Genomic DNA, 72,089 nt, shown 5'->3' with positions numbered 1-72,089 from the left:
GAGTCTACAGGTCATCCATGAACATGTTGGAGTTATTTTCCGGGGTCTCGCTCACACAGTATCTAAGTGTGCTTTTGGTCTGTCTGGTACTTTCCTGATTTCTGTAATTTTCTATCAGGACATGATGTTCTGTGAATCACTTAAGTTTTAACTGTAATTTAAAGCCACAAAATTCAGAATAAGGGAAAAAACACCTTGGGAAGCTCCAATAAGCAATCAAACCAAGCTGGGGACGATCTGAAACCATGTTTTGGGTGTTTATTGTGAAGGGGTGGTGGCCAAGCAGTTAAAGGTACTTATTTTCAGTACAGAAGGTTCCTGGTTCAAAACTCACCCTTGTCCATGTCATATGGAATTGCATCTGGTGTAAAATTTGTCAAATCAATGAACTGTGGTGATTCAGAGTGAAAACAAGGAAGTGCCTAAAGGGAATTACGATTGTGACTCTTGTGAAATAGCATTAATTAGTTTGTAGCCCATTTTGAATTCCATTTATTCATATCTTTAGTTTATACACTGAATTTGAGTAGCCTGAGCGAAATGTGCCAAATCTGTACTGTACTAGATCGACCCTGAACATCCATGGCAGCCAAAAGAAACAAATCCAAAACAACAAAATTCCACCCCCTCTGGCTTGGGACTCAACAAATTTAAAAGGGCTATAATGAGGATAAACTCACTAAAATCTGAGCATTGATACACCAGCTCAAAATCAAAAGGGACTTCATTTTGCCTATATAATACACCACAGATGAGTCTGCTACCTGTTGGAAGGATGATGGATTAGAAGCAGGTGTGACTGTCAATGAGAGAAACTGTCTCCACACTTGACTTTACTCAATCATAAATAAACTGGCTTTCTGATCGTTTAACCACAGTCGTGCTCTGAAACTCATAACGCGCTCGCGCCTCCTCAGAATCCACAAGAAATTAAAGAGCAAGGATGCAAGGTCCACAGTGAGTGTTGTCCATGAGAGAGACCGTTTCTGCAAATGGAAATGTACCAAGGAAAGGATTTTGTAAGAATATAACCAAAGTAGACAGTTCTTCTGTTTCAAGAAAATTTTGAAATTTAAGGTGCATGTAGTTTGAAGAACACATTTTGGGTTTTAGTAGAGGTAGAAAATGGCTGCCTTTTCTTCTTTGTGAAAAAATGGCAAGACACTTAATGCAGCATTACTGCCACCATCAGGTCAGGTGGCATAACTTCTCAGTGGGGAAGCATAAGAAGTCTACGCTCTTTAGATGAATTAAATTCCAGCCCAGTAGGTGGCAGTAATGAACCCTAAGGGTGAAAGTGAAAGAAATGTGGGTTTTTCTTTAATAAAAAGTAAATGCATACACACTTGTGGTAAATCACTCTTACGTACAACTTGTTGTAATGGGTTAACTGCAGTCAACCTTCAGATTTATATCAGCAAGTGAGTCCCTTTTTATTTTCATTACTGGCAGGTGTTTTTCGGCCAGCAAGGAGAATAAATCCCCTTACGTTAATATTGGTTAAACTATGCAGTTTTAAAGGTGGAAAATCTCTGACCACACCTCTGCATCTGTGTGGTCATCTTCCACAACCTGTACAGATTAAAACGGATCAACACTGCAAAGCCATGTGAAATTGAATGTGTGGAAAGAATTGGGGCAGACTCTTGAATAAACTCCTATGTGATCCAAGAGAAACGGAATGATCCTTTAGTTATATCCAGCACAACACAGACATTTTGAATCTAATAAGTCAAGTCGGTGGCTTCCTACCCTCTGGTTCTATGCCACTACCAGTGGGTTATTATGTCAATTTTCAACAATACACTGGTTTTTAAGAATTCTGGATGGCTTCATGAGAACGGTGGAAAATGTTTGTATGACCACATTCCATGCAGAGCTGGTTTACTGCTAACCACAAATTATCAGAAAGGACACATGGGAGCAACATCACTTACAAGTCTCCACCAACACTCTTATGCCCAGTTCTTCTTCGCCTCCTTGTTCTGATGAAATAAAGAAACACTTTCTCTCCATCTTAGAGCACACAGCTCTGTGAAAAAAGAGTAGGGCTACCAAGATACAAACTCAAGAGTGTGTGTGTGTGTGTGTTTTTTTTTTTTTTTTTCTTGTGTTGGATGAGTACCAATGTGATGAACGGCAAAGGTCTTGACAACAAAGTCTAAGAACCTCTAAGAACACTGAACAAAAGTATATAAATGCAACATTTGCTTGTGCTCCCATTTTTCATGAGCTGAACTCAAGGATCTAAAACATTTTCCATATAGATTTCTCTCAAATATTGCTCAAAATCTGTGTTAGTGAGCACACCGAGATAAGCCATCACACCTCACAGATGTGGCATATAAAGATGCTGATTAGATGGCATGACTATCGCACAGGTGTGCCTTAGGCTGGCCACAATAAAAGGCCACTCTGAAATGTGCAGTTTATCACACAGCACAGTGCCACAGATGTCGCAAGTTTTAAGGGAGCGTGCAATTGGTCAGCAGAGTCTTGTTTCAGTGTGGGCACTAAAGGGTTAAAATAACGCAATAATCCTACATCCGGGGACAGTCCTCATCAGAAACATGGCACTTTCTCTGAGTTTTGGGACAAATTACATGGTGAACGAAGTGAAAAATTGACGATGCGGTGACTGCATTGGTGTGGATGGAGTTTCATCAGTTGACTTCCTGTTCCGGAGCACAGCGGTGTTCTGCTGTATCTGTTAGCTGTTTGAACTGAGCTGTTTGAGTTCTTTGAATTAACAGTCTTTTTCAAGACTTTTTTACTTTTTTACTTTTTTTTACTTTTCACCGTGCTCCAACGCCTAAGGAAGACCTCTAACGGTCGAAGCATCGCGACGGAGCTCTTTTATCAGCTGGCCTTCATCAGCGTTGGCAGGCTAACTAGCTTGCTAACGCTTTCGTTTTTATTTTTGTTTTATTTTTTAGCACTGTTGTCGTGCTGCTCCACAGCTTGCCTAGTGGATTTTTATTTTATTTTAGCACTGTTGTCGTGTGTTACCTGTGCTGCTCCACAGCCTGTTCAGTGGATTTTTATTTTATTTTTTAGCACTGTTGTCATGTGTTACCTGTGCTGCTCCACAGCCTGTTCAGTGGATTTTTATTTTATTTTTTAGCACTGTTGTCGTGTGTTACCTGTGCTGCTCCACAGCCTGTTCAGTGGATTTTTATTTTATTTTTTAGCACTGTTGTCGTGTGTTACCTGTGCTGCTCCACAGCCTGTTCAGTGGATTTTTATTTTATTTTTTAGCACTGTTGTTGTGTGTTACCTGTGCTGCTCCACAGCCTGTCCAGTGGATTTTTATTTTATTTTTTAGCACTGTTGTCATGTGTTACCTGTGCTGCTCCACAGCCTGTTCAGTGGATTTTTATTTTATTTTTTAGCACTGTTGTCATGTGTTACCTGTGCTGCTCCACAGCCTGTTCAGTGGATTTTTATTTTATTTTAGCGCTGTTGTCGTGCGTTGCCTGTGCTGCTCCACAGCCTGTCCAGTGGATTTTTATTTTATTTTTAGCACTGTTGTCGTGCGTTACCTGTTCTGCTCCACAGCCTGTTCAGTGGATTTTTATTTTATTTTTTAGCACTGTTGTCGTGCGTTACCTGTGCTGTTCCACAGCCTGTCCAGTGGATTTTTATTTTATTTTTTACCACTGTTGTCGTGTGTTACCTGTGCTGCTCCACAGCCTGTCCAGTGGATTTTTATTTTATTTTTTGGCACTGTTGTCGTGTGTTACCTGCGCTGCTCCACAGCCTGTCCAGTGGATTTTTATTTTATTTTTTGGCACTGTTGTCGTGTGTTACCTGCGCTGCTCCACAGCCTGTTCAGTGGATTTTTGTTTTGTTTTTTGGCACTGTTGTCGTGCGTTACCTGTGCTGCTCCACAGCCTGTCCAGTGGATTTTTATTTTATTTTTTAGCACTGTTGTCGTGCGTTACCTGTGCTGCTCTGCAGCCTGTCCAGTGGATTTTTATTTTATTATTATTATTATTTTTTTTTTTTTTAGCACTGTTGTCGTGCGTTACCTGTGCTGCTCCACAGCCTGTCCAGTGGATTTTTATTTTATTTTTTAGCACTGTTGTCGTGCGTTACCTGTGCTGCTCCACAGCCTGTCCAGTGGATTTTTATTTTATTTTTTAGCACTGTTGTTGTGTGTTACCTGTGCTGCTCCACAGCCTGTTCAGTGGATTTTTATTTTATTTTTTAGCACTGTTGTTGTGTGTTACCTGTGCTGCTCCACAGCCTGTTCAGTGGATTTTTATTTTATTTTTTAGCACTGTTGTCATGTGTTGCCTGTGCTGCTCCACAGCCTGTCCAGTGGATTTTTATTTTATTTTTAGCACTGTTGTCGTGCGTTACCTGTTCTGCTCCACAGCCTGTTCAGTGGATTTTTATTTTATTTTTTAGCACTGTTGTCGTGCGTTACCTGTGCTGTTCCACAGCCTGTCCAGTGGATTTTTATTTTATTTTTTACCACTGTTGTCGTGTGTTACCTGTGCTGCTCCACAGCCTGTCCAGTGGATTTTTATTTTATTTTTTGGCACTGTTGTCGTGTGTTACCTGCGCTGCTCCACAGCCTGTTCAGTGGATTTTTGTTTTGTTTTTTGGCACTGTTGTCGTGCGTTACCTGTGCTGCTCCACAGCCTGTCCAGTGGATTTTTATTTTATTTTTTGGCACTGTTGTCGTGCGTTACCTGTGCTGCTCCACAGCCTGTCCAGTGGATTTTGATTTTGATTTTTTTTTTTTTTTTTAGCACTGTTGTCGTGTGTTACCTGTGCTGCTCTGCAGCCTGTCCAGTGGATTTTTATTTTATTATTATTATTATTTTTTTTTTTTTTAGCACTGTTGTCGTGCGTTACCTGTGCTGCTCCACAGCCTGTCCAGTGGATTTTTATTTTATTTTTTAGCACTGTTGTCGTGCGTTACCTGTGCTGCTCCACAGCCTGTCCAGTGGATTTTTATTTTATTTTTTATTTTATTTTTTTTTTGGCGCTGTTGTCGTGCGTTACCTGTGCTGCTCCACAGCCTGTCCAGTGGATTTTTATTTTTATTTTTATTTTATTTTTTTTTTGGCGCTGTTGTCGTGCGTTACCTGTGCTGCTCCACAGCCTGTCCAGTGGATTTTTATTTAGCGCTGTTGTCGTGCGTTACCTGTGCTGCTCCACAGCCTGTCTAGTGGATTTTTATTTTGTTTTAGCACTGTTGTCGTGCGTTGCCTGTGCTGCTCCACAGCCTGTCCAGTGGATTTTTATTTTTATTTTATTTTATTTTTTAGCACTGTTGTCGTGCGTTACCTGTGCTGCTCCACAGCCTGTCTAGTGGATTTTTATTTTGTTTTAGCACTGTTGTCGTGCGTTACCTGTGCTGCTCCACAGCCTGTCCAGTGGATTTTGTTTTAGCACTGTTGTCGTGCGTTACCTGTGCTGCTCCACAGCCTGTTCAGTGGATTTTTATTTTATTTTTTAGCACTGTTGTCGTGCGTTACCTGTGCTGTTCCACAGCCTGTCCAGTGGATTTTTATTTTATTTTTTACCACTGTTGTCGTGTGTTACCTGTGCTGCTCCACAGCCTGTTCAGTGGATTTTTGTTTTGTTTTTTGGCACTGTTGTCGTGCGTTACCTGTGCTGCTCCACAGCCTGTCCAGTGGATTTTTATTTTATTTTTTGGCACTGTTGTCGTGTGTTACCTGCGCTGCTCCACAGCCTGTTCAGTGGATTTTTGTTTTGTTTTTTGGCACTGTTGTCGTGCGTTACCTGTGCTGCTCCACAGCCTGTCCAGTGGATTTTGATTTTGATTTTTTTTTTTTTTTTTTTTTTTAGCACTGTTGTCGTGTGTTACCTGTGCTGCTCCACAGCCTGTCCAGTGGATTTTTATTTTATTTTTTGGCACTGTTGTCGTGCGTTACCTGTGCTGCTCCACAGCCTGTCCAGTGGATTTTGATTTTGATTTTTTTTTTTTTTTTTTTTTTTTAGCACTGTTGTCGTGTGTTACCTGTGCTGCTCCACAGCCTGTCCAGTGGATTTTTATTTTATTTTTTAGCACTGTTGTCGTGCGTTACCTGTGCTGCTCCACAGCCTGTTCAGTGGATTTTTATTTTATTTTTTGGCACTGTTGTCGTGTGTTACCTGCGCTGCTCCACAGCCTGTTCAGTGGATTTTTATTTTATTTTTTAGCACTGTTGTCGTGCGTTACCTGTGCTGCTCCACAGCTTGTCCAGTGGATTTTTATTTTATTTTTTGGCACTGTTGTCGTGCGTTACCTGTGCTGCTCCACAGCCTGTCCAGTGGATTTTGATTTTGATTTTTTTTTTTTTTTTTTTTTTAGCACTGTTGTCGTGTGTTACCTGTGCTGCTCCACAGCCTGTCCAGTGGATTTTTATTTTATTTTTTAGCACTGTTGTCGTGCGTTACCTGTGCTGCTCCACAGCCTGTCCAGTGGATTTTTATTTTATTTTTTACCACTGTTGTCGTGCGTTACCTGTGCTGCTCCACAGCCTGTCCAGTGGATTTTTATTTTTATTTTATTTTTTTTTTTGGCGCTGTTGTCGTGCGTTACCTGTGCTGCTCCACAGCCTGTCCAGTGGATTTTGATTTTGATTTTTTTTTTTTTTTTTTTTTTTAGCACTGTTGTCGTGTGTTACCTGTGCTGCTCCACAGCCTGTCCAGTGGATTTTTATTTTATTTTTTGGCACTGTTGTCGTGCGTTACCTGTGCTGCTCCACAGCCTGTCCAGTGGATTTTGATTTTGATTTTTTTTTTTTTTTTTTTTTTTAGCACTGTTGTCGTGTGTTACCTGTGCTGCTCCACAGCCTGTCCAGTGGATTTTTATTTTATTTTTTAGCACTGTTGTCGTGCGTTACCTGTGCTGCTCCACAGCCTGTTCAGTGGATTTTTATTTTATTTTTTGGCACTGTTGTCGTGTGTTACCTGCGCTGCTCCACAGCCTGTTCAGTGGATTTTTATTTTATTTTTTAGCACTGTTGTCGTGCGTTACCTGTGCTGCTCCACAGCCTGTCCAGTGGATTTTTATTTTATTTTTTGGCACTGTTGTCGTGCGTTACCTGTGCTGCTCCACAGCCTGTCCAGTGGATTTTGATTTTGATTTTTTTTTTTTTTTTTTTTTTTAGCACTGTTGTCGTGTGTTACCTGTGCTGCTCCACAGCCTGTCCAGTGGATTTTTATTTTATTTTTTAGCACTGTTGTCGTGCGTTACCTGTGCTGCTCCACAGCCTGTCCAGTGGATTTTTATTTTATTTTTTACCACTGTTGTCGTGCGTTACCTGTGCTGCTCCACAGCCTGTCCAGTGGATTTTTATTTTTATTTTATTTTTTTTTTTGGCGCTGTTGTCGTGCGTTACCTGTGCTGCTCCACAGCCTGTCCAGTGGATTTTTATTTAGCGCTGTTGTCGTGCGTTACCTGTGCTGCTCCACAGCCTGTCTAGTGGATTTTTATTTTGTTTTAGCACTGTTGTCGTGCGTTGCCTGTGCTGCTCCACAGCCTGTCCAGTGGATTTTTATTTTTATTTTATTTTATTTTTTAGCACTGTTGTTGTGCGTTACCTGTGCTGCTCCACAGCCTGTCTAGTGGATTTTTATTTGTTTTAGCACTGTTGTCGTGCGTTACCTGTGCTGCTCCACAGCCTGTCCAGTGGATTTTGATTTAGCACTGTTGTCGTGCGTTACCTGTGCTGCTCCACAGCCTGTCCAGTGGATTTTTATTTTGTTTTAGCACTGTTGTCGTGCGTTGCCTGTGCTGCTCCACAGCCTGTCCAGTGGATTTTTATTTTTATTTTATTTTTTAGCACTGTTGTCGTGCGTTACCTGTGCTGCTCCACAGCCTGTCTAGTGGATTTTTATTTTGTTTTAGCACTGTTGTCGTGCATTGCCTGTGCTGCTCCACAGCCTGTCCTGTGGATTTTTATTTTATTTTATTTTTTAGCACTGTTGTTGTGCGTTACCTGTGCTGCTCCACAGCCTGTCTAGTGGATTTTTATTTTATTTTAGCACTGTTGTCGTGCGTTACCTGTGCTGCTCCACAGCCTGTCTAGTGTCGGATTCCCTGTTTGGGAATCCGCTAGCTTAGCGTAGCTACTAGCTCTTAGCCGTTTTAGCATGGCGGCTTCTCCTGTCTCTCCCGTACTTTTCTGCTCTGGGTGTGAAATGTTTAGTTATTCCTCGGCCTCTTTTAGCAGTAACGGTACTTGTAATAAGTGCAGCTTATTCGTAGCTTTGGAGGCCAGGCTGGGCGAATTGGAGGCTCGGCTCCGCACCGTGGAAAATTCTACAGCTAGCCAGGCCTCTGTAGTCGGTGCGGACCAAGGTAGCTTAGCCGCCGTTAGTTCCCCCCCGGCAGACCCCGTGCAGTCGGGAAGGCAGGCTGACTGGGTGACTGTGAGGAGGAAGCGTAGCCCTAAACAGAAGCCCCGTGTACACCGTCAACCCGTTCACATCTCTAACCGTTTTTCCCCACTCGACGATACACTCGCCGAGGATCAAACTCTGGTTATTGGCGACTCTGTTTTGAGAAATGTGAAGTTAGCGACACCAGCAACCATTGTCAATTGTCTTCCGGGGGCCAGAGCAGGCGACATCGAAGGACATTTGAAATTGCTGGCTAAGGCTAAGCGTAAATTTGGTAAGATTGTAATTCACGTCGGCAGTAATGACACTCGGTTACGCCAATCGGAGGTCACTAAAATTAACATTGAATCGGTGTGTAACTTTGCAAAAACAGTGTCGGACTCTGTTGTTTTCTCTGGGCCCCTCCCCAATCAGACCGGGAGTGACATGTTTAGCCGCATGTTCTCCTTGAATTGCTGGCTGTCTGAGTGGTGTCCAAAAAATGAGGTGGGCTTCATTGATAATTGGCAAAGCTTCTGGGGAAAACCTGGTCTTGTTAGGAGAGACGGCATCCATCCCACTTTAGAGGGAGCAGCTCTCATTTCTAGAAATCTGGCCAATTTTTTGGGATCCTCCAAACTGTGACTGTCTAGCGTTGGGACCAGGAGGCAGAGCTGTGGTCTTATACACCTCTCTGCAGCTTCTCTCCCCCTGCCATCCCCCTATTACCCCATCCCCGTAGAGACGGTGCCTGCTCCCAGACCACCAATAACTAGCAAAAATCTATTTAAGCATAAAAATTCAAAAAGAAAAAATAATATAGCACCTTCAATTGCACCACAGACTAAAACAGTTAAATGTGGTCTATTAAACATTAGGTCTCTTTCTTCTAAGTCCCTGTTGGTAAATGATATAATAATTGATCAACGTATTGATTTATTCTGCCTAACAGAAACTTGGTTACAGCAGGATGAATATGTTAGTTTAAATGAGTCAACACCCCCGAGTCACACTAACTGTCAGAATGCTCGTAGCACGGGCCGGGGCGGAGGATTAGCAGCAATCTTCCATTCCAGCTTATTAATTAATCAAAAACCTAGACAGAGCTTTAATTCATTTGAAAGCTTGTCTCTTAGTCTTGTCCATCCAAATTGGAAGTCCCAAAAACCAGTTTTATTTGTTATTATCTATCGTCCACCTGGTCGTTACTGTGAGTTTCTCTGTGAATTTTCAGACCTTTTGTCTGACTTAGTGCTTAGCTCAGATAAGATAATTATAGTGGGCGATTTTAACATCCACACAGATGCTGAGAATGACAGCCTCAACACTGCATTTAATCTATTATTAGACTCTATCGGCTTTGCTCAAAAAGTAAATGAGTCCACCCACCACTTTAATCATATTTTAGATCTTGTTCTGACTTATGGTATGGAAATAGAAGACTTAACAGTATTCCCTGAAAACTCCCTTTTGTCTGATCATTTTTTAATAACATTTACATTTACCCTGATGGACTACCCTGCAGTGGGGAATAAGTTTCATTACACTAGAAGTCTTTCAGAAAGCGCTGTAACTAGGTTTAAGGATATGATTCCTTCTTTATGTTCTCTAATGTCATATACCAACACAGAGCAGAGTAGCTACCTAAACTCTGTAAGGGAGTTAGAGTATCTTGTCAATAGTTTTACATCCTCATTGAAGACAACTTTGGATGCTGTAGCTCCTCTGAAAAAGAGAGCTTTAAATCAGAAGTGTCTGGCTCCGTGGTATAACTCACAAACTCGTAGCTTAAAGCTGATAACCCGTAAGTTGGAGAGGAAATGGCGTCTCACTAATTTAGAAGATCTTCACTTAGCCTGGAAAAAGAGTTTGTTGCTCTATAAGAAAGCCCTTCGTGAAGCTAGGACATCTTTCTACTCATCACTAATTGAAGAAAATAAGAACAACCCCAGGTTTCTTTTCAGCACTGTAGCCAGGCTGACAAAGAGTCAGAGCTCTATTGAGCTGAGTATTCCATTAACTTTAACTAGTAATGACTTCATGACTTTCTTTGCTAACAACATTTTGACTATTAGAGAAAAAATTACTCATAACCATCCCAAAGATGTATCGTTATCTTTGGCTGCTTTCAGTGATGCCGGTATTTGGTTAGACTCTTTCTCTCCGATTGTTCTGTCTGAGTTATTTTCATTAGTTACTTCATCCAAACCATCAACATGCTTATTAGACCCCATTCCTGCCAGGCTGCTCAAGGAAGTCCTACCATTATTTAATGCTTCAATCTTAAATATGATCAATCTATCTTTGTTAGTTGGTTATGTACCACAGGCCTTTAAGGTGGCAGTAATTAAACCATTACTTAAAAAGCCATCACTTGACCCAGCTATCTTAGCTAATTATAGGCCAATCTCCAACCTTCCTTTTCTCTCAAAGATTCTTGAGAGGGTAGTTGTAAAACAGCTAACTGATCACCTGCAGAGGAATGGTCTATTTGAAGAGTTTCAGTCAGGTTTTAGAATTCATCATAGTACAGAAACAGCATTAGTGAAGGTTACAAATGATCTTCTTATGGCTTCGGACAGTGGACTTATCTCTGTGCTTGTTCTGTTGGACCTCAGTGCTGCTTTTGATACTGTTGACCATAAAATTTTATTACAGAGATTAGAGCATGTCATAGGTATTAAAGGCATTGCGCTGCGGTGGTTTGAATCATATTTGTCTAATAGATTACAGTTTGTTCATGTAAATGGGGAATCTTCTTCACAGACTAAAGTTAATTATGGAGTTCCACAAGGTTCTGTGCTAGGACCAATTTTATTCACTTTATACATGCTTCCCTTGGGCAGTATTATTAGACGGTATTGCTTAAATTTTCATTGTTACGCAGATGATACCCAGCTTTATCTATCCATGAAGCCAGAGGATACGCACCAATTAGCTAAACTGCAGGATTGTCTTACAGACATAAAGACATGGATGACCTCTAATTTCCTGCTTTTAAACTCAGATAAAACTGAAGTTATTGTACTTGGCCCCACAAATCTTAGAAGCATGGTGTCTAACCAGATCGTTACTCTGGATGGCATTTCCCTGATCTCTAGTAATACTGTGAGAAATCTTGGAGTTATTTTTGATCAGGATATGTCATTCAAAGCGCATATTAAACAAATACGTAGGACTGCCTTTTTGCATTTACGCAATATCTCTAAAATCAGAAAGGTCTTGTCTCAGAGTGATGCTGAAAAACTAATTCATGCATTTATTTCCTCTAGGCTGGACTATTGTAATTCATTATTATCAGGTTGTCCTAAAAGTTCCCTAAAAAGCCTTCAGTTGGTTCAGAATGCTGCAGCTAGAGTACTGACGGGGACTAGCAGGAGAGAGCATATCTCACCCGTGTTGGCCTCCCTTCATTGGCTTCCTGTTAATGCTAGAATAGAATTTAAAATTCTTCTTCTTACTTATAAGGTTTTGAATAATCAGGTCCCATCTTATCTTAGGGACCTCGTAGTACCATATTACCCCATTAGAGCGCTTCGCTCTCAGACTGCGGGCTTACTTGTAGTTCCTAGGGTTTGTAAGAGTAGAATGGGAGGCAGAGCCTTCAGCTTTCAGGCTCCTCTCCTGTGGAACCAGCTCCCAATTCAGATCAGGGAGACAGATACCCTCTCTACTTTTAAGATTAGGCTTAAAACTTTCCTTTTCGCTAAGGCTTATAGTTAGGGCTGGATCGGGTGACCCTGGACCATCCCTTGGTTATGTTGCTTTAGACGTAGACTGTGTTTCATAATTATTGTATGGCCTTGCCTTGCAATGTGGAGTGCCTTGGGGCAACTGTTTGTTGTGATTTGGCGCTATACAAGAAAAAAGTTGATTGATTGATTGAAAGCGGACGTGTTGCGATTTATGGCCCGGAGCACAAATGTCGAGGCAGTAGTGCAGGTGAGAGACTCTGTCAAGGTGTGTAGGCTAAAACTTACCGACACAACTTCTCCAATTTCTTCCCTTCTCCAGTGGGAACCGGAATAAACTGTTGTGCAATGGTAGGCTGTCCCCAGAAGTGGTCAAATTCCACAATATCATGCAGGGGTTCAAATGAGACTGTGCTGCCCCATTGGTATGGTGACTGCAGGAATGTCCACCAGAACTGTTGCCAGGGAATTGAATGTTCATTTCTCTACCATAAGCAGTCTCCAAAGGTGTTTCGGAGAATTTGGCAGTACATACATCCAGCCTCACAACCGCAGACGACTTGTAACCACACCAGCTCAGGACCTTCACATCCAGCATGTTCACTTCCCAAGATCGTCTGAGAACAGCCACCTGGACAGCTGCTGCAACAATTGGTTTGCAGAACCAAAGAATTTCTGCACAAACTGTCAGGAACTGTCTCAGGGAAGCTCGTCATCCTCATCGGGGTCTCGCCCTGACTGCAGTCAGTCATCGTAACAAACTTGAGTGGGCAAATGCTCAGATTCGATGGTGTCTGGCTGCTGATCAACTCTATATGAAGGAGATGCTATGCTGGTCACACCAGATACTGACTGGTTTTCTGAACCCCCCCCCCCCCCCATAAAGCAAAACTGTGCATTTTAGACTGACCTCTTATTGTGGCCAGCCTAAGGCACACCTGTAAAAAAAAAAAAAATATCATGCTGTCTAATCACTATCTTGATATACCACACATTCAGCAAGGAAGTGCTCACTAACACACATTTGTTGACAATATTTGAGAGAAATAAGTCTTTTGTGTGTGTATGTATGTAGATAGAGAGAGAGAGAGAGAGAGAGAGAGAGTGCTTTAAGTTCAGCTCATGAAAAATGGCAGCAAAAATAAATTAATTTTTTATGTTTTTGTTATATAATGTATACAGCTCAATCAGTAGAGTGGTTTCTCCATGAACCCAATGGCCATGGGTATTAATTAGTTTCAAAGCGTCCTTGAGCACGACAATGAACCCTTAAATGGCTGAACTTTGGCAGCTCTGATCCCACACAGATATAAGATAAAGATGTAGAAGGGTTCGCATTTCTGTGATGTGGAACAGATATATCCTCTCTGTCTGTGTACAGATGCTAAGATATTTACTATGTGGGCATCTTATCATGGTGCTTTTATGCTTTGCAGCTGAGTATTTGAGGTACACAATCAAAATCTGTAATTTCATCTTCATAATCCTATGAAGAGCAGTTGAGTTTTAACTTAACAACAGAAGTGGACCAAAGTGCAGTGGATTGATATTAAAAGACACTTTGTGTTTTTGGTTCGTTTTCTTAATTCCAGGGCTTCATGCTGTGTAACAAACCTGAAAGTTCCGACCACAAACTCTGGAGAAATAAACTTAATGTCTGAAAGCTATAAATGGAAGTTAGATGGCTGCCATCTGGCAGATGAAATGATAAATGTGGAAGAAGGGAGCAGCAATCCTTTCTCAGGATGCAAACAGTGTCAACTGTCTGGCTGGAAATGGGCCCTAATTTACGCAAAAGCAGTGTTTTGGGTTTTAGTTAATTTTTTTGTGTGTGTGCGCGTGTGGTGAGAAGATTTATCCAAGACTCTGTGTTCAGTTAGGACCTCTGCTCATCTGGCCTCAATTCACCGTGGAGAAAGTTGGTTGACCCGCTCAGTAAGAGCTCTGGCACATCGCAAAGGTTTTACTTGCGATCATGTAGGCAAAAAATGTTTTCCCAAATTTGGTGGAGTGATTGAGGGCTACTTCAAGAATACAGTGACTTGATTCAGAAAATTTTGTTTAGTTAAAATTTTAAGGTCCAAATGTGGGGCTAATGCTGTACAAAGAAACTGCTTAAAGATTTTATGGTATTTATGGTATGGTATTGGTGAGACTGAAAACTCAAACTCCACGTTAACTGTTTAACTCAAACGGTCTGGCCCCAATATGGATGAAACGGTGAACGGATTAAGGCTTGGTGTCAACGTCCTTCAAGTTTGGAAGGAACACTAATGCTGGTCAAATATCCAGGCTACACACAGCCACATGGTGGTAACACGGAGACAAAGAATTTGCATGATTCTTTGTCAAACACGTAAGGTGCGGGTGTTGCAGATGGTGTATTTCTTCATGTTGTTTATTACTGGAATACACAAGATGCATCATCCCACTACACCCAGCTGGGTACCAGAATGGAGCTGGGGAAGTAACTTGTGATGGACTGGCTCCAATGGGCAGTAGGACTTTCTCCTCCTACTATACTTGTGAGACACCAAAATGCAAGCTTAGAGTAAAACAATAAGTGATTTCATTTTATGAAGGTCCGGGTGGTGGGCAGAATTGTCTGTAAAGCCTGGAGTCTGAGTGTGCCTGGCTGAGAAAATACAGGAAAGAAAGTTAAATCCAGTCTCCAAAAAATATCATACTAAATAGATTGATCTGAGAACTACGAAATGAGAGAAAAGTGTACCACAGAAGGTAAGTCAACAAACTGGTAGAGTGGAAGAATGAGTCGGTCTTTAAACTGCACAGGATTAGATGACAGATTGCAGGTGCAAGATGTCAAAAGGTCCGCCATGCCCAGCCTAGACTCTCAAAACAGACACATGAAGGGAAGGGAAACACAACAGAAGACAGACAGAAAAGGTAAAATCCTGACAAACTACTACATTTTAGCAAATGCTTCAGGTGTTGCCAGTAGAAATCAAAGTGGAAAAAGGCACCAATACTCATGTAATATCATCAGTGATAAAAGTGAAATGCTACATTTTGATTAAAAAGAACATTTACAGTCTTCACTGTAGTGTTTGGCAAGAACAAGAGACAAATTGTCAGCTCCACCAACAGCCTGACTTGGTTTCCATGTTGCTGGATACTGATTCAGGATGTTCAATAAAAATTTTCCAGTAGGTCACTGAATATTCAGCCCAGTGAAGCAAATGCTTTGCCAAGTTGATGACAAAAAAAATCAATAACGCCTGCAGAGGTCTGCTTCCAATAACAAAGCAGATGAAATCAGTCACAGCACACAGAGACAATGATTCCAGCATGAGATGGCTAATATTAAAGTGTATGCAAAGGGAAATAGAAGAGTGACTAATATTTTCTTCTGCCTGCAGAACAGTGACATCTTTGTCTATTATATCATGGACTAACTTTGTTAGCCCAATTCCATGACTTCACCTAAAAGTTGAAGCATGATGTAACTGAGACAGGTACGGCAGAGACTAAAAGATCTGGGCACTTGATGGGCCAATCAGCTGGCATAGGAGCAGGTAATACTGGTGCAAACCCCCAAAGAAACTGGGCAATAAAAGTGGTGTAGTGTGAACTCTGGCACAGATGGAGAACTGGCATGAAGACAACCGGGGGTAAGAGACCAAATTGGACCACTTTCCACTAGGAAGCCTCCATCAAGCTTAGACTATCCCAAATCCAGCACGGACACATGGATGACATGGATCAGTCACCCAGAATCTACTTAACATTCCAAACACCTTTTTTAACGTAGGGTTACAACACCTTTGTATTGACTTGCCCATGGCGTTTTTATTGGTTCTTACCATCCTGAAATATATTTTCTGATGAGAAACCTTGCTAGATAGTCAGCCTAGTTCACGTCGCCCAATGGTTCTTCATGGTGGCATGGTGAGGTGGCATAACTGGCTTAAAAACAAGGTCTTTGAAATTATTAGGAAATCATGTATTTTATTGCATTAACTGGGAAACATGGAGAAGCAAGTCCTAACCAGGCCATGAGGACTAACGGACTGGAGGTTTATTCCCAGGACACTACAGTGTGAAGTGAATCCTGAAAGAGACATTGGTCAACTACAAGCTACTTCACCAGCCAAGGCCGGTGTCGCAGACCGAACGGTCCCCTCCTAAAAAATGGGTCCCCCCTGCCTTCACTGCGCGTGCGTTATTTGGGACTACAGCAGCTTGTATGAGACGAGTCTCTACACCCAAAGCGATCAAAGGGAATTGTCTGATTATTAACCATCAGATGACGACAAGGTAAAACCTCTTAAATCATTCTAAAGTCAGTTTGAAGCAGAAACAAGGTGATAATCGGTGAGTCGCTACTGACACTTTGAAATGACGGAGGCGCAGTGAACGCAGCACTAGCAGCTTGTGCTGCTGCGGCACTCTGATCGTTTCCTTCCGTCTTTTATTGTGAAATTATGCTGAATTTATGTGGAAATAATTGTTTTACGAAAGCTTCAGATATCTGTCACTGAGATACATGATGTCTGGAGTGCAGTTTGAAGCAGAAACGAGGTGATAATCTGTGAACCGCGGCTGACGCACAGAAATGACACATGCGCAGTGAAGGCAGGGCAGACCGTTCGGTCGGCGACACGGTAACCATTTAAATCTGGGTGAAGTGAGTCAACGCAGATAAACTGTGTTGTCCCGGGACACAGTTGCAACATCACAAAGATTCCAGCCAATTTTTTAACAGACTGCTCAAAAAAATAAATAAATAAATAAAAATGTGGCTGCAGTAAAGCTGTGACTTTCTTACAGCCACTGCTTTTACAACAATTAGTTTTATTAGCTGAATCCTTTTAACAGACTGAACCGTTTAATGATGGTTGTGTCTGCTTTTGTGCAGATTGAGCAGCATCATGTTCTATTTGTATTGACGGCTTATTTATAATCCTCCACACACAGAATAGAATGAAAATGTCTGAGAAATGTGACCTTTCACACAAACATCTGCAACAGCTGGACAGAGCTCAATGTTGTGTTGCTACAATTTCCTGTTATTTGCGCAGGGATGTTGTTTTTAAAACATCATTTGCGACTTCACGCCTCTTTCTCCACCACATTATCACTTTTACTGACGGTCAGTACCCTACAGGACTCAGTGGCAGGTCACTGTTGGAGATGAACATCTCCACCAGGGTGAGCTGATGATGCCATGGAGGAGTTTGGCCTGTAATGTCTTTCCCAGTGTCACAGCCTTGTACCTCAGCCAAATGGCACTCCAGAACTTCGGATCACCTGGTGAAAACATCAAACATTTTGCAGCCAGTCTGAATGTTTCCGCTGATGTCCGCCTGGATATATACTCAAGAAAACACAAACTTGCATCTCGCTTGAAAGGCTACATGGATTTTATAGTGAGATGTGACCAAAACCAAAGGTTAAGCTTTTTGACATTTGAGGGTATTTTTCTTTCTTCTCTTCATGCCTGCTACTGTCTTGGAGAAGAGTTCAACATTTTACACATCAGACCTGGGAATAAATATCATCATAAATCAGTCGGTTGGAAAATGTGGCCACACTGGCCCAAGTCGAGCGTTGTATCATAAATTCCATGCTGATTTTATTGTGCCGGCGTTTCTCTAAATCATTCCAAATGTTCACCTATCACGTCAAGACAAATGACGCCATCCTGGAAACCGACAGGGCAAATGCAGATTACACTTTTTTTTAATCCTCCATTGTGGAAACTAGAATTAGTCGTGGTCCTACTTCCAGTTGTTGGTCAGCTGTATATGCTTCTCTAATTAGATTAATAGAAAAAGGGATACAACTCACTCTGCTGAAAAAATTTTCACAATAAAGGCGTTATCATACCAATGGCAGTATTGAAGTAAGGAAATTATTGTAAAAATGGAGCATCACCACCCCGGCTGACGAGTACAAGCCGACATTGTCGTTTAAACACTTCATCAGGAAGTAATTTTTAAATGTTGTGCTCCAGTTTTGTCTGTAGTGATAATAAAATAGTAATGTATCAAAGTACTGTACAGGTCCTGAGGCCCATTGGAACCAGTACTTATCTCTGGATTCTGTAGCTTCAAGTGGATGAGAGTCTACGACTCTCTGTGGCTGAGGGCTGAAGCCCACCCCAGTAGACAAGAGCAATGCACCCCAGATAGTACACCTGTCTGTCACAGATGGACCCATAGGCACTCCTACAGTCAATTTAAAGTTTCCAATTGGTCTAACCTGCATGTCTTTGGATGAGGGAGGAAGCTGGAACACCCGGAGGGAACCCACTCGACCCACAACCTTCTTGCTCTGAGGCAATACAATGCAAAAACTCATATCTAAGAAAGTAAAAAAAATACTTGTTTAAAGAAAATTTGAATAAATTTTTGTCTAAATTGAAAAATAGTCTTGTCAAGCATATTTTTATTTTTTACATAAGAAAAAATGTATTATTTTTGGAAAATGTACCTCAGTTTTTCTCACGTTTTCCAGCTAATATCAAACTGTATTTAACCAGTAACAAGGGAAGACAAATGAATTTCAAATCATCCAAGCAAAGCAAGATTGTTTTGCTTATTTTAAGACGGAGGCTAATCTTAAAATAAGAATTCTGTCTGGTTTAAGCCATACTTTGATTATTCAGTGCAGAGACATTGTGAGAATTCTAACCTAATAAATTTTTCTTACCCCATTGGCAGATTTTTTTTTTTTTTTTTTTTTTTTGCTTAATACAAGACAACAGACACTAGATTTTCAGATTATTTATCTTATGTTGAGAGAGACGGTTTTTGCAGTACAACCTTCTTGCTGTGAGGCAGCAGTGCCACTGTGCCGTCACATTTACATATAATATGTAGTTCTTGCAAGAAGGAATATTTAAGTATTTATATTTAGATTAAATTGGGTGAAATTTTCACTGACAAAAAATAAATACATTTTTGAAGAAAAAAGCAAGTATTTGTATGACTGTTTTTGTTTGTTTGTTTTGTTTGTTTTTTAATAATCCAATACTGTCTGCTCAGATTTCAAGTTTGCAGTAAACGTTAAAGTGGAAACGGCTGCCTTTTGTTTGTTTGTTTTTGTTTCTTCTCCTGACTCTTGCTGGATGAACTAAATCTTCTAAGCGGTTCAACATGGCATGTCAGGCTAAAGTGTTAGCTGACAGCTAATGTACCACAACCACATCTATCCGGCCTCATCTCCCTCATGCGGCAGCCCATTAAGGGCTTTCACACAAACACTCACGGCATGTGCCCGTGTTTTTTTGGCCACTACCAAAACCTCTTTCACCTCTGCGTCTCCCTCCTGTTTGTTCCGTTCTCCCTGTGGATGGTGATTATTTGTCATTTCTTCGACATATCGTGTGTCGTATTTACACCCTTCTAGCCGAAAGTGACGACAATGGAACCAGGTCAGAGGTATGATTTGAGCTCTGACTTGAGTGTTTTGGCAAAATTGGATTTTATTGGATTGCCCCCCGCCCTCGACAAATGCTGACAAGGTGTTTTTCCTGCCTGATGGATTAATGACACTTGGCAGTGAGACGCCTTCAGTTTAGTTTGGACCGTTCTTAGGGATCACGTCTGCTTTGCTGAAATCGAAGGAAAGAAGACGTGCACATCAACATACTTGATAAGATGAAAATACTGCTCTTACAAATGACTTAATACATGCCATTTATTCATATTTTAACAGTATAATTTAATGCAGAAAGGAAAAAACCTACAGAAGGTCCTGTTAATTAGAGGTGAGGGTACTTCAGAAAGTTCTCTGCTTCATCTGGAAACAAAAGCAACTCGAGGCTCAAGATGTGACCCTTTTTTTTTACTACATGAAGGGCAGCGAAGCTTCAACATCAGTGCATTGAAGGTAACGGATGATATAGGAAAAATAATCCAAGAACCACCGTTCTGGTTGAGACCAAGAACTTTCTTTGAAGTGCTCTTGTACTGTGGTATAACAGATCTGTTTTTCATTTGTGAGACAAGAAAAAATACCAAACCATAGAAATGTGCCGTGTGTACAAAAAGACCAAGAGTGGTTTTTCAATTTTCTGAAATACACTTGGGACCTTAGCGGCTATTCAACCACTTCGTTCTGAATGCCCTCGTATTTCTTCACAACCTTTTTTCATTTGCTTATGAAGTGCTTTTGTGGGAAAAATCCTTGAAGTTAAGTTAAATATTTACAAAAAAAGCAGTATTGGGTAATACATTTCTGCAGTTATAGATGATGTGAGGATCTCAGAAGACTTCATTCTTCCAGCCCCAATGGAACCTCCATCCTCCACCATCCCAAATCACGAGTGTTGCAACAAACCTTCATCACCCACCCAGTCTGATTACACAAAAATGTTACACTGAAACACACCATGTTTGCTGGAATATCATCATATGCAACATAAGATTACAGTTTGTAGGCACGTAGAACTGCAAAGAATCTTTTCAAGGCTTTGGCAAAAGCCTAGTAGGCACGTAGGCTGTAAAATGCAGTGAGCCCATCCCGCCGTTTTTAATAGAACTCAAATCATAAATGCTTTCATGTTGTAATTCTCCAAATTTTAAAAGGATATTTAATTATTAAACAAATTAAAATTTGGTCACTTTTTGATATAGCAGAACAACCTTAAAATCAATTTTATTTTACTTATTTACTACCAGTTTGACACCTGCTAGGGGGGGAGTCCCACTAGTCCTAATATTAACCCTCTGGGGCCGACGCCTTCGTATACAATGGCTAAGACCAAGCTTTACTAAATTATAAATAACTTTTTAATGATATGAGATAGAAACGTACTTTTTTTTTTTGCTGAAAAGTTAACTCTGCGGACTTTTGAGCCAGCCATCGGCCATCTTTGTACTCCTCATAGAAGCTGTGTGATGACGTGCGCAATATGAGTGTCCAATCGGAATTGGTTCACCGTCACATTATTTTCCAAAATCCAATCGTAGGGCAGACTTACCTCACGTGAAAAGCCAAAGATCATTTTCATGAGTGATGTGTTACTAGTTGGCCCGTTTGAATAGCCCCCTGGGTGCTCCAATGAGTACATACTATTAGTACATACTCAGTGCGCCCTGCGCCATTATGCACAGTGATCAGTGAAAGCAGGAGCAGACGGAGAGCCTCTGATGACAATCTCATGTGTTCAAACAAAAAGTGTGTAACTATCAGGATTGCTCCACTAGTTTGCATGTGAATGTTACTGGATAACTCTGTTGCTTTCTCTGCGTAAAGCACTGTTTACCATATCAATGGACGACAAAATGCATACACCATTTTGTATATATTGTTCAAAATGTGCATTTGTGTTTATTGTTTGAACCTTTTTGTTGTACAGTCTTTCACACAAGACCTCAAATTACCTTTATAAAGTGTCAAAACAGTTGTTTATTATAGTTTGCTGTGTTTTGAATAAATGTGTGGAAAATTATTTTTCGCTTTATTTTTTCCTTGTCTATTTTTGATTGTAAACCTTTATTACACTTATAAAACACACACACACAAAAATATATATTCTGAAAGCACAGGTTGTCCTGAAAAAAAAGACATAAAACTTGATTGTGGGATGCAGGGAGAGCTGTTAACAGCAATAATAAAACATTTATGCCAGGCGAGTGAACTGTCCAAAAATGCCCTCAGACCCCAGAGGGTTAAGGAGAGCATGTTGAAGTTGTTTTTACATTTATGGTTGGCAATATGTTATAAAAGTGTGACAACTTAAAAAAATTAATATGCTGAGTTACCTTTTTTTTTCATTTAAACAAATTTATAGACAACGGTACAATTTAATGACGTATGTCAACAATGATGTGCTTTCTGTAAATTAAATAAAACTGGATCTGACTTGTTAGCTAATTGAAAAATTTACATTTAAAACAAGAGCAAGCAGAGATTTCTGATATCCACCAATCCCGATCCAGATCACCTCCAAAACGTAATGGAGTCTTCTATGGCCTAATATGTGTCTGTGTTGAAAAGTTTGCCAAAATCTGTGCAGTAGTTTTGATGTAATCCTGCTAACAGGAATCCTTCAAAGCCTATATAAAGTGAAACCTGATCCAGATCACCTCCAAAATTTAATGGCGTCTTCCTTGGGCTAATATCTATCTGTGGTGAGATTTTTTTTTTTTTTTTCAAAATCTGTGTGGGTGTTTTGATGTAATCTTTCTAACAGACAGATAAATAAATAAACGCTGATTTGTATTACCTCTTTGGAGGACGTAATGAGTTTGGGGTTGTAATATACACCATCAAATAATATAAAGAGGTTCGGACCAGTGGACCACATGCCCCCTGCTGGGCATGTCTGGGCTGGTTGAAGGGCATAACCTTATCACACGCATGATGAAAATTAGGAGCAGGTGTAGCTTGTTTTGTTTCTTTCTTTCTCTTTGATTTTAGGACTTGGAGGTCGACGTATTGTACTTGCTGTTGAACACAAAATGGTTCTGGGAGGTTCGTACCAGCCTTGTTGGCAGAAGGAGCTTCGTTGGCTCAGCTCAGCCCAGTAAATCAGAAACAGACTGGAATGGAAAGTAGAATGCCCTCCGAACGTTCAGAACTATGTGACAGATTCTCATGAGAACTCTGAAAACTCCTCACTGGCAGGACGCATGTGGACGGGTCACCAACATCTTACAAAACCATGAAGACGGTGCATGTTGTCAACACCAACAATATGAATATTATTGTACATTCCATCAATATAAAAGGATATTTATAAAATTTGGCAGTAAACATACAGGATTAACTGTGTGTGTGTGTGTGTGTGTGTGTGTGTGTGTGTGTGTGTGTGTGTGTGTGTGTGTGTGTGTGTGTGTGTGTGTGTGTGTGTGGTTAAAGATACAATTTCTAGGTTTGGCAACTTGAACCATCGTGGTTGGAGTTACAGTCATAGTTCAGTGTCCTTCTTAATAGGACAAAGAAAATATTGTTTGTTCCTAAGCTTGAGCAAAAGCCTACAAATGTGTCCTTTTTATAAATACGGTGCGTCAGTACACAGACGAACAAGATAACTCCCAAAATAAATGTTATCATCTTGTAAGTGTTCAAATAAAAAGGGCATGTCATGAGGATAAAATTATTAAAATATGGGGATGTTTGAGAAATCAGTTTGATTCAAAAAGTAATGTACCACAGACCTCTCTGCCACCTGCTGGACATATGTGGGTTTGTTGCAAGGAATAATCTTATGTACACAACGGAAATTTCATTTCCAAACCCTTGGTCTGGTGGCCGCCAAGTCCACTGCTGCTTGTTGCCATGTGATACTGTTTTACGCAATTGAATCAGACGGCATGATACACAAAATAATAATTGTAATTAATAAATAAATATTTTTCTTAATAGCTACTCAGAAACAATTATATCTCTTTGTAGGTGATTTGATTGAAATTAGCAGAAGCGGCATTTTACTTATTCAATGTAACAGCTCTCATTTTTTTAACCGTTCATCTAAAAATTAAAAAAAAAAAAACTTTTTGACTTAAATGTTGGGGTGGGGGGTTAGTTGCAAAAAATGTGCAACTAAAACTCGTGAAACCTACACAAATCTTCGCAAGAGGGAGATGGATGTTTTACAGCATGATCACGAGTACAACAGCAGTGTCACAACTTTCCCCAGTCTCCCCTATTATTTATTTGTTTTCCATTATGCATTTACATGCAAGGTGCCATGACCTGTGGGTGCAAGTTCACATCCAAATTAATGCTATCTGTCTATCTATATCTCTATCTCTGTCTGCCTGTCTGTCTGTCTATATCTATTTCTATATCTATCTATATCTATTTCTCTCTATCTCTTTCTCTCTATCTCTATCTATCTATCTCTCTATCTATCTATATCTATTTCTATATCTATCTATTTCTATCTATCTATCTATATCTATTTCTATCTCTCTATCTATCTATCTATATATATATATATATATATATATATATATATATATATATATATATATATATATATATATATATATATATATATTTATCTATCTCTATATCTATATCTATCTATCTCTCTATCTATCTATTTCTATATCTATCTCTCTGTCTATATCTATCTATCTCTCTATCTATCTATATCTATTTCTCTATCTATCTATATATATCTCTATCTATCTCTCTATCTATCTATCTATCTATCTATCTATCTATCTATCTATCTATCTATCTATCTATCTATCTATATCTATCTATCTATCTATCTATCTATCTATCTATCTATCTATCTATCTATCTATCTATCTATCTATCTATCTATCTATATCTATTTCTATAGCTATCTCTCTCTCTATCTATTTCAGTCCAAAACATTGCACTCAAAATTTTAGTCAATTTTGCAGAAACCAGGCTGCTAATTTCAGTGAAACATGTCTGTTAGACATCGCATTCCAGTAAAAAAAAAAAAGAAAAGAAAGAAAGAAAGAAAGTGGGCTCATTTTAATACAGGTTTTTATGTATTCTAATATAAGGTGATAAATGTAGTGACATTCTGCTGTTGGCTTTGGTGTTTCTGCACAAAAGGGTTTGTTTGACAGCTCAGTGCAGATCTGAGGAAGAAGTATCAGTTAGTGGGAGGTGTAGCTACTTTACCAATGAAGTACCAGAATCAAACGGTTACCCCAGAAGAAGAGGAAATTGGTCTGGATGCACGAGGTGAAGCTGGTCGAACATCGCCACAGCCTGCAAGGCTCCCCGTCCAAAAAAGAAGGCCCTGCTCCAAAATTGACACCTTCAAGCTTTAATCAAGTTGGCAGCTGACCACATGGACAAAGAAAAACGTCTTCCAGAACAAGGTTTTATGGTCAGATGGCTCCATCTGACCATAAAACCTGCACAAAGTGGGTAGAAGACTACCTCAGCAAAACATCAAACCATCGGCTAGACGGTTGAAACTTGGACACAAATGGGCGTTCCACCGGGATAATGAGCCTAAACGCACTTCAAAGCTGGATAAATGAGGCTAACATTCAGGTTTTGGAAAGACCTCAACATTATCGAATGTTTCGCCTGTGCTTTAAAATTCAGGTGCCAGGAAACATTGTTTCACTGAAGCCTGCCAACAAGTGCTGCCAAATATCTAAGTAGAATTCTGCCAGAAACTTGTTGTTGAAGACCACAAGCATGTGATCAATGTGGGACTTGTTTTTATTATATATATATAAATATGGTCCATAGTGAGGTCCATAAATATTTGTGCAGTGACATCGTTTTGCCACAATGAACTTGACAAAACACAAACGAGATGCGACTGAAGTGTAGATTTTATATGCAGGCCAAAAATAATTGGGCAAGCTAACATAATTCTAAATATAAGGCGTATTTTGAATAGAAATCATCACTTTGTCAAACACGACGGTACTTTACGGTAAATCTGTCTGGAATAAGTGACTCTTTACAACTCTGAAGGCAAAAATGTCCAGAGTCCAATGTTTTGTCTGTTGCTTCAAGGGAACAGAACACAAAAGGATTTTTCTGAAGGAAGACTTAACATTTCAACAGGTTTGCCAGAAGGCACATGGGAGACTCGGGCTTATGTGTGTGTGTGTGTGTGTGTGTGTGTGTGTGTGTGTGTGTGTGTGTGTGTGTGTGTGTGTGTGTGTGTGTGTGTGTGTGTGTATCATGTTCAGTCTGCACATTAACTTTTGCCACATTTATGACAATGTTTGCAACTGTATGATCCCAAGATCCAGACACTTTCCTGTGTCTTTTTTTTAAAACCATACAATCACAATTGATGACTGTTTTAATACTTTTAATGGTGCGGCTTTTTTCACCAGCCAGGCAGCTGTGTTTGCCTGTTTCACCGCGTCCCTCCTTTATTACAGGGTTCCATGTAAACTTGGCCGCTGGTGAAGTATTCCCTCTTTCTCTTCGCTTTCCGACAGGCAGGAGTCTGTCACCATGGAGACAAAAAGTCGTGGCGGTATTGAATGGCCACGTTTATACCAAAACACCACTTGAGCGAGTGTTTCCATCACCTCTGTGTACGTGTTTTTTTTGTTTGTTTGTTTGTTTTTTTTAAGAGCCATGTGGGAAGAAACAGTGAACGCTTTGGTCACCTTCCTGAAAAGAGCTTTTTGTCCGGGTGTGCATTATGGCAATAAGTGAGCACATTCGAAGGCGAGCAGAGATGCTGCTCAATCGTGTTGTCACACCCACTTTTCACACATGCAGCTTGGATTTCTCTGTACAGGATTTCCATGTGCTTTAAAGGCCATATTGTGGGAAAAGAGTCTTTATTTAGCTTTTACAGTGAGACATTTGGCGACGTCATGTGATGTATCCCTGAAGCCCAACACATCTCTATATATGGGAACATCCTCACTAAATGGAAGCCTTTCATCTGAAATGGGTTGTTTTACACTTGCGTGACATATGTCACAAAGTCCTTATTTGAGCTCCGGCTTCCTCTGATCTTGAAGACACGCCCACTGAGCCTGTCTGTGCTATGTATATGTATGACATGCCCATGTGGCGTAGAAGACACACAGACAGGCCTTCTCCAAAGGCAAGCAACATTGATGTTAGCATTATTACGCATGTCCAACATCACAGTATAGTCTTCCGTGGATTAATGCTACATGTATCTAGACATGGGCCGATAACCGGTTTCACAGTATACCGCGGTATATGAAAAAGCCACGGTATCAAAACCACTAAAAATTTCCGTTATACCGTCCCTACAGTATGAGCGGGTTATAAGAATTCTTGACAGGCAGAGCGGAGGCGGCCGCTGCCGCCCTTCCCCCTAGTGCACACCTCTGTCTCTGTTTGCAAGCAGGCAGCTAACGTTAGCTAGCTCTGCATCACGCCTGAAGGAGGCGAAGCCTGCACTGAACTGTTCCCTCCGTCTAAAGGACCAAGTCGGCTTTTTTGTTTTATTTTCCCACGGGGCAGATGCTACATGTCTAAAAGAGAGACTATCATTTTGGTATTTTCTCAAAAGTTATCAGTGGTATAGTGCTAGCGGTAGACATTGCATCAATTAGTGCGCCTGAATCATGCACACTTCATATCAAAATAACCATAATGTTGTTAAAGCTGTACATAATACCGTGAAATCGCAGTATTTTTGCCCACAGTTATCATACCGGCCCATGCCTACATGTATCGCATCTAAAGTTCAAATTTGCTGAACTTTGGCCTCATAAATGGACTTATATTTGTCTAATGAGTGTAAAGTAGGTTGTAACTAGGCTCACAACATAGAAGGTGCTAATGCTAACAACGTGTCGCAACTTCCAGACAAATAATTTTCCTCTTGAGACTAAGGCTTAAAACAAAAAAACCTCCACGGAAGAAATATCAGTTTTGAAATGCATCATTCTAGTTTGTTACAAAATAATTTAAAGATTTAAGTGCAAAGGAAGTGGTAGAGTGCCACCAACTGGTCTGGAGGAGTATATAATTGCACAAACCACAATAATGTGAAGCCTCATAGAGACCTGGGGATGGGTTTAGTGTCTAAGGGGTATTGCTGTCTACAAACTTAAGTATTTGTTAATATATCTCTTTTAAGACATCATTGGCTTGCTGATATAATGCGCATTAAGCCTCTGTTAAGAAGTACTTCATGGTATTCTCCTGGATTAAACTGTACAGTCAGAATTGATAGATAATAGCTTCTATGGGTACAGGAAGATATTTCAAATACTTCCCTCACCCACAGTAGGCAGAGTCAAGGCTTTTATTTTGGTTTATCAGCTTGGCAACGTCTGCTGGTGTGTGTGTGTGTGTGTGGGGGGGGGGGTTTAAAGGACAGGGTGTAAACAGTGAACTAAACCGATGGGATTCATTATCATATGAATACGTATCAACAAACAACCCCACTTTGATTGGTCCAAATAAGGTCAATTCCCACAGTACCACCGGTCCGGAACCCCATTGTTGGCCTGTCACCATTCCTGTTGCCTGTATGTGGAGTCTGTTTAGTCCATCGCATCTGAGATGCTCCAGTCAGAGATGGGAATGACAGAATTCCTCCACCTCACGCCTGCTGAATCGTTTAACGGATCATGTGTAGGATTTTGTGTATGCAGTCCGGCACACAACGCTTGAGAGGCTTCCTTCAGTTTATTCTTGAAAGTGATGGAAAATTAAAACTGTTTGGAATGGAACCTTTCCAAAGTGTAGGTTTACTTAAGTAAAACGTTCTAAAAACGTTCTTATTGTTTTGATGTGGGTAGGTTTTGTCGTTTCTATTTATTTAAATTTTTCCGTGTGATATTAAACCAAACTTGGTAATGGGGTCTCGCAAAGTAAATTTACGAGATCTGGATTTTCGCGTGCAGCAGTGGTCCACGACGTCCCCCTTCACTGATCCACATCAAAGCTGCGCTTACACTTGTTCTCTATAAATGAAACATCGCTGTAACTCGTTACGGAAAAGCAGAGTTGGCTTTCTATCTGACCGCGAATGACATGTGGAGTTGTTCCTTCAATATATGGCAGCATGTCCGGGACTCCAACCCCTCCACCCCTTCCAGTTTTCGTGACCTTACAGGTTGCCCAGCTGTCTTGTCGCACTAAATAAAATCTGGAGGACAGTGATTTTTACTGGAATTCCATTAGTTTATGAGCAGCAGATGTAAAATGAATAAGAGGCCTTAAGTCAGACACCAGGAAGGCTACTTCAGCGAGGTTACGTAAGGCGTTTTCGGACTGAACAGTTCTACGGAGCTCCCCCGAGAACTACACACCCCAAAGGGCCTTTTTTTCTGTTTGCATTCATATGGCCTTCAGGAACCTGACAGCAACACTTTAATAATGACATAAGCTGACCAAATGTTCTTAAAGCAATATCGCTTCAGCACATCTGTGTTTCAAAAAGTATTTCTTTCTGTGTTTAATCTCGCAAATAGCTTTCTAATTTATGTGGAGTTGGTTGTATGCAAGACTTGGTAAACATTACAGAAAAAAAAACCTTCTATACTCTTAAGTTTCATAACATTTCTCTAAATATTTTTTTTTACATTTTGCCAAGTGTACAACAGTTACTATCCTTCCATCAAGGTTTCTGGTGGTGGAATGTTCTCCACGCTGTTGGTGATGGCCTTCAAAACCCTGGTGGCCAAATCCTTAGTGCCCACATTACCAGCATATGCTAGTCTGTGGCCAAGGACACCGTAGCTTTTCAATTTGATCCACTTTGGTGGTCCTTTTTTCCCTTGTAATCCTGTTTTTTTTCTTCTTCGTCTTCTTCTTCTTCTTCTTCTTCTTCTTTCCCCTTGTCTCACTACTGCTTTGGTGTGTGTGTATAATGGATGGCAAGTTGAGAGAAAATGTTCGCAAGGATTTTTACATTTCGCTTAGACTCCTCCAAAATCTGAGTTTCATGTATCATATATAGGCTCAATATCTGGGATGTCAAACTGGGCCACTTCTTCTCAGTCCTCTGTTTTTTTTAGGCCAATGAATATGCGTTTACATGGCTAACACTGCCTTCTTAAAATGGCGGATGCCAGCACTGGTTTATGTCTTAGATTAATCAAGGCACACTTACTTTGCTAACCTTTCTTAGATAAATGTGTCCCAGTTTCCACACAAAACTGCGAATCAGAAAATAATCTGGACGTCTCCAAGATTTGAGTATGGAGTGCTAGAGACCTCATGGAAAACCAATAGCACAGAAGTTACATTAGTGTTTTTTTTTTTATTTACTGCCCGATTTGTTGTTAGCTACATCTACCAGGTTAGCCAATGATTGCAGCACCAATTGATAAACAAGACGGAGTATTTAATACATAATGACAGCTTTCCCACAGACAGCATGGCAGTACTATGTGCCCAATTTATTAAATTGGACACAAAAACACAGTAAAACCTACAGTTTTCTCTCCTGTTGATGGTCTGAGGAGCCATCTTGGATTGTGAGCTTAGAATGTAGGGTTCAAACGAGTTAGCATGTTGGAATTCTGACTGACTTAAGGGGCCTTCCTGGGTGATGTAAGTGGGAAATTCTGATCGGCATACAACTGGAACATACCATAAGGACTATGATAGATAATGTTTTGGTTCAAACCCAACTCTAAGAACTATGGAAAAAGCTTCTATAAGTGAAAGCTTAGTGTCTGTGTCGTGTTGAAGTTCCAATCTAAGAAAAAGAAACTAGATAGCGCAAACACACTGCTTCCAGAGAAGTTAATTTACCATCAAAGGACATGGCTAGTTAAGTTGATGCAATTGATCCACAAGCCAGCTAGCTTGTGGACTCACTCTTAAATTTCATGGCAATTATTTCATTAAATGGCAGTAAACAACAATCAAAATGGAGGCAGCTACAGTTTCGAATTAGTGTCTAATTGTGTTAAACCAAACTGAATTGTTCCAAAAATCAATATGATGTACAGTCCACTGTGAGACAACACAAGATACTACAAATACATGCCCTTCAAAGTGCATCACATGTTGCAAGGTACAAATTTTCATTGTATTATTTGCAATGACAACAATCTATTTTTGCTAGTTAGCTAGCTAGTTTTTTTTTTTTTTCGGCAAGCAAAGCGAAGATGATGACAGACAAGAGTGAGTGAGTTTCTAATCCAGTCGACTCAGTTTCCGCCATGACCACAAACCAGAAGTACACTTTCGTCAAGCAGGAAGTTAAAACAGGAAGTACACAAGAAGCATGATGGGAGATACTGAGGCGCATGATGGGAGAACTTATTCCCGCCAACGCGCAGAAATGGCATTCTATCATCACATCAGACACCAGCGAAAGGCTTTCATTATATTAATTATATGCACAATCATAAAGCATACTGGTTTGAAGCAGTAAATATTAAAACTGGATCATACAAGCTACTTAGCATGTATCTGGCAGTAATATTCATTCATTGTCTTGTTAAATTTGTTTGGTCAATCTGATGATTGAACTTCTGTTTTTTCCTTGTACTGTATTTGTTTGATTTAGCTCTGATAGCTAACTATAGCGTACAGCCCTGCACTCTGTTCCGGAACGTTCCATTGCTAATTTCTAGTGTGTCTGAAGAGAAAATCCTCACAAACTGTTACTGTGAAGAAATAAACCTGCTATCAAATAGGAAACTGTCAGAACTGATCATTTCTCAAACAAGAAAACTCCTCACAGACAAAAAAAATGCATATAAATGAAATATCGAAGAGGGCAAATTATTTGACAAGTCATTCATCTTGCTAGCTAAGCATGCCTGAGGCTACATATTAAAAAACCACACCTGTCAAATGAGCCAAACAACTTAATTTTCACTCTCTAACACACCCCCAGCATGAATGTGTGTAAGTGTGATGGTAGGAGCCTTAACAACCAGTAGCTTAACTAGTCCTGTAAGTTAGCATGTTAGCCCTGTAGGTTAGCCTACATATTGGCATGATATAGAATGAACGGAGGAAAGACATTTGAAATATGACTTGTAAAGTGTCATAAGGAAGATACAGTGAGGATATGTGAAACAAAGCATATATTTTTGCCTCCAGCTCTTTCTAGGAATCTGTGCTACATGTTGAGTGATGTGTTAATGGGGTGTATATTTTGGACGCGCCTGCACAGGCAAGCTAACCTACGGCCTCACATGTCCACACCGGTGCCGACTGTAACATAATGGAAAAAGTTTTGCCAAAGTTGCAATTCTTCAAACCTTCTTCAGAAACTGAAACTTGAAACAAACACATCAGGTCAGAATCAAACTGGAGGATTAAGGTCCTATATCTGTTGAGACGCTGGTTGACATGACATTTGTGCCCTTCTCTTTGACCAAATCCTCTAAAGCTACCAGTGAAAAGGAGAGAAAGTTGAGGGTCACTAATTGATGTTGACTCTTTGACCTCTGTCTGAGAGAACCTCTTTTCTTCAAAGAACAAGTATTAACCTGAAATATCACTTTTAAGAAGGCAATTTCATTGACTCATTCCATTGTATTGCTCTCACTCACTCTTTCTCTTGTTTTTTTTTCCCCCCTCTTGATTTCTTCAAAACCTTTCCAGTCAGCTGCAGGGGTCACCAGACCTAGGCTTTAGAAATAAAAGAAACTGACAAAACAACCCACATGTTGACAAAGAGAAAGAAGGTACTTTCATACAAAATCCTTTCAGCGGCATTGAGTGGATTTATGAGCATAACTGCTCACAAATGATCAGATAATGGTTTGTTTTGTGAAGAAACTCTCTTGCTCTTTCTCACACAGACCCCATTCACTGCGTATCTCACTCTGAAATCCTTCTCACACTTTCATTTCCAGCTAAATCCATACAAAACCTATTCTGCTGGGTTTGTGTGGTAGATTTCTGTGCAGAAATGGTCTGTGTCTCTCTCGCTGACAGCCACACCTGCTCCTAATCCATCATCACTCTAGCACCCACTAACCAACAAGCAGGTGGCAGACATGTCTGGGATGTTACATATGCAAAACAAAGTTAGTTTTTAGATTAATATAGACCATCAAAGTTCATAATATTGAATTTTGTATTGACTTAATGTGATAATAAAGTGGTTGCGTTGGACTCTTATGTTTGTTTATTTTTATTTATTGTATTTTAAAGGGTTTATGCTGTTCCAATAGTTTTGTACACACACACACACACACATATCTTTCTCTACAGTGATGGCTGCCTTGACTTGTAGTTTAATAAGGTTTTTGTCTTGTTTTACTGAGTGATCCAGAGCTTCATTCTTCTTGGCTCACTGGCACCTCCTGAACTCTTGTTTACAATGAATCCCGAGGAGGCTAAACTCTAAAGGTCACAGGTTAGAACTCCATGTACCATGGTAAAATGCCCTTGTGCTGGAAAAGCTCAACCTTTGTAACTTTTATAAATAATGCGCCTCCTATTTGTCACAGCTACAAGAATGCAGCTGATTTGTTCTTTTTCATGTTTTGAAGTTGTTATTGTATCATGTGCCAGGGATGACCTCAGTGACGTGTTGGACACAGTTTGGTCCGTATCATTGTTTCTGATCCCTTCCCACGCTATTCTTCCATTCCTCCGTGGCCTCAATCTCACCTTTAAATCTGTGGATTACAGCCCAGGTCCTGTTGTATGAAATGCTTAAATCGCATCATGGTTTGCATTCTCCGAAGCCAAAAATTTCTAAAACGGACCATTTTGACACACTTGAGCCCCCGACTAGCACCCTTCTCTGATTGATCCGGTCCGATGGCACACCCAGTTTTCACATCACCCACCACGTTTATGTACTGAGATCGTTCAATGAAAGATATTTTCTTTTCCTCATTATTTTGTCTGCTTTAAAATGCTAGCATGAACAAAAAATTGTTTCTTTGTCAATTGATTCCACCCAGTAACCAGAAAGTGGTGAAACATTGAGATGACATTCAGGAAAAACGGAGTACGGCGCCACTGAAAGGAAAGCAGCCGCTATCGTGACTGGTGCCGGCGATGTTTTTTGTTTGTTTTTTCTAGCGTTCTGCTTAGACGCGTTCCTAAATTATCCAGATTTCTTTGTCTTGTCACAAGGGTATTTGTTTTATTTTTTAAGAATAAGAACATCATTAATCCTGAAGGAAATTGTTCTGCCAGAGTGCCCAAACAGTAAATATGACACCTTTTTTTTTTGGTGTGTTTAAAATAGCTACTGTTGATTTTAGTGTGTGTGTGAAATAGGCACTAAAAATTTTAATTAAAAATCCAAATGTACATTTCCAGCCAATTGTCATCCAACTACTAAATAATGCCCTTACTTAACCCCACCAAGGAAAAAAAACCTCTGGAGCCGCCGCTGTAGAGAGTAGCTGAGGATGTGACAACCTCCTAAAACTTGTCCAGATAGTATTTTCTTTTTTAAAGACTTTTATTACCAATGTTTGGGAGCTCTGCCTCATGTGCTCGTAACATGAACTCTGCCCATAAGTGTGCAAACTGTCTGAATACAAATTTCTACTTTGACTCAAGACTAATCCTGGCAACTGCACTTCATAACATAGTGTGACATGTATATAAAGATACAAGTGGGAAACACAAGGACAAGAACTGACATGCAGACTATCCTTTATTGATTTAGTCACTTCAAAATGACCATGAATAACAAACTGAATCCTCCCATTTTTTTTTCTTTTCTTTTTGTATTGTAATGACATACAAATTAAAACAGTCTCTGGATCTCAACAACCTGATGAGGTCATAAGTTGATCTGAAACGTGCCGACTGCTTTTCTTCAGTTTATATACAGAAGTGCTGAGTGTGAAGGGAATTTCAGACCTTACTGTTTGCAGCAACCAACACAGGATTTACATAAAAAGGAAGATTACTGACTACAAGGCCTAATCCATGTATCATTTCCACTGAAAAGATGAATTCATTATCCACAGTGAATTACAATGAGGAAGCAGTTAGACGCTGACACACTCGCCAGCTCAACACATCGCGACTGATGGCATCTCTGGCTTTTCCAGAAGTTAAACTTGTGACCTTCCTGGAACAGTATGACAGTCCCTCTCACCACTTATCCATCCCAAAGCTTTTTAGTCAGGATGGAAAAATTGGATCTGTTAGAGTAGAGGTGTTAAACTTGGAGCCCAGGGGCTGGATGAGGCCTACAAGCAGGCTGTTTACGGCCACTTCCTCTTGATGCAGTTTGAGCTTTAGTGTTGATGTTTGCAGGGTAGCCTGCTTACATTTAGCTAATTTAGTTGTTCCATTCCTATGAAAAATCTAAAAAAAAACTCCAGATCCATCAGAGAAGATATTTTGCATGAGTGGTTGTCTAGGCTTTGGAAATGAAAGAAAATGACAAGAAAGCAAAGTTCAAGCTTCATGCAATTTCAATAACACCTGCTCCTAATTTCGACATGCGTGTAACACGTCCAGGTGGTAGACAAGTGTATATGATTGGTTTACATCAGTAAAACAAGCTTCCTTTATGTAATAATCGGTTTGTTCTCATGATATACCCTTTTTCCAACCTGATCTCACGCAAAGTGTGTGATGGCATCAAGAAAAGTGAATTTATTTATTAGTTTTTGATACCGCCACAAAATGGAGTTGATTTTTGTGATCTGGGGTTGCGTCAGCCAGGGGCTGGTGTTATGGTTACAGTTAAAAATAAGTGAGCAAAGGGTGACCACATGAAAATGTAACACATTTTGTGATGATATCGGGGGGGACACATACAAAAAACACTGGGCTGCCTTTTTTGTATGGATTAAAACTTGTCAGTACCAATGTAGCTCTGTGGCGACCTTGAACAAACGGCGAATCTGAAACACAAACAACAAATGTGCTCTCTTTTAATGTGAAGACTTGCAAGATGGCACTGATTGTTATTGTGTAAATACACTGGAAGGGATTTACTCGTTGACTCACTGCAGTTAACAGGATACATGCCGAAGCTTTTGCCAAAGTCTAGGAAAATGATGAATGACTTCATGCTAGTGTCTTTAACTGAAGTCCATGTAGATGAAGGTGCTCCTTACAGTGCATCCGGAAATTATTCACAGTGCTTCACTTTTTTTTTTTTATACATTTTTGTTATGTTACAGCCTTATTCCACCTACAACACCCCATAATAACAATGTGAAAAGTTTTCTGTTTCTGGGGATTTGTTTTTTGGAAACTTATTTAAAAAACACTATGAAATCACATGCATATCAGTATTCACAGCCTTTGCCATGAAGCTCAAACTTGAGCTCAGGTGCATCCTGTTTCCACTGATCATCCTTGAGATGTTTCTACAGCTTGATTGGAGTCCACCAGTGGTAAATTCAGTTGACTGGACATGACTTTGATAGTCACACACCTGTCTACATATAAGCTCCCACAGTTGATGGTTTGTGCTCTGACATGCACTAAGCATGAAGTCAAAGCAATTGTCTGTAGACGTCCAAGACAGGATTGTCTCGAGGCATAGATCTCGGGAGGGTACAGAAACATTTCTGCTGCTTTGAAGGTCCCAATGAGCACAGTAGCCTCCACCATCTGTAAATAGAAGAAGTTCAGATCCACCAGGACTCTTCCTTGAGCTGGCCGCCTGTCCATACTGAGCAATCGGGGGAGAAGGACCTTAGTCAGGGAGGTGACCAAGAACCAGATGGCCACTCTGTCAGAGCTCCAGCATTCTTCTGTGGAGAGATGAGAACCTTCCAGAAGGACAACCATCTCTACAGCAATCCACCAATCAGGCCTGTATGGTAGAGTGGCCAGACAGAAGCCACTCCTTAGTAAAAGGCACATGGCAGCCCACCTGGAGTTTGACAAAAGGCATCTGAGGGACTCAGACCATGGGAAACAAAATTCTCTGGTCTGATGAAACAAAGATTGAACTCTTTGGTGTGAATGCCAGGCGAGGAAACCAAGCACCATCCCTACAGTGAAGCATGGTGGTGGCAGCATCATGCTGTGGCAATGTTTTTTCAGCAGCAGGAACTGGGAGACTAGTCAGGATTGAGGGAAAGATGAATGCAACAATGTACAGCACATCCTGGATGAAAACCTGCTCCAGAGCGCTCTTGACCTCAGACTGGGGCGACGGTTCATCTTTCAGCACGACCATGACCCTAAGCACACAGTCAAGATATCAAAGGAGTGGCTTCAGAACAACTCTGTGAAAGTCCTTGAGTGGTACAGCCAGAGCCCACACCTGAATCTGATTGAACATCTCTGGAGAGATCTGAAAATGGCTGTGCACTGACACTCCCCATCCAACTTGATGGAGCTTGAGAGGTGCCGCAAAGTGGAATGGACAAAATAGACCAAAGATAGGTGCACCAAGCTTGTGGCATCATATTCAAGAAGACTTGAGGCTGTAATTGCTTCCAAAGGTGCATCAACAAAGTATTGAGCAAAGGGTTTTGGATACTTATGTACATGTGATTTCTTGTTTTTTTATTATTATTATTATTATTATTTTTAATCAATCTGCAAAATAACATTTTTAAACAAATCATGTTGTCATTATGGGGTGTTGTGAGTAGAATTGAAGGGAAAATTAATATACTTCATTTTGCAGATGCTGTGTGTGTGTGTGTGTGTGTGTGTGTGTGTGTGTGTGTGTGTGTGTGTGTGTGTGTGTGTGTGTGTGTGTGTGTGTGTGTGTGTGTGTGTGTGTGTGTGTGTGTGTGTGGATGCACTGTACATCCACTACAGACTGTGGTTTCAGTCTAGCTTTCAATTATAGATCAATGGAGTACAAGCCAGTATTTCCCTTTCTTTTTTGAAGTGTGCCAGCAGTGACTGACATATCTTGCCGCGGAAACTTGTTAGGATTTCCAAGACCCGCCATAATATGCTACAAAGTGACCTGCAGCCCCAAGATTAAAACCTTCTTGGAGAGATGCAAGTACAAGTACACCCGGTGTATTGATTTTGATTTGTGTGTCAAAAAATAACTCTTGGTGGAATGATTGAGTCAGCCAAGGACAGTGATTTTCTTTTTCTTTTTTTTTCTTTTTGAGGAAAAAACAGTCCAAACTTTGGTCTCGTACTTTTACAGGCTACACCTATGGTTGCTATTAAACACTCATATGAAGTTATAACAGCTTTCTACACACACACAACCATATATTATGGTATCAATGAGTTGCAATGAACTAATTTGCATGAATGCGTGTCAAACATTTTGGGCGTGGATGTTTCTCTCTCTCTCTCTGAGCCCCTTCTTGTTCTTTATGTAACCTTCCTGTGAAGACTGCAAGTGGAGCGTGAGCACTTTCAGACAACTGGCTTGAAGTTAAACTCATACCCCCACCCATTCCTTGATTAGATCCAGACCCAGTCCAGCCAGAAGATGTAGGGTTAAAGCAACACTGCACATTCTAGACTAAGAATTAGTGCAACATCGTTCCACAAAACGCCTGTTTTTTGTAAATCACCAATAGATGCTTGTCCAATGTTGTGCTTCTAGGAAACATTTGAGGAATGAGGCTGAACAGAAGGGGGGGGGGGGGGGTGCAAATCTGAATAGGTTAGACAAAGGTTTGAGTGGTGTGGGGTGTTTTTTTTTTTGGTGTGGGGGGGTCAAAGGGCGAAGGAGCGTTTGTGTGCAACAGGACCTATCATTGCCAGATGTCACATCGAGGGCGAATGCCAGCAGCCGAGTTGGTGCTTATTTCTTTAAACGCCAAGACTCTGCCTCTCTCTTTTTTTGTTTCCTGCTCTCTCTCACGCGCGTGCTCCCTTCTTTTTTCCTCCCATCTCCATTTCCAGCTGTTTTTGGAGCACGAAAGGGAGAACGGGGGGGGGTGGGAGTTCTCCACCAATTGTTTCGGTCCTGAGAGGAGCTCGGCGGTTGGACCCCTCCCTCCTACGGTCTCTGCCCTCTGTTTCTTCTATCTCTCCTCCCCTTGTTGTGACAGAGCACACCTGCCTGATCTTGGCTGCACGCGCTCTGAGTCCAATTACCCCACAGGCCCTCACAGCCACTTCAGTATCTTCCCCCCAACTCGACTGGATTTTGGGAGTCAAGCTCAACTTTGCCTCCATTCTACTGAGAACAGGTAAAAGAATCCTTTAAATCTGGGAGCCGGTGATGTGGGATTAAGAATTGCTTTAAAAAGAGATGGATGTGGTGTTTTCCTGCTTTCAATAAGAACGTTACTTTAAGGTTTGGGGGTGGGGGGTTGAATGACAGACTGTAGTTGCTTGCTTCATTTTCTTGATGGTTCCATGTTGCTCCCGCGTTGCTTTTCGTGCTGCTCATGTTCCACGTGTGTTGCCAGGTCTTGTTCACACGGCACTGTTGGGTCTCGGCGCTAATTGTTTCCAGCCTGACCTGCACACAGCTCAGTGAACTTGGGAAGGGGGTGTGGTAGCGCCGGTGATGCCGGTCGCCTCCATCCCCTGCCAAAAAAATCTAAACGTTAATCAACGGCGTATCCGCCTCGGCGTACTGACAGAGTCTGAGGTTGTTGCCATTTGCACAAAGTGAACAGGAATCTGAAAATCGTGCTTCTTTTTACTCAGCTTTAGTGTGTTTTGCCTTCTTATGTTTATCGTCTTTATGTGGCATTTGCACAAGAACAAAAAGGCTGCAACAAGTGATTTCTCTGTCTTGATTCAGCCCATTACTCTTGCTCAAGACCTTTTTTTTATTGGAAAAGTGCTCCTTGCTTTCCGCCGGTGTCTTATCTGTCTGCACTCCGGCCCTGATTCTTTTTCAGTGTGCTCACCATGGTATCGGCTGTTCTGTTTGCACAGGAGCAAAAAGGGACCCAAATTGGTAAAAGCAACTTAAGTTTGAGAGGCTTTGACGATGACATGATGGGGGGAAAAATAATAAAGCTCTACCTGGCAACACGCTGCTCCATTAATCCCATAATGGTATAGTTTACTCTATCAAAGAGGTCTGTCTGCTTCCCAGCAAGTCACCACAAAACTCTTTTAACTCATTAGATTCTCTTTGCCAGCAAGGGGGGGGGGGGGGGGGGGCATAAGACTCAGCTGCACTCTGTGGAACTGATCGTTGGGGGAATTCAGAGAATTAAACTCAAAACCCTCTCCGTTAGTTTGCATTTTTGAATTTGCTGCACGTTGAAAGCTAAAATATTGTAACCCAATGGGAGGTTTAGAAGATGAAAAGGCTCACATTTGTACTCAGCAGCTGTACTTTTCCATCTGGAATCCAACTCTGTCAAAAAGGACAATGGTGCTCAATGGACATCAGCCACGACTCTCCCCCACCACCCCCTTTCTGGAACACCATAAAGTTCCACATCTGTCTTTGGGGCCAACATTTTTAAGGGTCAGACAAAGAGAAAATACCATAAGATTTGGGAGAAAGAAAGGGGAAAGTAGGTTGGGCAGTTGGTCGCCGTCCGTGCCGTGCAGACTGTTAATGAAGGGACTGATGGCAGCCTGACAGCTCTCCTCATGGAACAGCTGAAGTGTGGTTTAACGTTCTCATGCTACCCCTCTCTTCAGAGGCCTTCAACCCATTTTTCTGAAACACCTATAGATCTGACATGAGCTTTGCATCAAGTCATCAGTTACAACATTGGAAGGTGCCCTCAAAGAGGTTTTGCCAAATACCTCCAGTCCAAATATGAGGTAGACTTAATGGAAGCAGAGTTTTTCCAGATAAGCTTGACTTGACGAAATTCTCATTAAGAGGATTTTTGGCTCAGAAGCTGTTTGTTGGCTTTCTTTGCATATTTTCACATAAACGTGTTCTTGCTCACAAAACCCCCCAGTGTATCAGGAATCTGTTGAAATCTCAACCACCGACTTCTGATTCCAGCCAAAGAACAACCCATAAATTCAACGTTGTTGTATGAGTTCAAGAAAGAGCTCTGTATTAATTATCTAAATGTTGTGTGACCTTTACAAATACCATTGGGTGATAAATCGCCAGCTGAGGTTGACTCAAGCTTCTAGAGGGTGGAGGACAGGATGTTATTTGGTGTCTTGGGTCAGTGTTTTCCCAAATTTCTCAACAGCTTTGTTGAAATTGGGACACAAGTTTGTGTGTTAAGATTTTTAAGCTGACAAAGAGGCTAAAGATGGAGCAAAAAGGAAGAACACTGCTTCAGTACTTCATGCTGTCTGGGAATCATTAGGACTTTTGAGGCCAGATGTGGGGGAGGAAAGCGTCCGGGAAGAATAAGAAGAGACAAGAAAGATAGGAGAATTGACAAGAGTACCACCAGAAATCTCACCCTCCGGCTATTTTTCTTCATCACCCACAGATTTATTGATGTCAGGCTTCAAATACAAGACAAACATTCAATCAGAACAATGTAAAACCTTTTTCTGAGCTACAGATGACAACTTGCACCCTTTTGAAAAATGGAAACTCCAAGCAGAGATTTTAAACCTTTGTCATTTTAGGTTCCACACATTTAAAGGTCCATTCAGTGTTTTTCCTTCAATTACTTATTTTTGATTGATATTCACAACATCGCATCACAGATTTCCAACAGTTTGTACACTAGCATGACTGTCTCACAAACTGAACAGACCAATCACAGCCTAGCTCAAATGATGACAGGCCAATCACAGAGGTCGTGGGTGAGGCTTGAAGAAGGAAATGTGCAAACAGGGCCTTTGTTTGTGTGCGTATTTGGTTTTTTCTCTTTTTACAACAGTTTTAATGAACTTTTTTTTTTTTTGTCTTTTTTTAATTTGCCTTGAAATGGCATTGCTAGTACAACGCCTGGCAAAAATTATGGAATCACCGGCCTCAGAGGATGTTCATACAGTTGTTTAATTTTGTAGAAAAAAAGCAGATCACAGACATGACACAAAACTAAAGTCATTTCAAATGGCAACTTTCTGGCTTTAAGAAACACTATAAGAAATCAAGAAAAAAAGATTGTGGTAGTCAGTAATGGTTACTTTTTTAGACCAAGCAGAGGAAAAAAAAAATATGGAATCACTCAATTCTGAGGAAAAAATTATGGAATCACCCTGTAAATTTTCATCCCCAAAACTAACACCTGCATCATATCAGATCTGCTCGTTAGTCTGCATCTAAAAAGGAGTGATCACACCTTGGAGAGCTGTTGCACCAAGTGGACTGACATGAATCATGGCTCCAACACGAGAGATGTCAATTGAAACAAAGGAGAGGATTATCAAACTCTTAAAAGAGGGTAAATCATCACGCAATGTTGCAAAAGATGTTGGTTGTTCACAGTCAGCTGTGTCTAAACTCTGGACCAAATACAAACAACATGGGAAGGCTGTTAAAGGCAAACATACTGGTAGACCAAGGAAGACATCAAAGCGTCAAGACAGAAAACTTAAAGCAATATGTCTCAAAAATCGAAAATGCACAACAAAACAAATAAGGAACGAATGGGAGGAAACTGGAGTCAACGTCTGTGACCGAACTGTAAGAAACCGCCTAAAGGAAATGGGATTTACATACAGAAAAGCTAAACAAAAGCCATCATTAACACCTAAACAGAAAAAAAACAAGGTTACAATGGGCTAAGGAAAAGCAATTGTGGACTGTGGATGACTGGATGAAAGTCATATTCAGTGATGAATCTCGAATCTGCATTGGGCAAGGTGATGATGCTGGAACTTTTGTTTGGTGCCGTTCCAATGAGATTTATAAAGATGACTGCCTGAAGAGAACATGTAAATTTCCACAGTCATTGATGATATGGGGCTGCATGTCAGGTAAAGGCACTGGGGAGATGGCTGTCATTACATCATCAATAAATGCACAAGTTTATGTTGATATTTTGGACAATTGAAAGGATGTTTGGGGATGATGAAATCATTTTTCAAGATGATAATGCATCTTGCCATAGAGCAAAAACTGTGAAAACATTCCTTGCAAAAAGACACATAGGGTCAATGTCATGGCATAGGGTCAATGTCAACGAGCAGATCTGATTTGATGCAGGTGTTAGTTTGGGGGATGAAAATTTACAGGGTGATTCCATAATTTATTCCTCAGAATTGAGTGATTCCATATTTTTTTCCTCTGCTTGGTCTAAAAAAGTAACCGTTACTGACTGTCACAATCTTTTTTTCTTGATTTCTTATAGTGTTTCTTAAAGCCAGAAAGTTTCCATTTGAAATGACTTTAGTTTTGTGTCATGTCTGTGATCTGCTTTTTTTCTACAAAATTAAACAACTGAATGAACATCATCCGAGGCCGGTGATTCCATAATTTTTGCCAGGGGTTGTAATACATCTCGAAGCACTAACACCTGCCCCATTTTTTTTTTTTTTTTTTTTTTTTTTTTTTTATTCAGACATTTTGGTTTGGTCCAAGAGGTCTAAAAACTGCTCTGAAAACAAACAGCTGTACACATCACCAACCAAACAAGGTGGATCGCAGTATGGTTCGAAATTTGGCTTATTTAGCGTGATATCACCTTTTTGGTCTTTCCTAAGTTAAAATAGCCATAGCTCACTGGGACAAGGGCATCTTCTGTTTGATTCTGCCTCAGGTGAGAGTCCATTTAACATTTCTGTTGGTCTAAAAACCAATCAACTACAAGCCTGGGGAGATGTAGCCCACGATAGGATGGCATGGTTGGCTCTCTTTTGGTTTCCATTTTTTAAGAACGGAAACCAAGCTTTATGCCGGATGCCCTTCCTGACCCAACTTGGGAGAGAAGAGCGCTACTATTGCTCCACTGTGCTAAATTATAGGAAATGTGCATATCTGTGTAAACATCTTTGGTACACCAGCATAATTACAATACAAAAGCTTATAAACCTCCGATGTGGACCTTGGTCTGAACTTTCTGATGTTAAAATACCTTTAGATGCACCAGTCTGGACAATTTGTGTTTGCTGTCAAACCTATAGTCCCTTTGCTCAAGTGGAAAAAGCTCATGATGCACTCTGTCTTGGTAGATTATTACATTAATAAATCCTCTTTTCTAAAAATGAAATGTTACTCAGAGTCAAGTGTCAATGTAGCTAAAATCAACTAAGTCTGTTGCAACTTAAACATCAATGGCACTGCATATCCAATTAGTGAGGTCAAAATGTCCTGATTATCAACCGCCTGGATGCTCAGACACCAGGTTGCAATGCAGCGTGGACACTGATTTCTCAAAAACCCCTCACCAAGTCATATCTGTAATCTAGATTCTTACCAAACCCAAAATGTGGAGGACAAATCATATGGTACAGTACCACAGTGCAGTAACACTAACACGATGAGGAACCTACAAAACCAATGTCAGAGTTTTGCCTTCAACTGCACTCAATAAACAAGTTAAAACCTTCTTCCAAATCTATGAAGAACCAGTGACCAGTGTGTCATAGACCAACAACAGTCATAATTCTAATCTTGTTTTAAAAATCTAATCATAAATGTCAAAATTATGATGGTCACTCTGATCTAGGACAGCGAATGGCCAAGGTCTCTCCAATAATGGCCATATTCTGCAGAACAGCTAGACCTGTACATTTTTTTGTTTTTGATGCCAAGTTTTATACAATGAAACACTCACTTGTACACAAATTCTGTCAATCCACATCGAGAAGGTAAAGGACCCACGACAGGGTAATATCACAGCTTTTTTTGATAATACGGCACTTTAGACTTTTTGGACTTCCAAGAAATCGGGATATTTAATGTGTAAGTGACAAACCATCTAAAGCTTTGTTCTGCAGAATATTTTTAGTTTTGTTTATGTCAACACTGCATAGTTTCCAGAAAGTGCACTTGTGGACGGAGTCGTGTTTTCGTTGTAAGCTGGAAGACACTAAAAACTTTAAGCTTTTGGAAGATCAAGGTTTGGATTCACGCTTGTTATCAGCGTGAGATTCCTCCATGGGAGCTGAAACGATAAGGGGGACAGCTTTCATCTCACGGGAGAGCTTACAGAGCGCTGGATCAGTGCAGCCGGTGCATCTTTGGAGGAAACGCTGGCAGGGCTGACAAGCGTGCACCATCGTGTTCCAGCATGTCGTTTTCACAGCCCTCTGGGGTTTTTACTGTGGTGTGTGTGTGTGTGTGTGTGTGTGTGTGTGTGTGTGTGTGTGTGTGTGTGTGTGTGTGTGTGTGTGTGTGTGTGTGTGTGTGTGTGTGTGTGTGTGTGTGTGTGTGTGTGTGTGTGTGTGTGCAGGTGGGGGCACCTCCGACCATCTTACTGGGCCTGTGGACACATCTGAGCAGGCTGGTAATGAAACAATGCCTGAAGCACAGCAGCAGGATTTCAGCTTTAAAAGCCTCGCAAAATACTTCAGAAAGCAGAAAATGGCTCATACTTTGAAACCAAAGTGATCAGCAATAAATGAAGCATTGCTTCAGAAAACAATTTTTTAAGCTAATGAACCACCTTTCAGAGAATAGTACATGAAACAATGAATTTCGAAGCAGAGTCACTTAATGATAATGCTCAGCATTAATGAATCATTTGCTTCATAAAGAGATTTGTTCATTATAATGGCTAAATTCAGTAAATGTTTCAGTAACTAATTCACTGTATTTTAAATGCTGAAGAAAAGCTAACTTGAAATGATTGCTTCAGGAAGTGGTTCACTACTTTGAAACACTTGGCTGTAAATTAAATCACTTTAATCACTATTGGAAAATATTCTGCATTAATGAACCACTTCAGAAAGTCTTTATTTTTTTTAAGCTCAAAACTGTTCCCTGATATTTATTTTTTTTTTTGGTTTCTATTTCACATTGTTTTATTCTCGGGGTCGGGTCCCGGTTATGACACTGACTCACTCACTCGCAATAATTAAGTGTTCGCGTCTCTGCAGTCTTGAGTATAAATTCTCAGAGTTTACTTTGAGACTGAGCCATCTTATTTTTCTTGTCCGTCTCGTTCACATTTTAAAGCTGCCAAAGTGTTTATTGTAAAAGTTGACTGATCGTCGAGACACATGGGGATGGACCCATGTGAATTCCTGCAGGAGTTCACAGATATCTGTTTATGTGCTTATGGCCGTGGGTCAAAGCAGAGAAGATAAAGTTCAGTAATGAGTCATGAAACATCGAACCCATGAGCCTGTCTGAGCTTTAGACCAGACCCCAAGCATGTTTGTTGATTACCTCCTCCACAGAGGATATATTTTCGCCTGTGTCAGTTGACTCATCAGGATTACTCAAATGAATGGACCCATTATAATTAAACTTGGTGGTGGTGGTGAGGTGGGGCAAAGGCTGAGGAAGTGTAGATCCAACAGCGGATCAAAGAAAAAGAAATGTCCCAATTAGGCAACATTTTGGCACCCAGTGGAGCACATCCATCTACCAAGGCGCATCAAGTCCCTCAAACATATTCATATATTTTCAAACTTTTTTTTTAAGGTTGCAAGTGTTGGGGAGGAATGGGGGTGGGGGGCTTGTGTGGGATTTTGACCAAAACGGAGTCCTTCCTTGGCCCATGCACACCACTTTTCAGGAAAGTTAGTCCATAGGTTGAACTGATACATGGACCTCAATTAAAAAAATTAAACGTATGGTCAAAAGAGCAGGTAGCTCAGTGGATAAGGAGCTGGCCTGCCAGTAAGTAGACCTGGGTTTGAATCTTGCTGATGGTACCTGTCTGTGTCCTTGGAGAAGACATTTAACCTGCATTGACGCAGTGTACCCAGCTTGGACTTCCATCTACTTCACACTATAGAATCTGGAGATGAGCACCAGCATCAACGAGCTTCAGGGCATATATCGGACTTATACAATGGTCAGAAGTTTGCATTCTGGGCTGTTTCATAAGTTGTGGCACAAATATATATAGTAGACTCGCAAGTGCCCCTCTAGTTAGCAATGTTTTAGCGTAGAAAATACGCTCTGTGTGGGGTTGACTAAATCAGGAAAACTCCGTACATTAAATTCACTTTCAGACCTGTACACCAAACGATTATAACGGATAGTCAGCTACATCACTAGTGATGACTCCCACCCTCTGGCTAACAAATTTCAGCTCCTACCTTCTGGTCATAGGTTCAAAGTCCCAAGGTGTAGGACAAAATGCTACAGGAGTAGTTTTGTTCCAGCAGCAATTGTGCATTTGAACAAATCTTAGCAGGGTTTGCACATATTTATATATTTATTTATTTGCCTTTTGTTTTTAGTGGTTTAGTAAGCTTATGAGTGCCCGGTTGTGTCTGTGTTATACTTTCGTTTTGCATATGTTCTCGGTTAGTGTTTTCAGTGTTATTGTTGTGTCTGACTAACATGGATGTCCTTTTCTGTTTGCTGCAAGACAAATCTACCCACGGGTACAAATAAAGTCACACTGAACCTGAGACGCTTTCCTGTGAGAATGTGTCTAATGTGCAACAAACCCAGCCCACCTGCTATCAAAGGAGGTTGAAACAATCCATCACAGACATCTAGTAGTACGTTTGGATCCAGCTGTGTCTGTAAATACAAAAAAAGACAGAATTCTCCTGCCAAGTCTGCAGACAAGGTTTTTGCTGGATTGAGTTTTCAGCTTAGATAAGAGAGAGTGCCACAGCCAAGATGACTCGATGTGCAGAAGAGTGGAACAGCGTGTCCTCTGGATCTCCTCTATGTTCACGCTGGACTCATGGCCCTCTTCGTTTTTTTTAGCACCTCCTGCTCTGCTGTTATTGTTTCCAAAGTGAAATGGCAACAGGTCCACGTGGGGAACAAAACCCACGAGATGTTTTACAGTGTGAAATGGTTCAAGATGCTCAGTGCCAATTTTTGAAATCGGTGTTTATTCAGGACAAAAGTACAAGGAAAATTTTAATCGATGTATCTGACACAGGCCGTAACCTTCTGAAAGTTTGTGCACTGTAAAACTGGATGACTCAGTTTGACCACATCTTAGCGCTACCAAAAACTCGAGCGTAAATATCGACAATGTATCTTTGCAGCTTATGTTGGTTCTTGCAAAGTGTTTGATTTGGTAGACCAAGCTGCTCTGTGGGACATCACGTGAGGAGCAATGGCAGAGTCTCGGACTTCATCCCAATGAATTTTGGTGTTGGTCAGAGATGAATTCTTGCTCCAACCCTGTTAAATGCCTGCACTGTCTGGGAGGGGTTGTAGTCCAGCAACGTGGGTTCCTCATTCAGTGAGGAAAGGTTCACTGACCTTTTGAGTTTGCTGTGATCTTTGGTGAATGAATGATGCCCTGATTGAAGCCCTTGAGAAGCTCTGGAAACAATATCTTTTTTTTTTCAGTTGTCCTGGATCAAAACTAAGATCCAGGCATGCAGTGAATTCCTGGACTCTGCTTGTTTGTGGGTAAAGTGCCAAACCTGTTGAAAGACTTGCCTGTTTTATGTGACATTCATGTTTCTGGGACCTAGGTGTTTGAGAATTAAGCGACTGGTATTGACTTATGTAGTGCATGTGCATAATTAAAATTGCAGAAGTGGGGATGTTTTGAGGTTTGGTTCTTTTTTTCTGAGGAAGTGTGTGTGGGACCCACAAGTTCAGTGAGATTGGCATAACATCTGACAGCCTCTTGCAGGAGCTGCACTATGTTCCAAAACAATAAACCCTACTCCTGCAATATTTAATATGCATATGCACGGTCAAGGTGACTGATCCTCCTGGGTACCAATACCTTTTTCAAGAGAATGAAGGTCCAAGTCTTTAGGATCCAGTCTTACTGTATGGTTGTGAGACAGACACTAACCAGTGACCTAAGGCAAATACCGCATATCCTTGGTACTTGCTCTCTCTGGAGGATCCTTGAGTACCACTGGAATGACTTTGCGCCAACCAAGCATTCATTCAAGGAGATGAAGTTGAGTCATATTTGCATTTTCAGGGAATATTCGCTACTATATTTTGGGCATGTGGCAGACTTCCCTGAGTCAGTGTGCCGGTGCCTCACTGTTGAGGACCTTCCCCTACATTTGACCTGGCTGCAGTAGATAGATGGTTATTTTCAGTAGGTGTGGTGGGACTGGTGGTCTGCTTGCATAGTTGCCAACCAAGACCCAAGGCGGTTCCAGTAGAGTCATTATGGTAACACGTTCCACCAGTACATACTGCATGACCTACCTGACCGCGATTTATCTCATTTTGAGGAGAGAGATTTTTTAACCCTCAAGTGACTGAATGGGGTCACTTATGACCCCGGGCATATATTTTTGTGCACCATTTTTCTAAATTTAATAGGAAAAAGTTTCGTACCATGAATTTGTCAATCTATTTGTCCTGCATTTGCTCATAGAATTTTGCAAGAATCAGCCGATCCGTGTGGCAAGTATAATCCAAACTTGTGCAGGATCACTTATGACCCCCTGGGAAGATCTGAGATTTTCAACATTACAGCTTCAGATGGTATTGTAATTTGCGGACTCTAATCATTATGTTTTACTGTTTTGCAGGGAAGCACGGCCAACATACCTAGAATAGCAAGACTTACAGCTGCACAAGCATTGAGATTGATTCTTGATGCCTAGACTTAGGATGACTGATGGGTTCATTGAGATTTGTGTTAAAGTATTGGCATATTTGCTAATCATAGTTCTTCTATATTTGATGAATTATGATGAGAATTATCCTACCATATTAGTTGCTAAAATAGCTTGGTCATTCGAGGGTTAAGTAAATATGGTTGGATTTCATTTTGAACATCCTCAAACATTCTTTTTTTTTCATGTAAAAAAATCAATCTGGCCTCACGGCAAGTTGTGATTCAGGAGCACGAAATATACATTAATCTATTGGTTCGTGATATTGTGAGGAAAAGCACCTCATTTTCGTCACGGCAGAACAAATTCATTCTCATTCATTCTGTGATGGCTGCACGAAATAAAAAGTGAAGCGGGGGGTCGGGTGGTTATGGTTAGGGTGGGGGGAAGGAGGAGGATTAGGTTATGGTTAAGGTTAGGGTTGGGGGTAGGAGTAGGGTTAGTAATATTGAGTTAAAAAAAAAAATCGCGAAAATTTGACTAATTTCGTGCCGGGAGCACGAAAAAAAAAATGTGAGACTGGGCTGAGAAAATACACTTCTATAAATTAGACAAAGTCCTAAAACAGTGTGATACATCCCAGAAATCTAAAACAAACTTACAAATGTAAAACGTCCACACAGAAAATTTAGGTCAAAATACTCAACACATTTACACTTCATATAATTTTAATATCATCCAAGTTATTTATTTAAAACTTGATGCTCGAGTTAAGTCCAGGTCACACGGCACTAACGAAGGACACCGAAGCCAAAACAAAACAAGAAATCTGGATTTACATTGACTTTCAGAGACATCGTTTAACTGTCATCCAGCTTCCTTCCTGTAGCTGACGCTAAGTCAGAATTTTCAAATTGTTGAAAAATGTGAACGAATCCCAACGACATCAATTCATCCATATTCCGTTTTGCTTTCTGTCTTGACGGTTCCTAATCATTTGCATAGTTCCCGTACCCTCAGCATTCCCTTTGGTTGTCATCCAACTTTGTCCAACCTCCCAAGTCCAACATCTTAGATAAGCATTGACGATATCTGAACAGATTAATAACTAAAGCTCAGATGAGCTGAATGTGACTCATACATGTGTGGAACGAAAAGCAAAGTTTTCATACAAAAACAAAAGCGGCAAAAACATTTGATCAACTACTGTAACTATTTACGCACGTTCCAGCCAAGACAAATCTGTTCAAATCAAGACAACCAGATCTCGTGCCTGCAGGTGCTGTGGAGAGCGCAGGGTGGCTGCAGAAATGATCACAGGCTGGCAAGCTATAAAGTCACGTCATCATGAATGTCTCGTTTTGATTTTGTTCAAAAGCGTCAAGGTCGCCATTTGCTTTGTTTTTCTTTTGTTAGTTTTGTTTTTGTTTTGGTCTTTTATGCACTCTGGACTCGCAGGCTTTCGGTGATGGGAGAAGTGCCGGTTCATTTGTCCACTTTTTCCATTTGTGACTTTGTGACTTTTTTCCTTTGTTCAGTTAACGCCATGTGACCGGGCCCTTATGTCTTAATGTCAAGTATGTAAGCGGTTTCCCCAAACTGAGCTGACCTACAGTAACTCGGCAGATTTTACAGTTTACTGTATCTAGTGGACCGGAGCTGTACAGTAAAGACGGTTGTGCGGTTGGCGACTATAATTACAGTTCATACTGACAGTCACTGAAAACACGGGTCTCCTTGACCTGACATAACCCTGAGCGCATCACCACATATTAATTTGCCTCATTCTCAGGGATGCATTGCTTAAAGTAACAGATCCGTGCCTTTCTCCTGATCTTCACAAAACGACATCTGTTGAATGAATGTCCGCTCAGCGCTGATCTGATTGTTCGCTTGGAGTCGGTTTGATCATGTTCAGCTCAACGACTCCTGCAGACCAAAAGATCCCGACTCATCTGTTAGTATCTGTGGCTCAAATCTTCCCTTAAATTATTGTGGCACTGAGCAGAAAGAACTTTTGGCCGTACTGATGACACGCTGATTGCTGGGTTTTTGTGCAAGATTCCATCCCTGCATATGTGCTACTTTGTGCAAAAGGTCAGCGAGTTAGTTGAGGTTGTACGGGTTCTAGTTGGTTTTAGAAAACATTTGACATAAATAAGATCAACGTTTTTCTTATTCATACTTGTGCAGAAAGTTCAAAAAAATTGCCAACATTGTCATTGTTTATCATCTAGTACAGCAAGTCTACAATATCTACAGTATCCCCCACTGGACTACTTGGAAAATTAAAACAAGTACTATTTATGACATAATTATGTGCTCTCTTTCTGTTGGAAATATAAACTAGGAGGGAACTCCGACGGCACCATTTCTGCCAAAGGGCTAATAAGACTGATATTACCTTTGCAAACTGATGGATATTTAGAATTCTGTGATGCCCATCTAGTCATGTGGACTTTAATATAGTTTTCCTGCAAACACCAAATCGGAGTGGAAACCTGGATTCAGACGGTGCATCCTTTGGATCTCTTTGACATCACAATTTTTAATGACTATAAATGTGTGGAGATTATCGATCTTTAAGATGTCATAAGGGAGATCAAAGGAAAACCTCTCTCTCAATGAGACAGAAAAGGATCACTACCAATATTGCTTTATTTCTTCCTTGACCAAAGAATGATCTTTCCACATTTGTTAAAAATCAGTTCCATTTTGAGTTATCTTGTGCAGATCAGGTAATTTTGATGGAACATTTTCTCTTCTAAGTGGTGACACATGCATAGACGTAAATACCTGATCTTACACGCCCCACAGATCTTTTTTTTCATGTTCAATTTTATTCCGTTGTGATATTGTTTGCCACAATAAAGTCACATTAGCACATGTCAAAATGCTGAATGTTTCTGCTTTTCTCAACATTGTTTTTACTGCCATACTGCCAAAATCAGGAAAAACATCCAATTGGTTTCAAGGGAAACCACCATTTGCCAAAGGTTGGACTGAAATGTGTCCTAATGTGTCCAATCCAAATGTAACACAAGCTCAATTGATCAGGGTTGCCAAGATCAAATGTGGAGGAGATGTTGATCCCATGAAGGTATGTAAGACTCCACTGAGAAATGGGGAAGTGGGTGATTGAAGACCTGGCGCAGATGAAGAGGTCTCAAAGACAGATGATTTGTCCTAATGAGTACCTTCTGCTAAAAGGCTCCAGTAACTGAATGCATAGAGTAAAAAGATATCGTTTATACTCTGTCTAGACAGTCTTCTGCTTCTGCTTGGATTATACCAGGACCCTGCATTCGAAAATGTGGCTTAATGAATAAAGGCGTTGGAATTCGACCTGTACATGCGCTAAAGTTTTTGGCAATCATAACCCCTCCCATCATATAATTTGCCAGTTGTTGCATCTCGTGATCATCATTGGTCAGAGGTGAGGGTTCCGATGTCTTTTGGAAATTCTAAAACACATTCGTTTTCTGCCACTTATCTGGGTCCTGGTCACGGTGGCAGCAGATCAAGCAGCTTATTCCACACTTTCTTATCCTTGGCCAAGTCCTATAACTCTTCCCAAGGGAATCTTGAGGGAATCCTGAGGCATTCCCAGCCCACCTGGGAAATATAATCCCTCCAGAGTGTCCCGGGTCTTCCACGATGTCCTCTATCCGTGTCAACTGGGAGGAGAACAATTTTTACCAAAGTGCTGTAGTTTGTTTATTGCTGGAATAATGAGGAGGAAATCCTTATCAGCTCAAACAGTCCAACTCAGAATCTTGGTCTTCAGACAAATCAGTACTGATCTGACACTGTGAGTCTTCTTTCATATCCAAAAAAAAAAAGTTAGAGGGATGTGGAACTTTAAGGTTTTTTCCCATAAAGCACAATATTTTGCAATTTCTCATTTGGGTTTGCACTAGTCTCTCATCGTTGACCTTTCACCTTCTGCTTGAGATGGTTAAATAGCTCATTTGACCAGCCTCGCTGACCTGCTACGCCCATGTGTTTAACCTTCTAGCCCCTGACCTTCCATATGTCAACTTTTGCCTTTTATCTCATTTGTTTTCCTCAGGGATATAATCCAGAACACGGTGACTGCAAACTAAAATTGGTCCATCCGGACTCTTTCCTCTCCTCCTGTAGGTTCCCAACCAGCAGCACCATGAGGTCGGTCTGTCTCTCTCTGCTCCTGGTCACTGCCTGCTGGGCTCTGCCCTTCCAACAAACTGGCTTCCTCGACTTCATGATGGAGGACGGATCTGCTGAACCAGAAGCGCCTACAAGTCCAAAGTTAGAGATCCCAATCATGCCAGAAGGGCCCAAGTGCCCGTTCCGGTGCCAGTGCCACCTGCGGGTCATCCAGTGCTCTGACCTCGGTAAGAAAAGATTTGCAGAAGCGGTCTTTATTTTGTATCGGATTGTGCAGCATTTAGCAGTCGCATTTAAAAAGAGACTGCACAGTTTTCCAATTTAATTTTCTACTTTTCCGTGTCCTAAAAACCACAACATCATGTTCTCTTCTGAAGATGTCCAATAATGATACTTTCTGAACTCCCAGACTTATTAAAAAGGTTCCTCGAACAGTTCCTGCGGCATTTGGTGTCTGTTTGGCCCAGAGGACATCACACCAGCACTGACACCATAAATGCTAACAGATGCTACAAGCCTTTTGCTTACTTCAGCATTTATCGGTGCAATCATTTGCCAATTCTGGACTCATTTCTAATTTTCCTAATTGCTTCTGTAAAAACATTGTGGGAAAATGATGATGAGCCAAACCTTTAGAAAAACTCCTCTTCCAGCTTCCCTTAGCCTCAAAAGTCCCTTATTGTTTAATCAGTGGTCTTCTTCTTCATTGTTTGGAGGTCATCAGGTCTGATTTGTTCAATTCAATGAGGAATAAATGGCTTCAGTCATCAAAGTTTCTCATAGAAAAGTCCCCGGTCTCGTTTATTCTTCTGTATTTCATAAAAGTTTGCCGCCACACTGTCGGGTTTGATCACATTTTTGGCTCTTTGCTTTTCTTTTCAAAGGGAGGGGTGCAAAGGGGACATGACTCTCACAGAATGAGAGAAACCCAAAAACTATTCCAGTAGTTCGATTCCGAGTATCACAGAGCAAGCAGGTGACTGAACAGTCAGAGGGAGAGAGTGATGTTCGGAGGAAAGTCCGTTCCATTACGTCAGCGTTCCAGTCCAAAACACCATTTTCCCTGAAGACGTCTCCAGCGTCTGCACCGTTGGCCCCAAGCCTCCATCTGCTCCCCAGACCCTGTTACAGTACGCACCAACTCACATGGGAGCACGGAGGTATCCGTTCACCATGTCTGGCCAAGAAAGATTTACAAATATGCCAAATGCGGCACTGTTTAGATCTTGAACAGTTAGAGCACAGTAATCCCCTCAATTCTATTAATTTTCTGCCAACACAATGTATGAAGTGAAGGTTTACAAGTCAAAGTGAGGAAGTGACTAAAAAAATGACTCCTGCACTCTCACATAACGGCGTCATGATCAAAGATTTTCCTGAGTAAACTCATGCAGTCCAGTAAATGGATGTCACAGCACTGACGGATTGTAATCAGTGAGCTCCACTACGGTTAGAACCTTTGACCACCACCAGATGACTTGAAGTGAACACACACCGGTGACATTCCTGATGGAATGTAGTCTCTCAACACTGCCTGGTTCCTGGATCCTGTGAGGATCACTACTGCAATTTAAAGGAATGTCCAAAGCATTGCCATGATTATCTTGGCCATAGTAATTGCAATTAACAATAATATCAGAATAATTAATAAACATTGTGTACAAGTATAAAAAGGCCTTAAAATGCTGAAATTACACCGGTACATTTTATTGTAGACTAAAAATAATATTTTTATTGTATAGTTTTTCCTATGGGCCAATATCAACTGAACTTATACTAAATATTAAAGGATTATTAACCGAGTAAGCAAAGTTAATAATTCATTTATTATATGGCTATTTTATACAGTTGTATGTAAAAGTTTGGGCACCCCTGATGATTTCCATGATTTTATTTTATAAATTATTGACTGTTTTTGATCAGCAATTTCAGTAAAATATATCATATAGCAGACAAACACAGTGATATTTGACAAGTGAAATTAAGTTTATAGGATTTACAGAAAGTGTGCAATAATTCAAACAAAATTAGGCAGGTGCATAAATTTGGGCACCCCAACAGAAAAAATACATCAGTATTTTGTAGATCTTCCTTTTGTAGAAATAACAGACTCTAAATGTTTCCTATAGCTTCCAGTGAGAGTCTGGATTCTGGTTGAAGGTATTTTGGATCTTTCTTCTTTACACAACATCTCAAGTTTGTTGGTTTCTGAGCATGGACAGCCCGCTTAAAATCACACTACAGATTTTCAATAATATTCAGGTCTGGGGACTAAGATGGCCATTCCAGAACACTGAACTTGTTCCTCTGCATGAATGCCTTAGTAGATTTTGAGCAGTGTTTAGGGTCATTGACTTGTTGAAAGATCCAGCCCTGGCACAACTTCAACTTTGTCACTAATTCATGAACATTGTTCTCAAGAATCCATGTGACCCTCAACTTTAACAAGATTCCCAGTACCTGCACTGGCCACACAGCCACACAGCATGATGGAACCACCTCCAAATTTTACTGTAGGTAGCAAGCTGTTTTCTTGGAATGCTTTGTTCTTTTTCAGCCATGCATACTGCCCCTTGTTATGTCCGAATAACTCAATTTTAGTTTCATCAGTCCACAGCACCTTATTCCAAAATTAAGCTGGTTTGTCCAAATGTGCTTTAGCATACCTCAAGCGACTGTTTGTGGGGTGTATATATAAACACACAAATTTACAGTATCACCAGAATATGAAAGCTGCTAATGGCTCGTAGTCCGACCTGTTTGCTTCACCTCCATGAACAACTTGCTAACAGTTGTTAGCTGGTAAGCTTTCAATCTGTTTTTCAGATGCTGTTCAGATTTTTATGGATTATGTTTATGTCCAACTTTTTTTTTTTTATCGTGTTACTGTTTTTTGCTTCCTGCTTTGTAACGAAAATACGCGTTACGGACCGATTGTGATGGTAACCGTTCCGGATATGGGAAAATAATATAAAAATAGCCTTCAGGTTAAGAATACTTTTTATAGTGAGTACATTTTACACATTATTACGTTTGGATGAACAATTTATACATTTATTTGCCCCTCAAAATAAACTAACTTTATCAAGAATCACATTCAGTGAATGAACCTGAAACGTGATAAGTAGATTGTTTTGACGATGCTCATCTTGACACACGTAACAGTCGATTTAAGCTATGATATGGGGAGCTCAACTCGACAGAAACACTGACTTACAATTAACTCAGCAGTCCAGTCATCTCTTGAGGGGTGTTGTCTCTCCCTAATATTCTGCTGTGCAACCAAACATTATCTGTTATGGTTACATAAATAAAAATGAGCTGTAACTTTAACGCCCTACATACCTTCTCTAGATATTTACAGAAAAATGTCACTAAATATGAGGAAATGTTATATATTTTCTGCTGCTGTGTGTGTGTGTGTGAGAAAGTACACTAGAACACGGAGACCACAGACAGACGGCTGTGAGAGTCTGAAAGAAAACTTATGTGACTAATATTTGGGGAAACTGAACTGACAAAACGTCGTCGTTGTCTCTGCTTGAACACTTTATGTCTGCTCCTCTTAAATGTAAACTACGCTGTGAGTCTGTTTTTTTTTTCTGAAAGAGCATCGGCTATCTCCGTTCTTTCTTCCCAACTGTCTCTTGTGTTTTCTTTGGGACAGTGTCCACATATCGTGCTGTGCAGATGTCCAAACTAAACAATTCAGCATGAGCTCACAGAGCAGGTATGCAGTCACTGATTATCTGTCAAGGAAATGTGATTTCTTTACATTCACAAAAAAGAAATTCCACCATGTGCGCCATGAAACAAAGTCACAAAAACTTTACATAGCAGCCGCTTTAACTTTATCTGGAGTGCCCCTCGGCTGTTTTGAGCTCTACAATAAAACGTGATGTTTAGGAATGTTGACCGTCATCATCGGCGCACGGTACGACTCCAGCTATGGTCAGTGTGTAGTTGGAAACCCAGAGGTATATCTATATTGTTTGCACTTCCTGTTGAGGTCAGAGTGTGGCTAACCACCAGAGCCAATGCCGTCACCACTTCCAACCCTATTTTCCATGAGACCGGTGCACAGCTGCAGCACAGATGCACAATGTGTTCCTTTTACTCGACCTACTGATGCTTGCAAGATGCAAAAAGAAAACAATTGCATTGAAAAGAATGTCACACTTTTCTGCTACAGGTCTGAAAGAAGTTCCCGATGAAATCCCAGATGATACCACCTTGCTGGACCTGCAAAACAACAAGATCACCGAGATCAAAGAGAACGACTTCAAGAACCTCAGAGGATTACACGTGAGATGATCATGCTTTTTGACCTTTAGGCCTGGTTCACATGGCAGGATAATTAGGCCGATATCAGACCCGATCTTCCCCTTCCGACAATCTTAAGGCCGCCCTGACAATCATGATGACGCTAAAGATAATCTTATCAGATATTCCTGCCGTTTATGGTGTGTTAAGAGCGCTCTGATCTGCTTGGAAGGACGTCAGGAGCGCTCCGATCGCAAATCGGGGATATTCAACATGTTGGATTTTTTTGGCCCGATATCGCAGTGTGTGTGGTGTCCTCCGACCAAAGCGAGCGCGCAGCCTGCTGAATGTGACATTCAGCCAATCAGAAAGCGAGGTGATGGACGTACGGAGCGGAAAATAAAATCAAAACAGCTGTTCTGACTTACCAGAAGGTCCGGTGGTCGAGCTGTCTCCACTCCTTTAAAGAACGCCTTTTCTTTTTCTTTTTGGATCATTTTTTTCCCTCTGTTTTAAATAGTCCACAAAGTATTTCTGTTTCTTTACTCTGAAGTCACGTTTAATCTCAAGAGATTTTGCGAGATTTCCTGTCTGAGCTGGGAATGTTCGTGTGTGAAATCTGTTCGTGTGTGGTGGTGTTGTCCTTACCGTGTGGCTGAACACCACACACTGTACGACCAACACTGTTAGATCTATGATTTTTTATGTTCACGTGTGCGGTCTCTCAGGTTTTGGAAACCTAAAGATAATTTTAAAATCCTGTCGTGTGAACCTAGCAAGCATCAATGCCAAAATGTAAGAATTCGCCATTTTCTCTTTCACGTCACTGCAACTAAAACATCTTTATGCCACCTGGACTCGCCCAAGATAGGCAGTTTTTTTTGTTTGTTTTTTTTTTTTTGTTTTGATTTTTTTTTTTTTTTTTTGAGTCGTGGTGTTTGAACCTGTATGTCATGAAATGTTTCCAAAGAGAATCCATTAAAAGTGTTAAATGTTAATCATTTGAGAGTTAATTAGATATCAATTTGGAAGAAGTTGTAGTTCTGATTTAGCCTGGGTAGCCAGCAACACCGCTAAGCTGTTCAACATGCCAGTTGGGAGCTTGGCTATAATCAGTAAACGAACCCGGATCGCCGGCGTCACAGTCCAACATGCAAACCATTACGCCACCAACTTCCTTTGCACCACATTGGCTTCCACACCCATCCATATGGTTCTGAACTGGTTGACGGTTGATTGATTGATTGCCAGACATGCCACCAACTCCTGTTGGGAGATGAACCCAACGTGTATATTTTGCTAGTGGCACAAAACCAGATTGGAACGGAACTCATGCTGAGGTGGTACTTTGTTTAAAAAAAACAGAGCCAGTGCAACAGCCTTATGGTCATATGTTTACATACACTCATGGACATAGTTGTCAAGGTAATAGTTGGGCTTTCAGTGATTTCTTAGGTGTTCTTTTTTAGTACAACATACATCTATAATGGGGGTGGGGTGGGGGGGACTTGTGCAGAAGATTTAATGTGAGGGTTTCCAAAATCAGCAGGGTCAAAGTTATTCATACACCCACTCATATCATTAATTTAGTGGTGCTGAAAGTTCCAAAATGTCTTTTATCTTGCCAAAGCCTCTAAACTTCCTGTTAGTGATCATGATTGGCTGCAGCTGTTTGATTTTCTGGCCCAACATAAAAATGGTTTGACAGCACACAGTGGATTAAAGAACATAGTACAATGGGATAATCCCAGGAGCTCAACACAAATCAGACTGTCACTGAGTCCTTGGAGCCATTTCTAAACAACTGCAGGTTCCTAAATCATGTTTGAACAATTATACATAAGTAGAAGTTAGTGGAAGGAGAGTGACCTAAAAAGACCTAAAGTGTCACCCTCAGCTAAAGGAAAATTCAGGAACAAACCAGGAACTGCCCGGGCTCAGCCTGCTGTGAACCGGAAGCTGTAGGAACACAGTGTCATAGTCTGCAGTCAAACAACTTTTACATCACTTGGCACCCAAGAAAGAAGTTCCTGACACCTTCAAGGTTGACTAAAAGTTTGTGGCTGACATGAAGGAAAGTTTTATGGTCAAAGATGGAGTTGTTTGGAGGAATAAAAGTGACATTCAAGACCAGCAACACTCCACCAACTGTTAAACCATGGTGGTGTAGCATCATGTTCTGAGTGGAACAGAATGGGATGGAATATTAAAGTAGGATGACCTCCGAAGAATTCTTTAGCAAAACTTCAAACCATCAGCCAGACTGTCAAAACGTGGACACAACTGTAGTTTTTTAACTGGGCAATGACTCCAAATACATCAAAGCTGATTGTAGAATGGCTGAGCAGGCTAACATGAAGGTTTTGGAATGGTCTTCCCAAAGAATTGACTTCAACCCTATCATAAAATCCTTTTGCTTAAATGCCAAGTCCAGTACCAGAAAACTAATAATTCAATCTAACATTGCCAGTTTTGCCAACAGGGTTTCCTCAATATCCAAACAGAATTCTGCCTGAAGCTTGTTCACGGCCTCAAGCATCTTGTCAAGGTGAAAAACTGCTACGGGACATTCAGCCAAATGCTAAATGTTCTGCATGTACATCATACTCAGCATTAAAGATGTATGTTGTCCAATCATTCTAGCCAAGAAAAAGAACAGTTCAAAGAAATCACTGCAAGCCCAATATTGGCATGATGATCAGGATCATGTATGTAAACCTCTTATGTTAAGCATGCGCTGGTGTCAACAGCATCCACGGCATCATGGAACCACCTTGGGTCCTGGATGACAGCCACCCAGACAGAGAACTGGTCCATCCTCATCTCTTAACACTAACCGTCTATCTGCTGCAGCCATCTGAAGGATCTTCTTCAACCAATGCATGTGATTCTCCTTAAGTAACAGCTTGTTTGATACAAAGTCATTACCAAGGATCTCCAAAAAACATCTAGTCTCACAACCACACAGCAAGACAGGAAGCACCAAAATACTAAAGACTTCTGACAAATTAACTGACAATCCAACAGTGATAACTGACACTAAATGGAATCTCCAGCATGAAATATTTTAATATAACTGCAGCATTTAATTTTTTTTTTTTTTTTTTTTTTTTTTGCCCTGAAAAAACCTCTTGTAGTAATCCAGCCAGCTGCAGTTTTATTACTGACGAAGAAACAAAACCAAAAAGCTTCACAGGATGACAAACGATTTATATATATATATATATATATATATATATATATATATATATATATATATATATATATATATATATATATATATATATATATATATATATATATATATATATATATATATATATATATACATACAACCCCTGGCAAAAATTATGGAATCACCGGCCTCGGAGGATGTTCATTCAGTTGTTTAATTTTGTAGAAAAAAAACAGATCACAGACATGACACAAAACTAAAGTCATTTCAAATGGCAACTTTCTGGCTTTAAGAAACACTATAAGAAATCAAGAAAAAAAGATTGTGGCAGTCAGTAACGGTTACTTTTTTTAGACCAAGCAGAGGAAAAAAATATGGAATCACTCAATTCTGAGGAATAAATTATGGAATCACCCTGTAAATTTTCATCCCCAAAACTAACACCTGCATCATATCAGATCTGCTCGTTAGTCTGCATCTAAAAAGGAGTGAACACACCTTGGTGAGCTGTTGCACCAGGTGGACTGACATGAATCATGGCTCCAACACGAGAGATGTCAATTGAAACAAAGGAGAGGATTATCAAACTCTTAAAAGAGAGTAAATCATCACGCAATGTTGCAAAAGATGTTGGTTGTTCACAGTCAGCTGTGTCTAAACTCTGGACCAAATACAAACAACATGGGAAGGTTGTTAAAGGCAAACATACTGGTAGACCAAGGAAGACGTCAAAGTGTCAAGACAGAAAACTTAAAGCAATATGCTCAAAAATCGAAAAATGTACAACAAAACAAATGAGGAATGAATGGGAGGAAACTGGAGTCAACGTCTGTGACCGAACTGTAAGAAACCGCCTAAAGGAAATGGGATTTACATACAGAAAAGCTAAACGAAAGGCATCATTAACACCTAAACAGAAAAAAACAAGGTTACAATGGGCTAAGGAAAAGCAATTGTGGACTGTGGATGACTGGATGAAAGTCATATTCAGTGATGAATCTCGAATCTGCATTGGGCAAGGTGATGAAGCTGGAACTTTTGTTTGGTGCCTTTCCAATGAGATTTATAAAGATGACTGCCTGAAGAGAACATGTAAATTTCCACAGTCATTGATGATATGGGGCTGCATGTCAGGTAAAGGCACTGGGGAGATGGCTGTCATTACATCATCAATAAATGCACAAGTTTATGTTGATATTTTGGACAATTGAAAGGATGTTTGGGGATGATGAAATCATTTTTCAAGATGATAATGCATCTTGCCATAGAGCAAAAACTGCAAAAACATTCCTTGCAAAAAGACACATAGGGTCAATGTCAATGAGCAGATCTCAGCTCTCCAAGGTGTGATCACTCCTTTTTAGATGCAGACTAACGAGCAGATCTGATATGATGCAGGTGTTAGTTTTGGGGATGAAAATTTACAGGGTGATTCCATAATTTTTTCCTCAGAATTGAGTGATTCCATATTTTTTTCCTCTGCTTGGTCTAAAAAAGTAACCGTTACTGACTGCCACAATCTTTTTTTTCTTGATTTCTTATAGTGTTTCTTAAAGCCAGAAAGTTGCCATTTGAAATGACTTTAGTTTTGTGTCATGTCTGTGATCTGCTTTTTTTCTACAAAATTAAACAACTGAATGAACATCCTCTGAGGCCGGTGAGTCCATAATTTTTGCCAGGGGTTGTATATATATATATATATATATATATATATATATATATATATATATATATATATATATATATATTTGAACAAGTGAAGAAATTTGAAAACAGTCCAAAAAAAGACAGTGACAACTTGGAGTGAGCAACAAAAAACAGCTAACAAAGTCCAAAACCCAGTGACATGACATCAACAAACTCCTGGTGGACAGTTTTTAAAGTGCCCTCGATTACTGATGAGTAGCAGGTGTGAGTCCAGTTAACGAACTGAGACGGGGACCAGATGTCCAAACAAACATGAGCAGAATGGCAGAAAAGTGTCCAAAAATAACCAAACTAAGTGGCGGCAAGATAAATGGTGAGACTTTTCATTGGCCATTTTTAAAAAGAAGGGGAGTGGAAACAAGACAAAGAACACAATGGTTTTCCAGCTTGGGAAACAAACCACGGACAATGTAGACAACAGTCTAAACCTTAATCCCCAACCACAAGTGCTCAAGCATTATTTTTTTTTTTTTTTACCAAACAACTGAATGGGAACGTGCGTCCAAACTTTTCACGAATACATATGTAGACCTGTGAAGTCGTCCCCCAAATATTATGGTTAGTATTTTCAGACCACCACCAAACTATGTGACAAATTTAGTGAAAACAGGTTTGCTTTGGTTGGATCTTACATTAAGTGTTCCTCAAGATGCATTATCCAGACAAACCCCCACCACCACCCAAAAAGGATCCCAGACCTGATTTTTCAAAATTTATTTTCAGTTAATTTTGGATAACTCTGACTGATCAAATGGACAATCAAACAGACGTTAGGATAAACACAACCTGCTTGTCAGAGGAATTCAGCCAAATATCCTCTGCTGTCCAAAAATGGTGAATCCGAGAACCACCGTGTCTCAGGTGCACGGAAACTATTCACCCTTCTTCATTTCAGCCTCAAGCTTTCCTCCCCACAATAAATACCTGTCTGACAACCGGAGCTGTTTCCACGTCAATGTAACTGGTCACTCATGGGGAGTCGACATACCACACGTCCTCGTGTCTACTTGCAGGAACGTGAACCAGCAGGAGATACCAGGCAAAACACATCAACGCTGACCTCACAGTTTCCTCAAACTTGGCACACTGTCGTGACAGCATAGCCAACCAGTGGAACTGATCAACTTGGATTAATTGAGTCAAAATGTCTTTGTGTTTTCACAAACTACAAATTCTTTGGTGTATTTTTGGACATCTGATTGATTGAACCATGATCGTTTTGAAGTTCAAGCTTGCACAATTTTTTTTTTTAACAAGAACAAACTGCATCAAATTAGTGTGTCATTCCGACATCGTTCTTCCCTACAGGTTCTGATCCTGGTGAACAATAAAATCACAACCATCCACGCCAAAGCGCTGAGCCCTCTGATCAAGTTGCAAAGACTCTACCTGTCAAAGAACATGCTGAAGGAGATGCCAGCCAACATGCCCAAGAGCCTGCAGGAGCTGCGCGCCCATGAGAACGAGATCACAAAGATCAAAAAGGCCTCCTTCCAGGGCATGTCCCATGTCATCGTCATGGGTACGAAAAAGAAAAACACCTCCTGGTTTGCTTAAGAATGGCTGTTTATTTTTAAATAGATGCTATGACTTGTGTTCCTGCACATGCATATCTGTTAGTTTTGTCTGCCAAGTTTCAACATTCATTTGTTTATTTGTTCTTAATAATGTTCCTAACAGAGTTGAAGTATGGGGCTGGGGGGTCAGTGTTTCCTCAAAGTATAAATAACACGCATATCAATGGGAGACATAAAAAAATATATATATCCTGCATCTTCAACTGGTTCAAATTCTCAGTGAGACTTCCTTGACTCGAGCTCTACCTTCACTAAATTTCACTGAATCCCAGTTATGTTTTGGAAATAGTTGCCTAAATGAACTACACTTGCACTTTCCTGAGATTCATGTTGCTCAGAAAAAAAATACTAACAGTGCATTTTGATTTCAGTTGTTAAATTAACTAACAATATTGTATATCAGCATTTATACTGCCTAACACTAGATGGCAGCACAGGCTCACATAGCAACAGGGTAGTCAATGGCAATTGATAATCTATCAATATCTCATGGTTGCCTACATCCAGAAACACCATATTCTAAACAGTTCATCTTCATATTAAGATTTGCCACTGTGCAAAATTGGGTGTTCATAACTATATTTGTCTGTGAGTTATTGCTTTGTCAATATTGCACAGGGAATATTTACCATTTTCATGCTGATTAGCGTGTATATCTATGTAGGATTTGTTGAAAAATGCACATCTGCATACAGTAGTCTGTGTCAAAGTCTTGCAAACACACTAAGCGCTTTACTCCAGCATATGCAGGTTTGTTAATTAAATCATTTTATTTATCTTTCATGTAAATACTTCCATGGGAATGACCAGTTTGTAATTTGGAAGGAAAACGGCTCATGTAAACGATGCAGTTCTTGGCCCGCTGATTGACTGCAGAAGGAAAATTTGATTCATGTAGTTCAGTATTGAGACAAAAACTTGTTGAAAGTCCATTAGACTGCAGTAGACTGTTCGTGAAAGGTTGCACGCTGCATTATGTCTTCAGAAAAGTATGAATTTGATCACTTGCAGTGCAAAGACATGAGAATTATGAATCCTACGTTGGAAAAAAGGCAAAAAAAAAAACAAAAAAAAAAACAGGGCTGCAGAGACTAACTACTCCCTGGTCCAAGACTGTTTACTCATGACTCAGCTCTGTTCCTGTAACACGCCAGGAGAGGAATTAACTTCATAGAATTGGCCCACGTTGTTCTTTCTTTCTCTCTACTTTCTGCATTCTCAATCCCCCCATTCTTTTTTCCCCCCCAGAGCTTGGATCCAATCCTCTGAAGAGCGCAGGAATCGAAGCTGGCGCTTTTGCTGACTTGAAGAGGGTGTCTTACATTCGTATCGCAGACACCAACATCACGGAGATCCCCAAAGGTATAGCGCCGATAACTGTTTCAACAAATAATTCCTAAAGCAGGAGATTTGGTTTAATCCACATCTTAACCCACCAGGCTTAGCTAAAAACAGCCATCTTCTGTCACATGAATGCTGGGATTTACTAAATCTACAATAAAACGGGTCCAGTCTGACTAAAATGCACAGTGATTCTAAAGGGTTATTATTGTTTAAAGCGGATCTTGAAAAAACCTACACGTTTAATGAACCTCAAATTATAGCTAAAATTGAGCTATATGTTTTGCAGTAATGGTGTAACTTCGATTCATTAAGTATTTGTGGCTTCCCAGGTCTACCTAGCTCTCTGTCTGAGCTTCATCTGGATGGAAACAAGATCACAAAAGTGACGGCTGACAGGCTCAATGGCCTAAAGAACCTGGCTAAGTAAACACAATTACAGACCCTCATTTTTTCCCCTTTTCTTTTCAACCATAAACACTTTTCTCCTTAAGCATTTCTTGTTAACTTTTACTACTATCATCAACAACTTTCAGTCCCATACCTCTGCTTTGCCATTTAAGTGATTTAGAACTCAATGTGACATTGAAACACCAGATTCTAGCTAATGAAAATGGCTACTTGAAGCGCACCATGTAGGACCTGCTAGCTACCTGACTTTCACTACTATCATCATCATTTTTCAGTCTTATTCCTCTGCTTCTGCCATTTAAGTAATTTATAACTCAATGTGACATTGAAACACCAGATTCTAGCTAATGAAAATGGCTACTTGAAGCACACCATGCAGGACCTGCTAGCTAGCTGACTTGTCAAGTCTTTGCATTGACTAAGCTAGCTAAAGATAAAATGTGTTAAAGAGCAACGTAGCTTGTATACTTTCCAGAATTATTCCTGTTTGTTGCCATACAGGCCTTTGTACAGCCAAAAAAAGAGAGAAAGCAGATGAGTGAGTGGGCTAATTCATCCCAGTTAGCTTGTTTAAGCAATAGCTCTAAAACAATAAATTTAATATGAACTCCTTTTAAGTCTCCAACATATAAGAAGGAATATAATGAGGACAAACTGATTAAAATCTCAATCAAAAGACCAACTTCAAAAAATTTATTATTTGGCTAATGTAACTTTACATATAGACCAATGCCACATATGTGGCATTGGTCTATATGTTAGCTGACAAGTTAAGCTAGCAACCACGGGAAGAGACATGATGCCTAGTAAGTGGCCGAATGCGGACTGAAATATACACCAAAACCGGGATGTAAACCTGGAATTAAACAATGGATAGAATGTGTATAAGGAATCATGCAAAAAGTTTTATTTGCTAATGCAAATTGCTCGTTGCAAATTTGAAACACTGCTCAAAAACGTTCGTATGTTGAGACACTGATCTGAAATCCGCGGAAATGTAAGATATCACATCTGCTGGACGGATCAGGAATAAGCAGTTTGAGCTTTGATAGAGTGGAATGTGCTGACTCCATTTTCTTGGAACTACCTCAAATACCATAATTTTTTTTGTTCCATTCCTCCACTTCACCATTTGAGTGATTTTATAACTACACATACCATTTAAACACCAGTTTTGGGGCTGTGAAAATAACTATTTGTTTTACGATCACTCAGATTGTAGGTGGGGAAAAAAACGATACATATCAAAGTGGATCATAATCAGGGTACAACTTTACTATTACAACAATACTTTAGGCAGAGCTGGAGACTGGTCTATCTCAATCTTATCTTCAGTCCTTGGGCATCTGCATGCATTTGGCTGCTTTATTTGTTGGCTCCTCAGTCAATACTCTTTCTCCTCTTTCTTGCTTTTATTGCAGGCTCGGTCTCAGCTACAACGAGGTGAGTTTGGTGGAAAACGGATCGTTGGCTAACGTCCCACACCTCCGAGAGCTGCACCTTGACAACAACGCCCTGACCAATGTTCCTCCCGGCCTGTCTGAACATAAGTACATCCAGGTACAAACCGATTTCATAAACTGAATAGTTACAGCTAGAGGACCTATCATAAATACAGTAAGTATAATGATTTTGGAAGTAAACAGGGTTTTTTTTATTGCTTTCTGGGCATCAATTCAAAATGAAAAAAATTAAAGGAGCCTGGTTTCTGTTTTTGTAGGGTTCACGCGAGTTTGGTTTGGCTTTGATTACTTCCTGTAGTGTACTCAAGCACGCGGAATTCCTGCTTCAGTTTCATCTCGATAAACACTGCATTTTTGGGTCATGTGTTAAGTTAAATTTCATCAGTAAGCAATCATGAAAGCCTCATTCTCACTTTCACAGATCCCAGAAGGTCACAGTTTGAAACCTTGACCTTACCTTGGAAAACATTAAAAGGTCCCAAAGGGTGTTTTGGGTGATCCGTGGTATTCCATCATTGTACCGAGGTCTTGTTTTAACACTGGCTGAATTTTCAAGACGTTTGAAAATGTCTTTTTCTTGTTGGGACCTTTGTCATACTTTGGTAATCTCTTGCATTTCTGGTGAACCTGTATCAGTGTCATACATGGGAAGGAAACACCACAATGGTGCCAACTGGCATGCGCGGTTGTTTGTACACACATCACATGGTACAAGCCTGACACATTACATCATTATATCACACATTAGACCAACACTTTACATCATCATTCAAGTTTTTTTTTTCCTGACTACTGTTGCCTGCTCGGGTGGGTGGTATGGTTAAACCATACCTTTGTGAAGCATCTTGAGGAGACTTATGTTGCATGATTGGTGCCACATTTTTCCACAGCTACAGAACCACTTTGGGCAAACAACCAGTCCATTCCCACATCTGTAAAACAACCATCTATCTGGCGCAGCGCAGTGAAACGTGGGCATCCACTTGGCCTGCTCCAGGTCATCAACACTCAAGCACCTGCATGCTGGATCAGAGAAACAGCCCACATGACCAAAATGAACTTCCATATTTTTATACCTGTCCTCTTAATTAGTGTGATACAAGCTAACAAATTTTCAGGTAATTACTGCACCTTTGCAACTTTAAATGCCTATATCTCAAAAGATATAGCAGCTAGAAAGTTGACTTTGGTCTCATTGTAAAGTTCATTTCATGCATTACAAATCTTTCTCCAACAAAGTTTCACAAAACTGAACGACATCAGCAGATTCTTTGTTGAGTCTCCGTTGATTTTACATGGACAACCATTTGTCACATTCTAGACTGTGAGCTTCTTCAAGGATAAATAACCGTCGAAGTGAGAACGGGGCTTGAGACACCAATAACTGCACTTTCACTGACGTGTAAATTAGGATTTAGTGCACTCCTATTTACACCACCCTCATCTACACAAATTTAATGTATAATATTAAATGCAATATGGCTTTCTCTGCTCTTCCTGGGTCAATTTTGAAAAACTTTTTGATAAAGTCAGATTTCACAGCTAATTATTTGATCCAAACTAGCAATACTTTGGAGTTTCTTAGCATAAACTGCTCACACCATCGCAAAATGCAATATGGCTGCCTTGGGTGGTGCATATTGTGTGATACGGATGCATACTCTACACCAGGTGGTGCAAGTTACACATCCATATCACGCAATATGCACCACCCGTGCAAAAATTTGTATTGTATCAGCATTTCGTCCACATGGAAACCGCCATTTTCGGAGCCTGAAAATGCTACTTTTTGAAAGCAAGTCCCAGAGTGGAAAAATCTCAAAATGGCTCTTTTGCGTTTTCATGTGTCCAACCAATACACACCTTTTTGTAAAATAAAGATGTCATAGCTCCATGTCTTCTCCATTATTTTTTTGTTGGAGTATTACAGTGCCACATACAGGCCTGGCATATATACTACAGTTTCCCAGTCGTTTTCATATGTACAAAGATATTTCTTGAAATGGTGCTGTGTGTTTGAAACAATTTTTGAAAACGACAAAAAGAAAAAGATCATGTCCATAAAACAAGTTAAGGGTCATTTTTACAGAATGCCCACCATGAAATCCCTATTTATCTTAAAATGTTGACCATTTTATATTTTTATGATGCTTTTCTATGTTTAGGTGCTTTTCTTCTTTGTGTTTTTTTTTATACATGAAATCTGACTTCATCATTATACATAATTGTATTTTATTAGACTGACTTTCTTCTCTCTATGTACTGTTTGAGGTTTTTGGATCTGGTTGCTTTGGAATCTGTAATTATAATTATGTTGTCAGTCCCAGTCCCAGTTTGTTGCCATTTCTTTGTTTGGTCTTTAAAATCCTCCTCAGTGCTCCGTCATGAGAGCCAGTCTGTTCAAAACGCAGTATTTGAATCCTCTTACTGTCAGTGTGGATCGAAAAGAATCTTTGCATTGTAAAATTTTTGCTACCTCTGTTTTTGGTCAAATATCCCGTCAATTTTCTTTTGTTGTTTTGTTTTCATTTGGTTGATTTTGAAAGAGTCAGTCCAGTTCCATGACCAAATATTATTCACATCCCTCCACTAGGTGGTCTACCTCCACGCCAACAAGATTGCCGCCGTGGGAACAGAGGACTTCTGTCCACCCGGCTTCAACACCAAGAAGGCCATGTACTCCGGCATCAGCCTGTTCAGCAACCCCGTGCCTTACTGGGAAGTTCAACCCATCACCTTCCGCTGCATCTTCGACCGCTCTGCCATCCAGCTTGGCAACTACAGGAAGAAGTAGAGCGTCCTGCGCCTGTGCGAGGAAGTGCGATTTGTAAATGAGTGCGTGAGAGAGTTGCATGAGTGCGTGTTTGATCACAGCGCCACGACACTGACCGCCCCACCCCCACCCGCCGCCTCCCTACAAAGCACGACGCCATTAATCTACACAGTCATTTCAGAACTGTAGCGGGCGCTGACCTGAAACGCAACACATCATCGTCATTGTCAACGGCCGGACTCATCATATCGAACCAATTCACGACAGTTAAACCAGCGGTAACGTTGCAAATCTGTTCTTGCATTCAAATTGTAACATATGCTTCATTATTGTGCGTATTATTTGAATTTCAGTGGACTCTTGAGTTGACCCTAACCAAAAACAACAACAACAACAAAAAGATATCTGAACTTTCACACAGCTGAAAATGTTAATAAATCAGAGTTTGATAAATGCAGACTTTGTTGACCTTTTAACAATTGTATGAATTATGAAAAGGCTGACCTGTAGAGCAGGCGGCAAAGGGGTTACTTGTGTTTTACAACTACCTTTTAACAACTGGTATACTAGAATGTATTAGGTATTACCTGTGTAATAGGAATAGCATTCAGAGTGTATCAACAGGCTGCACTCCTTGAAAGAATTCTCCATTTCTATTTGTATTGTGCTCAATTCAAGTAGAGATAAAGCAACCGTGACTTCTATCACATTGTGATTTTGAATTTTTTGTTTTGTTTTGTTTTTGTTTTTTTGTGGTCAGAGTGTTTTGATTTATACTGAGCCCCTACAGGGACATAAACAAAATTATATATATAGAGAGAGAGAGTTCAGATGCAAAACCCAGTAAGTGTTTTTCTCTTTAAATGGAGAAAAATGCAGTTGAAAATGCAGACTTTCATCAATAAAATGAAAACAGTTTGTTCAAATTCTTTCATATTTAGCACACTGATGGTCCCTTGACAGCCAAGTACATGTTGGCCTTCACCAAATATTGATGGCTTTGGAGATACTGGGTTTTGCATCTGAACTCTTCATATATAGGGAAATATTGGATGAAGAAAAGTTATATTGGACAAGCCTCGTCCAATATAACTTGTCTTCATCCAATATTTCTCTATGTTGGACGACTTGCCATCCATCAATTGTTATGTTCTCCACCCCCCCCCCCCCCTCCCAAATTAAGCAAACAACAAAAAGTCAAGTAAATTAGATCAATTTATTTTGTTGTGAACAGCATATGAATGCTTCTAAAATGTCAGTAGCGTGCTTGTCTACCTTCTTAGTGTTTTTGGCATCCTTGGAGTTCAATATTTCCACCAGTTCCTCCTCTGTGAACTCAGCAAACCTCGCTGGCAAACGATTTTCTGCTGTTCTTGACATGTTTGTTGGCATTTTTTTCAACCAGCGTCTGTCAGCTAGTTCCTGACCTTCGTATGCCGCGCTCTGATTGGCTAGCTGTCGGCAGTAAGCTCTAATGCTATTGGTCAGTGGGAACCGATCCAATATAACTTTTGGTTCTAGCCTTTTTGGATCCTTTTGGATCCAACATAACTTTCTGGCACCAAGCATGCCAGAATACAGGTAAATGGTGGACAGAAAGGCTAATCTGTGATTGGCTATTGCAATCTGAGTGGAGAATATATATATATATATATATATATATATATATATATATATATATATATATATATATATATATATATATATATATATATATCCCTCCCTAAATTTCTAGTGGATGTCAGATGCTATGCAGAGTGGATAATGTGAAGTAACATCTGGTTGGCATCTGGTCTGTAGTCATTAGTCTGCATTAGATATGTCTAGTAGTAGTAGTTAGAGCACAGTAGATATTAACGAGTGCATACTAGTGCACTACTATGCAGGGAGGACTGCATGTTATCTAGTGCCAACTGTATAGTAGAATAAATACCATGGTGTGGGGTTATCAGTATCTGAATGGTGACCTAATCGTTGCAGTTTTGCCTCTTTACACCATGGAGTTGAAATGTAACAATCAAGATATGTGTGTTTTGCACACTTTTAGCTTTATTAACATTCACATGAAGGAGTTTGGGTCTTTTTCACGAGTGAGGGGACAATGGAGCGTAAGACTGGCCGGAGAACCGGCGCAGCAGGGGGCGGTGTTGCATTCGCTCTGCTGTACTGTTGTGACGAAAAGAGAGCTGAGCCAAAAGGTGACGCTCTCTAACTACTAGTCAGTCTTTGTTCCTACTCTCACCTATGGTCATGAGTGTTGGGTCATGATCGAAAGAACTAGATCGCTGGTACAAGCGGCCGAAATGGGCTTCCTCAGGAGGGTGGTTGGTGTCTCCCTTAGAGATAGGGTGAGGAGCTCGAAGTAGAGCCGCTGCTCCTTCACGTTGAAAGGCACCAGCTGAGATGGTTCGGACATCTGGTAAGGATGCCCCCTGGGAGCCTCCCTAGGGAGGTGTTCCAGGCATGTCCATCTGGGAGGAGACCATGGGGAAGACC

The 72,089-nt window shown here is 40.4% G+C and overlaps 1 protein-coding gene across 2 annotated transcripts; it reads left to right on the top strand.

Moving 5' to 3' along the window:
- The first annotated feature begins 38,260 nt into the window (after window positions 1-38,260).
- dcn (decorin) lies at window positions 38,261-70,300 on the top strand. 2 transcript variants are annotated; one of them, XM_034163124.1, is made up of 8 exons: window positions 38,261-38,458; window positions 52,878-53,110; window positions 57,076-57,188; window positions 63,337-63,550; window positions 64,854-64,967; window positions 65,279-65,372; window positions 66,779-66,917; window positions 69,414-69,614. In XM_034163124.1, exons 2-8 carry the CDS (start codon window positions 52,897-52,899, stop codon window positions 69,612-69,614), a joined length of 1,089 nt encoding a protein of 362 aa, XP_034019015.1. In that variant the 5' UTR covers window positions 38,261-38,458; window positions 52,878-52,896. The 2 variants fall into 2 exon arrangements, with proteins under 2 accessions (XP_034019015.1, XP_034019016.1); XM_034163125.1 differs by lacking the exon at window positions 38,261-38,458 and having other exon boundaries at window positions 52,897-53,110; window positions 69,414-70,300.
- The last annotated feature ends 1,789 nt before the right edge of the window (window positions 70,301-72,089 follow it).

The sequence above is a fragment of the Thalassophryne amazonica genome, chromosome 22 (genome assembly GCF_902500255.1).
Source record: "Thalassophryne amazonica chromosome 22, fThaAma1.1, whole genome shotgun sequence".
Lineage (NCBI taxonomy): Eukaryota > Metazoa > Chordata > Actinopteri > Batrachoidiformes > Batrachoididae > Thalassophryne > Thalassophryne amazonica.
This window is presented reverse-complemented; position numbering and strand designations above follow the sequence as displayed.

Excerpts from the sequence above, each read along its gene's own strand:
- dcn (XM_034163125.1), top strand. The coding sequence starts at position 52,897 with ATGAGGTCGGTCTGTCTCTCTCTGCTCCTGGTCACTGCCTGCTGGGCT. Across the intron at positions 57,189-63,336 it reads AGAACCTCAGAGGATTACAC|GTTCTGATCCTGGTGAACAA; the intron begins GTGAGATGATCA and ends TCTTCCCTACAG. Across the intron at positions 64,968-65,278 it reads CATCACGGAGATCCCCAAAG|GTCTACCTAGCTCTCTGTCT; the intron begins GTATAGCGCCGA and ends GTGGCTTCCCAG.